The sequence below is a fragment of the Rhinolophus sinicus genome, linkage group LG02, assembly GCF_036562045.2.
Source record: "Rhinolophus sinicus isolate RSC01 linkage group LG02, ASM3656204v1, whole genome shotgun sequence".
In the NCBI taxonomy this organism is placed as follows: Eukaryota; Metazoa; Chordata; class Mammalia; order Chiroptera; family Rhinolophidae; genus Rhinolophus; species Rhinolophus sinicus.
The window spans coordinates 150,042,409-150,106,975 of NC_133752.1; the positions used below are offsets into that span (position 1 = coordinate 150,042,409).

At 48.6% G+C, this 64,567-nt stretch overlaps 2 protein-coding genes across 3 annotated transcripts; one reads left to right on the top strand and one right to left on the bottom strand.

Annotated features, from left to right (window-relative positions):
• Window positions 1-21,818: 21,818 nt before the first annotated feature.
• Window positions 21,819-23,988, bottom strand: LOC141570020 (small ubiquitin-related modifier 2-like). The gene is made up of 3 exons (XM_074324894.1): window positions 23,977-23,988; window positions 22,048-22,257; window positions 21,819-21,977 (listed from the first exon to the last, which is right to left on the bottom strand). The coding sequence occupies exons 1-3, from the start codon at window positions 23,986-23,988 to the stop codon at window positions 21,819-21,821; spliced, it is 381 nt and encodes a 126-aa protein (XP_074180995.1).
• Window positions 23,989-28,013: 4,025 nt separating this feature from the next.
• Window positions 28,014-60,223, top strand: FAIM2 (Fas apoptotic inhibitory molecule 2). Of its 2 annotated transcripts, none has more exons than XM_019724621.2 (12): window positions 28,014-28,548; window positions 32,270-32,429; window positions 34,657-34,760; window positions 35,185-35,249; window positions 35,701-35,754; window positions 41,526-41,576; window positions 41,910-41,949; window positions 42,478-42,515; window positions 43,015-43,102; window positions 43,282-43,377; window positions 45,051-45,104; window positions 56,590-60,223. In XM_019724621.2, exons 1-12 carry the CDS (start codon window positions 28,534-28,536, stop codon window positions 56,737-56,739), a joined length of 915 nt encoding a protein of 304 aa, XP_019580180.1. In that variant the 5' UTR covers window positions 28,014-28,533; the 3' UTR covers window positions 56,740-60,223. The 2 variants fall into 2 exon arrangements, with proteins under 2 accessions (XP_019580180.1, XP_019580179.1); XM_019724620.2 differs by having other exon boundaries at window positions 28,045-28,548; window positions 32,270-32,468.
• Window positions 60,224-64,567: the final 4,344 nt, after the last annotated feature.

Sequence of the window (64,567 nt, forward strand, 5' to 3'; positions counted from 1 at the left end):
AGGTGATGAAAATGTTCTGGAATTAGTATGGGTGATGGCAGCACAAACTGTACTAAAACCCATTGAATTGTACAGTTTAACAGGGTGAATTTTATGTTATGTGAATTATATCTCAATAAAAATGGTAATTCATACTTATCATAGTAGCTTTGGAAACAAACGAAAAAGAAGCATCGCCAAATTCTTACCTGGAGGATGTCTCGGGTGAGAGGACCCATCAGCGAAGAAGACAAAGGAAGGAGTGGGTGTAACCAGTGTCCGGTGCCTGGCTGGCTCCGGTCACGTGGTGAGGGGGTCATGTGAGAACGTGGGCAAGAAGTAGGCTCCTGTAATGATCACCATCCCACTGAGTGCTGAACATGTGTTCTATTGATTTGCTGGAAACCAGTACCTGTTCCCAATATGTATGAACAGAAAACAGCAAGTGGGGAGAGCTGCGTTATTTACAATGGAGAGAAAATGGAAACACACAAAAGAATAGGGTCCCTGCAGTTGTGTCAGAGAATGTCACGTGGAAAGATGTCCAAGATACAAGTGACAAAAAGCCTTCTCAATAAGAACTTGATTTTGCAAAACAAAACAAAAACCCCATCTTTACATATGAGTGGAAACAGATATGCTACAATGTTACTGATGGCTCTCTGCTTGTGGACTTAGCTTGATTTTCTTTGTCTTGGGTTTTCCGTTTAAAAATTATTTTTCTATAACGAACGTGTATTATTTATGTAATTAAAAGAATAAAGATAAATGTTAATTTAGATTAAATGGTAGAGAGAAAATCCTATTTTGCCAATTTTCTGGTTATTCATGGGAGAATCCAGTGAATCTAGGGATGGTGGGAGGCAATATCAACGGGTCAACTAATAATTTGAAAGCAACTTGGTTTTTACCTTCAGCGACAAGGCAGAGCCAGGAGCTCAGAGGATGAAGGCAAGAACACGATTCTCAATATTTGATACCTGATGAAGCCGGCAGAAGGTAAAACATTTTAATTGACCATAAGAAAGGCCTTTTATCCGTGTATGCATTCATTCATTCATTCACTCACTCACCTGTTTGGTGGGCACCTGCTCTGTGTCAGGCATGGAGCTTGGTTCTAGTGTTCACTTGTATGTGAGACATAGTCCTTGCCCTCGGCAAGCCAGAAGTTGATTTACAATCAAGCTATCTGCCCCATAATGAAATCACCTGCCTAGTAAATAGTTAGCATTCATCAATGTTTTCTATGTGCCATGTACTAAGTGCTTTTCATAGATCATGCTATTCATTCCTCTAGACAACCCTACGAGGTACTTACTAGCATTATTGCTCCCTTTTAAAGATGATGAAACTGAGTCCTTATCCAGGTTTCTTGATTTGGAAGGTCCACCTTCCACCCTAGGACAAAAGCCCTCTGGGCTCACATTACTGAGCTGCCTGCCTCCACAGGGCAACAACAGCCTTTGTTAACACAGCCAGGAGACGTGTGCTCACCTCCATGACATTCACAAGCTCTGACTTTGGGCCAAGTGCCTGCTGGGAGCTGGGGACATGATGACTAATGCAGGGCCCACCCTCAAGCAGCGTACAATACTGAGGTGGGAAGTATAGATGGATGCTGTCTGTCCTCATTCCACAGAAGAAAAACCTGAAGGTCTGAGGGGCATTTCTGAGTTTCACAAGAGACAAAGCTCGGGAAGGGTATAGACAATGCCTGACACATAGTGAAGCTCAAGAAACATTAGCTGTTATTATTTCTAAGGTCACACAGCTAGTCTGCAGCAAGGCTAGGGCTCAAATCTGGGTCCTCTAGCTCAAAATCCAATGTTTCTTCGAGAGACCTACCTGGGCAGAGAAGTGTGTCACTGTGCAGAGGTGGGTGCAGGTTGTGTGGGATGAACTTTATACAATTTGGGAGGAGCTCTTTAAGAAAAAGAATAAAACTTACAAAATATATGGCCATGTGAACACATTGCTAAGATCTCTTTCAGGGTCCTAGAAGGGCCCATGCAGGTAAGGGGTCGGCCCTGAAGCTTCATGGTAAATCCACCTCTGCTCCTACATGTGGAAGATTTGCGACCTGAGTGGTTGGCTGGGCTGATTGGTCACCAAGTCCCTTCTAAAACTAAGATTTTGTGATTCTGTGTTCTACGGACTATGCAGCAGCACTGCTCTTAGACCCAGGAGGGTCCTGCTCTGGCCCCATGCCTTAGAGGGCCCAGCATTTCACTTACACTCACAAAATAGATTTATTAAGACTCACACAGGCATCTCCTATACTCAGGATACAGCGTGGCCGGGAACCTCAGCATCCACTCCCATGACTAACGCCCATCAGGCCCTAGCGAAATGCTTCTCCACATCACTTACTTTGTGCCCTTGAAGCGAAAAGCTACCGAATCCTAATGCTGGGAAGAGGTGTGGGAGGCAGACTGTCTTTGGAAAGGAGAGAAGGAAGAATTTGAGAGCAAAAGTGCTTACAAAAAGGTGAATAAACTCACCCAATCCTCCCTCTCAGGTAACAGGAATGTAACAGACTCCTCCTTAACAGTCTCGCTTCCCAGAAATGCCAAGTGTCTCTTTTCTTGCTTCTCTTCATGTTCCAATTCGCAGTCCCAGATGTACGAATGAATTAGTGCAGTAGTCACAAGGTGCATGTGGCAGTTGAGGGATGTTTTGTATAATTCTTGTATTTGTGTATTTACAGGTCTAGACATAACATGTAGAAAGCATGATACCAATTCTTTACACTCCCCTACAGCCCTGGTTCTCAAAGTGTAGTCTGAGGATTCCTGTCCAGAACCCCAGAACCTGTCCAGAGGGTCCGTGAGGTCAAAACCATTTTCATAATACTACTACGACGTTATTTGCCCTTTCACACGAATTCTCTCACGAGTGTACAGTGTTTTCCAGAGGCTGCTTGGTGTTTGATGTCATCATTGCTCTGACATCTAATGAAATGTGTGCTTGTGTTTTAAAAGTTACCAGTTTTAATTTCTAATATGGTAAATATTAATAGTTATAATTTACATAAACAAAAATTCTTCGGGGTTCTCAACAATTTTTAAGGAGTTCTGACATAATAATATTTGAACACTATCGATCCAGATGCTGCTTTAAGAAATTTTCACAGTATAAAGGATACCAGTTTATATGATGAAATAAAAACATTTTGTAATTTTTTGTGACAGCAATCATGTATCATATGCCATCCCATTATTTTGTTTGTACATGATACATAAAATTTGTGGTTTAATTCTGAATCCAAGTGTTGCTTTGTGAATTATATTGTTAATTTCCAGCCTCAGCAGAGTGAATTTTCTCCAAATTAAAGTTTATAAAAAAGTAAGAACTATAATGACTGAAGGAAATGTATCCAGTTTAGCATGGCGGTTAACAGAACACAAATTATGTGAAAATTTTAATTATAACCATAAAACTGGTGACTCTTCTATGACAAAGGCAAGAAAAATAAATTTTATTGAACAAACATAATCATTTATGAATTATGTATATATTTACTGCTCAACCAAACATTACCAGCCCATTAACAGTACACCCAGACAAGTGGAAAAAGATGAATAAATAAATTAAATTTAGTCTTTCGATGTTTTGTCACTTTCAGCTATATAATAACCATAGCTTTACACATTTAAAAATTTTGTTGTTATGACAGTATATTTATTGTCAAGGTCGGCTGATAGTACATATTTTATTTAACACATTGACCCTTTGGTAGCTTGATTGATAACTTCAAATTTAGATACATGGACTGAGAACATTGTCTGGGTCCTCCAAAAGTTAAGGGTGATGGTGGTACAGTGGTACCTCGGTTTTCTAACATAATCCATTCCGGAACACCGTTCAGGTTCTGAAATGTTCCAAAACAGCTAGGTTTCAGGATCTTGCACTCAGCAGAAGCCGCGTGACATGTTCGACTTCCAAGGCGTGTTCGAAAACCGAAGCATTTACTTCCAGTTTTACGGCGTTCGTAAACTGAAATGTTCGTCAACAGGACGTTCGAAAACCGAGGTACTACTGTACTATGGACTGGGTCATCATTTCTCACAGAAGTGGGCAAGAGTTCCCAGAATGTTCAGATCTCACATCAGCCACTTTTTGCTCAAGCTGGTGGTTTTGCTACCAAGGGAGAGAGGAAGGTGTGGAATCCACACTTCAGCTTGAATCATGGTGCTCACTGTCTTTTTCATGGCCCTGGAATTGCCTGAGCAGTGTGAAGAGTCACCATCCACACACAAGGAAGCCCTTGGAGAATGCTGTGTAAGGCAAACACTTCACATATGCAGAGACCAGGACAGCGAGACCAAAGGGGACCAATCCTCTTGTCCCCCAGCACTCCCATGAGGGCTGCAACCATGAACTTGAGTCCTGGGTGAGAATGAAGGGCAAAGCATCTCCCTTAGGCCAGGTCATCCTCACAGGAAGCTGGGTCTCAGGCTGTGACTGGCTCAGGGCAGCTCCAGGCCCAAGGTTCCCTGTGGCTTGGCAGTTACCACTAATAAGCAGCCCCATTTGGGTGCTGCATAGTGTTCAAAAGGTGATGCCATGGGGCAGCTGGTTAGCTCAGTTGGTTAGAGCATGGTGCTCTTAACAACAAGGTTGCTGGTTCGATCCCCACATGGGCCACTATGAGGTACGCCCTCCACAACTAGATTGAAAACAACTACTTGACTTGGAGCTGATGGATCTTGGAAAAACACACTTAAGTAAATAAAAGTTTAAAACTAACAAACAAAAAAACATAACCTCTCTAAAAAAAAAAAAAGGTGATGCCATTTCCTTACCCTCAGACATCTCAGGGTCAGGAGACTTGGAGGACAGATATGTCCGTCTCCACCCAGGGTGACACTCAAAAGGACATGGGAGCTGACTGGCCCAGGCGAGAGGGCTGAGGCGGAAGGGTGGAGTTAAAAGCAGCATGGAGGTGGGACGCCGACTGACTCCCTGGGTCTGAGAGTCCTGAGTGATGAAGGGCTTTCAGTATGGCAGATTGAGGCCAAAGGCTGAGGCCATCCTCTGTCACTAATTCAGTTCTTATGGGCACATGCTACCTGCCAGACCTTATTCCATGCAAAGCGGTCCATTTCCCCACAGTGCTTACAATGCTGAGCACTTACCACATTGTGGGGACAGAGCCCCAGAGAGCAGTTTCCAGGCTCTTGGCCTCACGTGGAAAGGTGCTGGCTCCGTTATTAGATGGCCATCCGCTGCGGCTGAATGGCCATCAGCTGTAACGAGTTAGCCATTAGCCACTAATATAACTGCCGTGCCTACGCAGGGGGTTGGTGGATTGGGGTTGGTGGATTGGTTGGCGGCCGGCAGATTGCAGATTGTGTTGATCCTACATCCGGTGTACCATGTACCGCCGGGCTGCCAGCCAGATGGGGGTGCAGGAAGACCCCTCGTTGGGGTACTGGTGGATGTTTGCTTTTGTGTCTCAACCAGCCACCATTGAGAATATAATGGTATGACTCCCCTATCTATGACTCCGTTGTTGTTCATTTTTGACCTCACTATATCCTGCGTTCTTGTGCGGGGAGCGGGGAGCGGGAGCCTAGTCCCTGCATGACAAACATACTGGCTCAGAGGTGGCCACCAGGTTCTCAAAGATAAATACAATTCTAAGGAGCTTACAGTAGAGTGTGAGAGGGATAGGTGTTAATTAACAGATGATTGGAGTAAGTCACTTAACCGCTAGAGGACTTGAGTTTTTTCATTTATAAAATAAGGGCGTTGACTGTCTATTACATCCCACCTGCTTCCAAAAGATTTTGAGATAGCTTCCAATTAAACACACATTTTACAATAATTTTGTTAAGCTAGAATTATAAAATTAAAAAGCAAGTGAAAGGAGAGAAACCAATTGAAGGGGAGAGGGAAAAACAGAGCTAAAATGAGGCCAGATTAAGTTAAGAAGTCAGATGTCAACCGTCTTCATTATGTTGTTGCTGTAATGGACCATTAAATATGGCTCTGAGTTTGCTGGTAGTCAAACCAAAAAGAGAAGCAGAATGGGTCATATAATGACCATCACCTGATAAAAGAAAACTTATCAGGTCTTCAGAAGAGATAAAGTTTTTCCTGGTAGTAAATACTAAAGATAATTTGTTGTGTGAGTCCTTTCTTATATAAGTAATGTTGATTACCATAGTAGATAATGCCTTCAGTGGTATTTTTTTCCAGGACAAAAACAATGCAGTGTTTTGCATGTGGTCATTTCTTCTGCCAAACATCAACAGATGCCAAGAGTGTAACATTGAATGGAACTGGCCTGAAGCCAGTTTTGCACGGGGCAGCTAAGCTAATGTGGCTCAGATGTGTTGTTTCCTGGTGATATGAACTGATACGCAGATAGAAGTAAGAATATGTACAGGAACCGTTTTAGAGTAAGTTGTTTCCCCACACTATCACCAGCTCGGGTATTGGTGAATGTTTTCATTTTTGCCAAATAGGTAAAAAAATGATGCTACATTCTAATTTTATTTTGTACTTCTTCAATTATGAGTGACATTGAGCATATTTATTGGTGTTATATTCAATAAATATATCTATATGTTTATTGATATTTCTTTTTCTGTACACTACCAGTTTATATTATTTGCTTATTTTTAAAAACTGCTTCCTCATCCTTCTTCATCTATAAAACAGAGATAATAATAACTTATAGAGTTACTCACTGTGAGATTTAAAAGAAATAATCCATGTACTTAAAACAGTGTCTAGCACGTAGTAAGTGAACATTAAGTTTAGCTATTATGATGATTAGACTTTTAAAAATTCACTTGTATGAGTTTCCTTGTAAATTAAAGAAATATCCTTTTGTCATATGTTTTCTCCATTATTGGAGTAACATTTGTTTATGGTAATTTTCTATATGGAAGTTTTTTTTTGTTTTTTTAATTGTTATGTGGTCAAATGCATCAGTTTTTCCCTTTATGACTCCTGGGTTTTCTGTCTTGATTAGAAAAGCCTTCCCATTCCAAAATTATAAATCAATTCACCCATAGTTTCTTACAGAACTACTATGGTTTTATTTATTACACTTAAATCTTTGATCTAGATGGAAGTAGTTTTGACCCCATCTTTGTTATCCTCTCTTCCTGCCCAACAATAATCCAGGCACCCCAGGCATCATTTATTGAACACTCTCTTTTCCCCTGTCAATTTGAGTGGAAATGCATGAGCTTTACACTGGAGTTACCAGCCCTTTTTTTAACCTAAGTTTCTTTTTGGTCCCAATATGTCAGGACGGATTACACTACACTGGAAGAGACAGGCATGGATAGAGTATGGAAAGCACTGGATCTGGAGGTAGGAGAACTGGGTTCTAAACCTTTGTACCATTAGCTTGATGAGTGATCTTAACAATTCATTTCTGTTTTCTGGGCTGCCGCTCCTCTTCATAAAATGAAGAGATAAGACTAGATGGTTTCTTTTTTTTTTTTTTTGCAATATACTTATTTCTTTAAAAAAATTTTTTATTAGTTTCAGATGTACAAAAAAATGTAATAGTTAAATATTTATCATTTATATCCCTCACACAGTGACAACCCCCCTCCCCCATCTACTACCGCTTTGATATTGCATACAGCCATTACATTTCCACTGCCTCTATTCCTAATGCTGTACTCTGCTTCTTGTAAATATACATACATATATATATATATATATATATATATACACACATATATATATACACATATACAGATACACACACACACATATATATATTTAAAATTGTAGTTGACATTCATTATTGTTCAGCTTCAGCTTCAGGTGTACAGTGCAGGGATCAGGTGTCTACATCATCCCTGAGGTGGTCTCCCTAATGAGACAAGTGTTCATCGGATACCCTACAAAATCTTTACATTATTGATTACATTCCTCAAATTGACTTTCGTATCCCCGTGGCAATCTTGTGGTTACCAACTGTGCTTTCTAATCCCCTCACCTTCCCCTTTCCCCCCGCCCCCCATCTAGCAACCCTCAGTTTTTCCTCTATGCCTCTGAGACTGTTTCTGATTGGTTCATTCATTTATTCTTTAGATTCCACATATAAGTGAGATCATATGGTATTTGTCTTTCTCCGACTGACTTATTTCACGTAACATAATGTTCTCTAGGTCCATCCATATTGTTGCAAATGGTAAGATTTCATTCTCCTTTATGGCTGAGTAATACTCCGTTGTATAAATGTACCACAGTTTCTTAATCCAGTTGTCTACCGATGGGCATTTCAGTTGTTTCCATGTCTTGGCTATTGTGTATAGTGCTGCAATAAACATAGGGGTGCATAAATTTTTTCGAATTAGAGTTTTGGATTTCTCCGGATAGATACCTAGGAGTGGAATTGCTGGGTCATATGGTAGTTCCATTTTCAGATTTTTGAGACACCTCCATACTAATTTCCATAGTGGCTGCACCAATCTGCACTATGGCTGCACCAATCTGCAATCCCACCAACAGTGCACGAGGGTTCCCTTTTCTCCACATCCTCACCAGCACTTGTTGTTTGTTGATTTATTGATGATAGCCATCTTGACTGGGGTGAGGTGGTATCTCATTGCTAGATGTTTTCCAAGGCTCCTTCCAGCTTTAATACAGTTTGATTCTAGAGATGACAGAGAGTGCATGCACATGAGCAAGTGAGCCAGAACAGGAGAATGAGGTGTCCAAGATGTCGGTCTGTCCCTTCAGTGCCAGCTTTGCCCCCTCACCATCTATGCCCACATTTCTCCTGCCCAAGGCCCAAGGGCCTGGGAACCAACTGCCTGCCCTACCTAGAAACCCTGGCTCTGGCAGGGGAAGGCAAGGCCCAAGAGAAGCTGCCGGCTAAGGGTTAGTGGGCAGATGGCACAGGCAGCTGAGAAAGCCAGCCCCAGGCCAGCACCACTGGACTGTGACCATCTCCAAGGCCCTAGACCCACCCTGAGAGAAGGCCTGTAGAGGACTGGAAAGTGCTCCAATGCCAGGAAGTGACTGTGAACGTTCACGAGTACTGCATGTGTGCACGTGCACATGTGTCATCCCACAGCGCGTACACACAAAGGAGGCAAAAGTACTTAGGCTTAAGGTAAGACAGACCCATTCACATCCTTGCTCCACCACTTAATCTGTGTGACCTTGGGCAAGACATTTGCCTTCCAGAGTCTCCTAAGGAATGAACTTCACAAGATGTTTGTGACAACTCGATGGGTTCTAACACAGTGCCTGGGACACAGAGGGAGGCAACATCAGGATACCCCATGTCCACTCCTGCTCCCTCTTTCACCATCCTGGATGCTGAGTCTTTGAACAGGTCCTCACATGGAGCAATGGAAAGAGAGCTGAGATTTGGGGTCTGACCAATCATGTGGCCTTGTTAGCTCACATCCCTAAAGCACCCAGCACGGTATATGGTCCCCAGTGGGTGCACAGTAAGTGTTAATAACATCACCACTCAATACATTCTCAATGGTCCTGGGAGCTTACTGAGGGCAGCACCCAGGCAGGTCCTGGGAGAACAGGGTGGCCAGACCTGGAGGGAAGAAAGACCGACTGGAAGCCCCAAGAAGGCCTGAGTCTGAGAGATTCACTAAAAAATAAAGGCCTAAGACAATGGCACTGCAACAATCTCACAGCCCCAGCAGGAGTCCCTGACCCATCCTCACGTTCAATTCCGTTCTAGACAGCCTTTGCAGAGCCATTTCCTGGCTCCACATCCTGTCATCCCAGATAGTCAATAAATTGTCATCAGTAAGGTTTCCACATAAACCCACGATGCACAGTTAAATGTGAATTTCAGAAAAACAACAAATGACTTTTTTGTATAAATATGTCCTGAAGGGTGGCAGAATATGTCACCCCAAAATATACCATTTTGACATAAGGATTATTTTGAGCTAAAGGCACTTAAAAACCAGTGGGTATAAGAAGGGCGTTCTAATATTCCCGTGTCTTCCTGAAAAAAGGAAGAAAATCTTTCACATCTCTTGTGAAAGATGCCCTCCCTGTGCCAGGAAAAAAAGAAACATTTTTCCAAGGTTAGTTAAAGCCAAATACAAACAGACCTTGTCACCTGCCTTTATCCTCCCCACATCGTTTGGGCCTCTGCGTTTTGTTCCACAATTGCTTCTCTTTGTTCAGCTCCATATAAAAGTATGTAGGGTTTGCCACTTCTTTGGGTCTTCACTTCCTTATGAGAGCTCCTGTTTCTCATAAAACTTGTATTAATTTCTCTGCCTTTCTCCTGTTAATCTGCCTTGTGTTAGTTTAATTGTCAGGCCCAGCCAAAATGCCCTAAGAGGGTGAAGGTACAAATTTGCCTCCTCTATAGTCCGAAATATTGTGTGGGATATACTTACAACACACAAAACTTTTTTTGCTCTTTGTCTGAAATTCAAATTTAACTGGGTGTCTTGGATTTTTATCTGCTAAAGTTGGCAACGCTAGCCATTGATCAACAATCACAATAGTAGTAATAACTCGTGTTTGTAGAACACTTTAACGACCATTACATCAGCTGTGCTGTGAAGGGCACATCCACTAGCGCTTATGATCCTACTTTCAAGATATGACTGGGTGATTCCTCCGTGGGGAGATGGGCGAGGGCTGCTAAGGGGAGGGTCGGGGAGAGAGAGCTTGGGAGTGGGTGGAGGCTGGCTCTGGGGAGCCCTCAGTCAAGAATTTTATTATTATTATTATTATTACTCCCATTTAACATGCAAGGAAACGGATGTGCGTTCATTTAAAAATATGTATTGAACCCAGTGCTTTTCAAGGCCTGAAAGGAGAGGTTAACTGATTTGCATAGTTCCCAGCTAGTACACTGGGGCCAGCTGAACTCTGCAGCCCTGGGGGCACATACTCTTCTTCCTCTCACAATGCCAGCTACTGAAAATCCCAAACAGTACGCTGTACATGTGTTAGAATTTTCTGTGTACGTGTCTGTCTCCTTCCCTATCCAACTCCACACCACCCATCCCACCCCCAGCTTGGGCCCCCAGAGGGCAGGGACAGTCTCATTCACCTTGGGGGTCCCAGCCAGAAGCTCAGAGGGGGTGCTCAATAATTTAGATTCCAGGGACAGTCATCCATGGAGGGCTTCTCTTTCCTGGATGCTGCATCCTAACCATTGCTCTTATGGGACAATGAGGACCGCCCTCGTCACCTGCTCTCTAGTGGCTCTGCTGTCCTTCCTCCAAAGCTACGAAGACCTAGGGCCCTTGGAAGGAGTCAGGAAGGGGATGGTGGATACCTGAGTGGAACAGAGGACTAGCAGAGGTTGAAGATGCTTAGGATTAGGCAGGTAAAATACAAAATGCACACCTATATAAATAACATGGTTTTGGCACTAGCAGCTCTGGCATTTACTGTGATGGTGTGTGGGGGGGTGTCCTTAAAATTAATGTTTAGTGGGGGAGGGGTCAGGGCAGGGATGGGTTCAGGGTCAAGATTCTTAGGCAGTGCTGAATGCATCTTAGCATGCGGGAGCCAATCCACGGCTAAGCCCCCCTCCCCCTCCCGCCTCAGCTCCTTGTGTGCCCGTACCCACGTCAGGGCCTTTGCTGCACCTGGTGGCTGTTCTGAACACCTTCCCCAGATGTCCCCTCAGCCGCTCCCTCGCCTCCTTCCTGTGAGGCCGGCCCCTGCCCACACTATGGAATGCTCTAACTTCTCCCCAAACCGGCACTCCTCGTCGCCTTGCGGGTGCTGCTTTCCCCTTTCCTAGAACTTATTCATCTCATTGTTTTGTTCACGGATCTATCCCAAACCTCCGGAATAGCGCCTGGCCTAGTGGGTACTCAATAAACAAACGTGTGTTGTATTGAACTCGTTGGACTGGATTTGGGAGGCACTTTCATATGTAGTTGTTTCTAATCAGGTGTACTTTCAGAGTTTCCTGTGGAGCGTGTTAAAATACCCTAGCCAGAGCCTGTTCCCTTGACCTCCTGAGTCAGTCTGAGAAGCTCCCCAAGGCACCTGATATATAACACCCCTTCTCTGACGCAGTCCCCTCACTTAGCAGCATTTACGAGGCTCCCAGAAGGGCCTACCTTGCTCAAGGTCCCTGTGTGGCTAGGGCCTGAGCCACAGTTCTCTCCCTAGGGGGCCCTTTTTGCTCTTCAGGCAGATCTGGGGCACTTCCCAAGACAGCGTAGAGGACCCTCAGTTCAGAATGATGGTTACCAGAGTGCCTGGTGCTATTGTTCTCTGTCTAGTTTTCTCCTAAACCAGTTAACCTAGCACATAGTCGGAGCTCAGTGAACTATAGTCTTATTACTTACTGTTATATTCTTGGTAAGCCGAGATGCCTGGGACCTAAGCCCAGTTTATCTTCTTCTTCTTTTTTTTTTAATTTAAATTTTTGATTCTAGTTGACATACAATATTAGTTTCAGGTGTACAACATAGTGATCAGACATTTACACATAGTAGGCCCAATTTATCTTCATCTCACACTCCCCAACAAGGCTGAACAGGGAGCAGGGCTGCAGAAATCAGGAGCTGAAGGAGGCCTCTGCCTGCCCCTTTTTTCATTATGCCCCGAGTGATGGAGCAATGTCCCATGGTGGTGAGAGCCCTGGCCTTGAGGCCTGAGCACGTCTCACAACCATTCAGAGTCTGTTCGTTAATCTGTAAAATGAGCTGGCTCCCAGGATTGACTTGAGGCTTCTACCTGATCATGTACCTCTGGAAGCTCTTTGTAAAACACAAATCATCGTGCAACCCCAAGCTTATCACTGTCATCAACCCTCTTGCTTAACGCTTCCCATGGCCACCCTGCACCCCCATCAAGAACATAGTTCCAGCTCCTTGGCCTGGAACCCAAGGTTCTTCTCCCTTGGCCTCAGCACTCCCTCCCCTCCTCCCCATCTGCTGCCACTCCTCCCTACACACCCTTCACTCTGGCCACAGAGTTAGTCACCACCCTGAATAGAACATACCCTTTTACGCCTCTGCACCTTCGCACAAACTCTTCCTTCTGCCGGAAGTGCCCCCCTCCCTTTGCTCCTGTGAAATTTCAGCATCACCTGCCTCCGAAGTACCCTGATTCTTGTCTCTCTGTACCCAATATGGAGTCAGGCAGCCTGGGTTAGACTCCTGGCCCTGCCATCTACTGGCTGAGTCACCTTAGGCTAAGTTGCTTCATGACCCTTAGCCTCAGCTTGCTCATCTGCAAAATGGAGCTTTGGGGCTTGTGAGGATGAACTGAGATAACACAGAGCGTGGCCCCTTCCTGGAACATAGCAGGTGCTCAGGAAATGATCGCTCTCATTGCTGCTTTTAGTGTTAGCCATACCTCCCCTGTCCCAGCTGCACCCAGGATCTCTGACTTGCGTACCAGCCAGCTAGGTCGTGGCCTGTCCTCTAAGACTACCCAAGGGCTATCTTGGCCCATTGACTTTGGGGAAGCAGAGGGAACTTTCTTGCCCTTACTGATTGACGAAGCAAGTAGGAGGTCTGAGTCTCAGCAGGTGAGGGGGAGCCTGGGGAAGGAGAGACCCCAGCTGCAATAGGAGTTTCTCTCCCTCACTCACCATGAGCCAGCCCTGACTATGCTCCATGTCTGTGGGGAAGTGCCAAGACCAAGGACAGCTTGGCTCACCCTGTGGGCCCTGCCCTGATCTTCCCACCTGCCAGGGCCTGCCCTTTCCCTGGTTAGCTTTTATCCCCATTCCTTGCTCCCACGGTGGTTACTTCTACAACTACTGATACTTCTCACTAAGTATGCACCAACTATAGGCCATCACTGTGAAAACAGGGTATTGGCTGAGAGTGTGGGCTTTGGAGTCAGGCCAAGTACCTGGTGTGGTGCCTGGCATGCAGTAGGCCTACGGTGAATGGTCATCACCATTTCAAATCTTCACAATAACCACTAGACAATAGCGAGCTTTGGAGCCAGACGGCCCTGGGTTAAAGTCTGCTCCACCGCTTTCTGTGTACCCCAGACAAGTTGCTCCAGCACTCTGTGCTTCAGTTGCTTCCTCATCTCTAACATGGGGAGGATAATAATAGCTTCCGTCTCATTGAGCTGATATGAGGATTACATATCATCATGTCATTAAAGTACTCAGCACAATACTTGGAAGGTGGTAAGCACTCAATATATGTTACTTATTACTAACCATTTCCCTATTTGACAGATGAGGAAATAGAAGGAGAGAGAAGTTAGGTAATTTGACGAAGGTTACTGGGCTTATAAGTGGTAGAGCCAGGATTCCACCCTTGGGCTGTTTGACTCCATAGTCAGAGTTATTTCGGCTTTCCCATGTTGCCCCTTATTCCCTAAATTAAGGCCAGAAATATAATTTTTAAAAATATCCTAACTATAGGGGCGGCCAGTTAGCTCAGTTGGTTAGAGCGTGGTGCTGATACCACCAAGGTTGCCAGGTGGCAACCCCTGCATGGGCCACTGTGAGCTGCGCCCTCCTTAAAAAAAAAAAAAAATAAATATATATATATATATATATATATATATATATATATCTCCTAAGTATAATGGCAGTGGGTTGTGAAATATATTTAAATCCATGAGTTCATAATTTTTTAAAAAAATCATTGATTACTTCTGGAGATGCTAAGGAAGTAGTAGGTTGGTGCAAAAGTAATTGTGGTTTAAGAGGTTAAAATTAGGGTGGCTGGTTGGCTCCGTGGTTAGAGCATGTTGCTCATAACACCAAGGTTGCCAGTTCGATTCCTACACGGGCCAGTGAGCTGTGCCCTCCACAACTAGATTGAAAAAAAACAATGACTTGACTTGGAACTGATGGGTCCTGGAAAAACACACTGTTCCCCAATATTCCCCAATTAAAAAAAAATTTTTTTAAAGGTTAAAAATAATTACAAAAATTGCAATTACTTTTGCACCAACCTAATAACTCATTATTTTCAAAACTGTAAATAAAGGGGAAAGAATTGAGCACTGATCTGCTTTTCCTGAATAGTTTATAAAAGGTAACTCAGGTTAACCAAATAGATGAGAGGGAAGTTTCTCTTAGTAAATGCATGTCAAATTTTAAATGCAGAAGGAATGAAAGAATGTCGCTATTTTCCAAACACGGATGAAATAATGGACCCAGGGCGTTGACAATTCATAGCTGTTTACATTGTGTATCTCCTGATGGAAGAACACACCAGCCCCTGGGAGTAATCTTCCCAAATGTGGCATCTGAATCACATCAAGCTTCTAGACATAAGGACACAACCAAACTCCAGACCGTGAAACACTCTACAGGGCAAGTGACCTGTTTTTTCAACAGATAAATTACAAGGAGGGGGGAGAGAAAAAGGGGTGCCTATTGTTTAAAAACATTTGAGAGACAGACGTCAATCATTTGCAATACATAGGGTTTACTTGAATCCTGATTGAAACAAGTATTTTAGAAATGAGACAATTGGAGAATTTGAACAACGATTGGATACTTGACGGTATTAACACACACTATTGTTAACTTTTTAGGTACACTAATGGTAGTGTGGCTATTTTTTAAGTCCTTTTCTCTTAGAGATACACAGTAAAATAGTTACAGATGAAATGATATAATATCTGAGATTTGTTACAAGAACCCAGGGGTATAGCAGGGCTATAGATGATACTCTTGAGTTCGCCCCAAGTTGATAGTCATTGAAGTGAGGTAATGAGTACATGGGAGTTCATTGTATTATTCTCTCCACTTGTGCATGTGTGCAATTTTCCATAATGAAAACTAAAAGGAGAAACTGAATGGTATAAAACCATTTTATCTTTAAAACCCATTTCCCCAGCTGTAAATGAGGGAACTAGACTATTTCTAACATTGAGTGTTTACCACGTGCTGGGCACAATTCGAAGTCCCTGATTTGTTTTGTCATTGAATCTCTGAACCACCCTCTGGGCAGGGAAACTGTATTATGCCCATTTTAGAGGTGAAGAAGCTAAGGTCTAAAGAGGTTGGTAACTTGCCCAAGGTCCAGCCTCAGAGCCCTCCTGGTGCTTAAGTTCTACAATAGGCTGCTTCCCATCTGAGTTCCTCTGGGATCCTTTCTGTAGTCACAGGTCCTCGATGCCTGCTACGGGCAAAGAGGCTCCCTGAGGGTGGGGACTGTGGGAACTTGCCAGTGGACCCCACCTCGAGAGTTGAGGTGTGTGAGAAGGGTGCTCTTGAGAGTTGCTGACCCATGAATTGGGCAAGGGTGGGGCCTGGCTTGAAGTAGGGTCAGAGCTGTGCCAGGCAGGAGTAGCTGAACGTTTCCTCCCTCCCAGGGCTGCATTGGCAGCCTTTACCATCCTGGCCTGAGTGTGGGGCGAGCTGCTGAACTCTTGCCCAGGTATATTTGTGGGATTCTGGGTTAAAAAAAACATAGTAAAGTTACTTGTATTTGTTCCCTTCCTTTTTTTCATGTGGGCATTAAAACAATTTAAATGATATACTACGTGATGTGTGTGTGTGTGTGTGTGTGTGTGTGTGTGTGTGTGTGCATACGAGGAAGGACCAGGCTAGAGCCAGCAGGTTGACTGCAGGAGCAGGAAGAATCTGTTTCATTGAAGGGGGCAAAGAAGCAGGAAGTTGGATACAACGACCTCAGGCTGTTTTCACCGCTGTTCCCTGTTTCCTACCTACTACCTCCAGCTTATATGAGTTTGGTCTAGCTGCTCTCTGGAGATTATAACCTAAAGGATTTAAGGGGTAAAATCTCTAAGTTTACGCAAAATATTATCACTTCAACATGTAACCAATATAAAAATTATGGATAAGATATCTTACCTTCACTTTTCGTACTGTCCTGGAAATCCAGTATGTATTTAACATTTACAGTACATCTTAAGTTGGACTACCCAGATATTAAGTACTCAGCAGCCACTTGTGGCTGCCATACTGATCTAAATGATCAATCTTGGGATTTGGTCTGCTTTACTTAGTTTTGGAGCTGGAAACTCAACTCCATTACCCAGGAAACAGGCTCAATCTCCTTAAGAGACTTTACCAGGAAGAAGAGTGGCTGCAACTTATGTCCCTGCCCAGAACCCTACCCAGAACCCAGCCCAGGGTGCCAGGCAGGAAAATGGGCTGAGGCTGGGCCGACGGTACGGTCCATTAACCAATTAGAGAGCTGAGGGGCTGGCGACTCAGGGAACTCAAGGGTCCAGGTACCCCAATGTGGGCACATAAAGAGCCCAGAGAAACCGTGCCCTCGCTCTGCCATCTCCTCCTTGCTGCATGCCTTTCCACTCCTCCTTCCAATCAAATGTGCCAAAATTTTACCTTCAAAATACTTAAGCTACAAAATTAAGTGAAAAAAGAAAGCAGTACAACATAAAAAAGAGACCGGAAGAAAGCACACCTACATTTTTAACCATGGTTTTCTCTGGGTTTCAGAACTAGGTAACTATTTTCTTCTTTCTACACTTTCTTTAAAATTTTTCTTCTTTCTACACTTTGTTTAAAAATTTTTTAAAGTTATGACCTGTGTTACTTACTTATATAATTGGAAAAAGCAATCTGTATTAATCTGTGTTTTTTAAAATCCTGCTGGTCTTCAAACACCAGCTAAAAATGCCAACTCCCCCGAGGACTTTCCAGGCCTCCCTCTGCATCACGTTCCTCTGCTATGTTTATAAATACAACGTGGCCTGTATTGAGTTTAACCGTGGGCCTCTGTTCTCTCCACTCCAGCATCGTGAAGGTGGCATCTGCATCTTGGCATCACCCTAGGGCCTGCCACAGTGCCTGCCACCTCCTAGGGGCTCTCTATACATTGAGGAATGGATGACTGAGGCAAAGTAGAACCCAAAGGCTCCAACTGAGCTGGACAACTCAGGGTTTGACAGAGTCCTGCTCTTCCTTCTTCTTGGTGACCCACTCCATGACTTCCAACTCTCAATATCTAAAAATCACAAAGTCCTCAAGCCAGAGGACACATCTGGAGAGGTCATACTGTCCAGACCCTGTAATATTCCTCCCGTCACCTCCTTCTCCTTGCCTCTAGATAGGTTATATGCTTCATCCACCTGAGTCCCACCTGGCTAAGGTTGTGCTCATGTCAGAATTCACAGCGCCCCAGTGTCAATAAATTAGATGGTCTAGAAGAAATGGATAAATTTCTAGAAACATGCAACTTACCAATTATAGAAAATCTGAATCATGAAGATAGAAAATCTGAACAGACCTACTATAACTAATAAGGAGATTGAAACAGTATTCAAAAACCTCTGGACAAAGAAAAGCCCAGAACCAGATGGCTTCACTGGTGAATGTTACCAAACTTTTAAAGAAAAATTAATGTCTGTCTTTCTCAAACTCTTCCCAAAAGTTGAAGAGGAGGGAACACTTCTAAATTCATTTTACAAGGTCAGTATTACCCTGATACCAAAGCCAGACAAAGACACTATAAGAAAAGAAAACTGAAGCATCATACTTCCTGATTTCAAAATATATTACAAAGCTATAGTAATTAAAACATTATGGTGCTGGTATAAAGACAGACATGTGGACCAATGGAACACAATAGAGAGCCTAGAAATAAAACCACACATACATGGCCAACTGATCTTCAAAAGCATTTTGATGACTACACAATGGTGAAAAGATAGTCTCTTCAACAGATGGTACTAAGAAAACTGGATATCTACGTACAAAAGAATGAAATTGGACCATTATCTTACACCATACACACAACAATCAACTCAACATGGACTAAAGACTTAAATGTAAGACCTGAAAATATATAATACTCCTAGAAGAAAAAATGGGGGGAAATCTTCATGATGTTGGTCTTAGCAATGATTTCTTGGATATGACATTAAAAGTACAGGAAACAAAATTAAAAATAGACAAGTGGGACTACAACAAACTAAGAAGCTTCTGCATAGCAAAGAAAACAACAGAGTAAAAAGGCAGCCTATGAAATGGGAGAAAATATTTGCAAACCATATATCTGATAAGGGGTTAATATCCAAAATATATAAAGTACTTCTATAACTCAGTGACAACAACAAAAAACGCTGAAATAACCTGATCTAAAAATAGGCAAAGGACTTTAATAGGAATTTCTCCAAAAAAGACAAGTGGCCAACAGGTATGTGAAAACAGGCTCAATGTCACCAATCACCAGGGAAATGTAAATCAAAACCACAATGATATATCACATCATACCTATGATGATGGCTATTACAAAAACAAAAACAAAAAACCAATATCAAATGTAGGTTTAGATGTGGAGAAAAGGGAATCCTTGTATACTATTGGTAGGAATGTAAAATGGTGTAGCCACTATGGAAAACAGTATAGCAGTTCCTCAAAAATTAAAACTAGACCTACCACATGGTTCAGCAATTCCATTTCTGGGTATTTATCCAAAAGAACTGAAATCAGTATCTCAAAGAGATATTTAGACTTCCATGTTTATTGCAGCATTATTCATAATAGCCAAGATGTGGAAACAACCTACATGTCCATTGACAGATGAATAGATAAAGAAAGTGATCATATACATAATATTTCATTACAAGTGTGTGTGTGTGTATGTATATATATATATATATACATATATGTAATATACATATATGATTCAATATTATTCAGCCTTAAAAAAGAAGGAAATCCTGCCATATATGACAACATGATTGAACGTTGAGGACATTTTGTTAGGTGAAATAAGCCAATACAAAAGGAAAAATGCTGTATGAATCTACTTTTATGAGGTATCTAAAACAGTCAAACTCAGAAAAGCAGAGTCAAATGATGGTTGCCAGGAGCTGGGGGGAAGGGGAAATGGAGAGTTGCTATTTAATAGTTATAAAGTAACTGAAGTTACGCAAGATGAATAAATTCTAGAGATCTGCTGATGAATAAATTCTAGAGATCTGCTATACGACGTTGCACCTATAGTTAATAATACTGTACTGTGCATTTAAATTTAAGAGGGTGGATCTCATGGTAAATGTTCTTACCACAATAAAACATTTTTTGTTGTTGTTGTTCAAAGTTCCCAGAGTCATCAACCCAGGTAAACTTGCCCTCAACTCTAGTTTCAGCCTCTGCTGTACAAGTACAGCCTGTTTCCCTTGTTTTGTTTTTCTGGGCTCCCTGCCGTCCTTCTGGGACCCTTGGTGTGACAGAGTGCTTGGCACCGTCTGCAGGTTGGGTGGAGGAGCCATGGATGGCTGTTGGGCCTTGGCCACGGCCGTGTTTGAGAAATGGGACCCTGGGCTGGCTCATGCTCTGGTCTCCATCCAGAAAAATTCTGCAGATCTGTCTCACGCCCGTGACTATCAACTGTTCCAGGAAAAGGTCTTTTTGTAAAAAATGAGGCTGATCAGACACTTGCAACAGGCCCCCAGACGTCACAGTCACCAAGTGCTACGGAGAACAGGCTTCATAGCCTCCGCCACACAGACACCACTGAAATATTTACGAAGCTTCTGGCTGGTGAAAGGAGCTTTCCGCTCAGGAGAGAGGAGGGACGCAGTATGTGTGAAGTACCTACAACATGTCACACCACTCAGGGAGTTTAACTTTCATCCCCGAAGCCTCGCAGCTCGGTGAAGGAGCTGCCATTAACCTCAGTTGGGAAACTGAGTGTCTGAAGCAGGACGGTGTGATGGTTGAGAGCTGGGCTCTGGGGTCTGGCTGGGCTGCCAGCTGTGGGGGACCCTGGGCAGGTCACTTAGCCTCTCTGTTTCCTCATCTGTAAAATGGAGATGGTAAGAGGGCCTGCCTCTGTCAGGACTGAGGGAAACAATCTAAGCAGCACACGTAGCTCGCTGCCTAGCATGTAAGTGCTCAGTATACGTTAGTTATTATTACTGCCCCACTCACATCACCCTGCTCTCCACTGTTCCCAGGTCTCTTTCCCCACCACTCACTCCCTCCTTGGCCAAGAACAATCCTTCCATGTTATTCCTCTGGGGATCATTTGCCCCCTGCCACAGATCTCCTGGAGGCTGAATGTTTTCCCAAGGAAATAAATTTCTAATGGTGAAATGTTGAGCCTGATGTAGTGTTGGCCAAGGGTAGAGAGCTGAGAAAGGGGTCCTTCAAACCCAACCTCTTGGGCAGTTGTTTCCTGTGCCTGTGAATACAGCTGCCTTGCACAGACCAGCCTCCAACCTCACCCTGAGCTAGGCCATCTTGGGATTAAGCACGACATTGGTGTCTCACGTTTTCTTTTCTCCATGCCATTATTTGTATATCTCATTCTGGTCCCCTGAAGGGCCTCCCTTCCTATCTGTGCCCCACTCTCTATCTGTTGAATCCTACTCTTCCTGGTGAGTTCAAAAGCCACCTCCCCCAATCCTTTCTGATCTCCCAATCAGATATGACCATTCCTTTTTCTTTTCTTTTTCTTTTTTCATTTTAAACAAGAAGCTTATTTAAACAACAAGATGCTGGACTTGAAGGGAAAACTATCTCGAATTCATTTCTTTTAGAGTAATTTATCCCTACTTAAAGACAAATTGCCCTACATGTAACAGCTATGTACAAAAAAGTTATAAAATAGTCCTCGGTTTTACAATGATAAATGAAAAGCATTAAAATTCTCCAATCGGACAAGGTACGCAAGGATTTTTATGTTGTTCTTTTTTTGTTAAACAGTGAGAGCAAAATAACTTACTGGACTGTAAGGATAAGAGCGGAGTGAGCATGCTACTAAGGGAGAAAGCGGAGATTTTCACAGAACCAGTATTTTTCCCCATTGCCCCATCCACTCTCCATGTTATGTTGATCAAAACATACCTAACTGGCCATTTAGTTTAAAAAAAGCGTAAATGCTTGTGCACAGATGTCAGTTACTTCATGTACAACAAAGGAATGGGGAAGGGGAAATGAAAGAACAGAGAAAACTGTACTGTAGTCGTCAGGCCGTGGTGGAACCAAATTGCAGTTTTCTAATTGAGAATGTCTTCTTGGTTTGGAGGAACACAATCCTGGAGTAAAACAGCGCGTTCCCTTTTTCGTAGACACCTCCTGTCTGCTGCTGGAACTTATCAATTGTATCTCCAGCCTCCATTTCCAACTGTGCAGGTGTGTGTGTTTCATTGACGGGCTGCCTGTCAAATCAGAGCCTGCTCTGCCTCATTGGCAACCGCTGTTGTCACAATAGGCTTTATTAGTTTACTAAGCGGTGTGCACCTCTTAATCTTAAACTGCATCACAGAACCTTCCTGCCCTGCCCCCTTCAAATTAATATAATCATTGTTCTCAGTCTTGACGCCTTCCTTAGGCTTTTCATAGGCCGTGGCAAGCGCCAGAGTCTCCTCAGCTGCTGCTTCCCAAAAAAGGTACCAGGTCCGCAGCTAGCGAGCATACAAGCAGCGTCAGGAGTGGCAGAAGGAGCTGGCAGCGGTGGAGGAGGGAGACACCACTCCTTTTTCTGAACCTCCCAAAAGCACAGTGTTGATAACCATCAATCATGTATGGCTTTGTCTGAAGGGTACGCGAAGAACTGTCTTTGCTACACCTGCTGTTCTAGAATGTTATGATTCTTTGTAGCATACAAAGTTAGTGCTGGTTATAAGGTTCTGAACAATGATGAAGATGGTGCCATTCAACACCCAGTAGGTGCGTTAGACTGTGAATTCCTTGAAGTTGTGGGTGGAATGTTCTGCATCTGTCTCCCGAGCGCCCAGCATAGTGCTGGCACATAGTAGGTTCTCAATAAGCGGTTCTGAATGGGTGTTCACAACAACAGCTCTCATTTGTCAGGCCCACCATGTCAGGCACTGTGCTAAGCCTTGTCCACATATGAGCTCGAGGCCTCACAATCACCCTCTGAGATTGGCACTAATATTCCCCACTAAAAAGTAAGCTCCGCAGGGCAGGGATTTGCATCTTTTGTGTTCGCTGCTATATATACATCACTGCTTGAGATGTAGTAGTCCCTCACTAACTATTGGTTGAATGAGTGAATTCATGAATATTCATTTTAGGGATGAGGAAACTGTGCTCTGAAAGGTTGAATGGCTTGTCTAAGGTCACTCATCTAGTAAGTAACCAGGTCATCTCTTCACACCTCAATGGACCTGATTTCCAAACCTTTATTCTTCACCATTGAACTCTACCACGTGGGAGAGAGGGGGTAGGGACTAAAAGGATCAAGATACATAGTCCCCCTTTAAGGAACTTTCCATCTGGTGGAGAAGGGGAAATGCACATTCACATAGCACAACATGTGATCGTAACAGAACCCCTGGCCATCCCAGGCCTAGGGAGGGCAGGGACCAACACCAAGACCTAGGGGAAGGGAATAACGTCTCAAGGGCCTGGACACCGCACAGGGCTGCAGAGCAGGTGGGGCTGGGTGTGAGGAGCCTGGAAATCGACACTCCTGCCCCAGCTCCCAGCAGTGGTGGGGGCGAGGGGAGGGTGAGAAGGAGAGGGGCAGGAATGTGGTTCCACACCTTAAGCAATCCTGCAGCTGGGAAGAAGGACGATAGTCAGGGTGTGGATGCTTGCCAGAGGCTTTGTGTCCCTGTGCTTTGGAGACTATATCTGGGCAGGTAGTGCGGCACGGAGTGAAGGGGGAGGGGAGGCTGGAATGGAAACCTCAGCATCGAGGGGTTGCACAACCAGGCTATGGCTGGGTGGCACAGGATGTTGGCTTCTTTGCTATAGGGCTGCTGGAGGGAAGGGGGAGGTTGGAAGGGCGTATATGGATAGCAGTGAGAGGGGCAGGGGCCAGGGGCATGCAGGGCAATGACAGGCTTTGACAGTTGTGTGGGACAGCCATGGCTGAGGCCTACGTACACCCAGAATGGTGCGTTAGGATGCCTGAGTTCCCCTGGGCCACCACCTCTCGCAGAAACCTGCCTACTGAGAGCAACCTGGGCGCTAGCACTCCTCCCCCAACACTGGCCTCAAGTGCACAGGTTCTCTCTTCACCCTTGTGGGGCAGGGGCTGGTGCAGGTTGGGTGTGCAGGTCTGTGTGTAGGGGGCTGGGTATGGGTGAGGATCAGGGGAGAGGTGTCTGGATCCCTCTGATTCTGCCCCCCTAGGGAGAATGAGAACCTCCCACCTCCTCCTCCATGCCCAGTCTAAGTGTTGTCACTAACACACTCTTGGGTTGATGACCCTTGAGCTGGGGTCACATCCATTCTTCTCACCTTGGCTTGGCCCCCAACATATCACACAACTTTGGGTAAGTCACTCACCATCTTTGTTTGGCTTTTTGCTTTTATGACTAAAATAAGCATCGCCCCTGTCCACACCTTCAGCCCCCTCCCCTACCCAGCACTCACCCCAAACAGAGCTGGCTGGCAACCAGAGCAGAACGTGGAGAGGGAAGGGCTGCTACAGTGCAGGCCTGAAAGGAAGAGAGAGGAAACAGCTGGGGCCAACAACTTCCCTCCACCCTGGGGTGCAGCCCTGAAAACACTGATGACTGGTCTTTGAATCTCTCCACTCTCACCACAGCCCAGTCAAGATGTAGAAGGAAAACTCTGGAGGGAGGAAAGAACTTCCTTCTTTCTCCCCCATCCCCAGGTGCTGCCCAGGCTCGCGGTCCTTGCTCTTCTCTTCTTAGCCTCCCTCTCCAGGGGACGTCCTCACTCACTCAAGTTTCAGCCACTGACCAAATCCAGCCCAGTGTCCGGCAGCCACACTGCTCAACTCCATGAGGCCAGCAGGGTGGGAAGGGAAGAGGTGTCCCCTTGAAACACAGTGCACGGTGCCCCAGAGCTGTGTAAGGCCCTGCCATGACCTCTCTCCTGGACACCAGGAGCCCCTAGTGGATTGCCCACAGGACATCTTGGCCTGGATTTCCCACAGACACTGCAAGCTCAACCTGACCTCACCCAAACACGGCAGCTCCTTCCTTCCTTTTAATAATAGCACCATTCTCCCAGGGACTCAGGCTCAAACCTCCATCCCTTCTGACTGCCCTTCTCCCTTTGTCTCACTTCCAGCCTCTTCCCATGTCCTGTCAATTATGCCCCAAGCTGTCGGCCTCTCTCCGTCTTTTCTTCTCCTGGATCATTTGTCTTATTTTTAAACTATCAAACACATAGAGAACACTTGTTTTATGGCTGGCTCTGTTCTAAGTGCTTTACCAATATGAACTCACAACCTTCATTTTACAGATGAGGAAACTGAGGCACAGGGAAGTGAAGCATCTCACCCTGAGCCAGGATGTGAACCTGTCACAAGAACTATCACAAAATCTCCACACTCATCCCTGCACCTTCAATCAAGCCCTTGTTCAATCCCTCCCACACGTTGCTCCCAGGCTGGTCTTTCTTCCCTTCATGTTTAAGAAAACACTTTATTAATGACAGAAAGTACTACAGCGGTTTGGTCTTTTTGAAGCATGACTTTGAACATGTTATTCCCTGCGCACAAAACTTTGAAATTCCCCCCACTGCCCCATCTCATGCAAACAGAATAAAGCCCATCCTCCCAGGCTAGGAATTCAAGGGTGTGACACCAACAAACTCTTCTGGGAAACCCCTCATGTTTCCCTCAGACACCCCTTCCTCGCCTCACCCGCTCTGCACAGGGTAAACTCTGAATGGACCGCTCCTCCTTGAAGAAAGGCTGCACATCTGATTCCTCTGTGAACCACCAAAGCCATCGATCACAGTGTGTCACACAGAGCTAGGCACAGCACATGGGATGAATACATAACAGGGGAACTAAGCTGCTTATGAGGGTGGAAATTAGTTATTTCACTAAACATTTGTGGAACCCTCACGGCTAATATTAATAGTTAACACGGGGCACTATGTGAAACAGTTTACGCATATTATCATTTAATCCACTCCACAATCTTATGAAGCCAGTACTCTCACTATCCCTCATTTTCCACATGAGGAAAGTGAGGCTCTGCAAAGAGAACTAACTTGTCCCAAGTCCTGGAGCTTTCAAGTAGAAAGGCTGGGGTCAGAACCAAGGCTGCCCGGCTCTGAAGTCCGTGCTCTGGACCACCACACCTTACTGCCAGAGGAGTGCTAGACAAACGTTCCAATGTCTGAGTAACGTCCAACGATCACGTAATGGGGACACGTAAGTGATGTTGAGGTAATTGAGTCCGACATCTGAGCTACATCATAGCACTGACATCTCAACATGTCTGAGGCATATAAGGACTTTGTATAATGTTGCACTTTAGTCATCCAAGCGTTTATCAAGCACCTACTACATCCGTGCCAGGCACTATTTTAGCTCCTGGGTGTGGAGCAATGACAATCCCCACGCCAAACACCTCCTCTCATGTAGCTGATATTCTAGTGGGGGGGAGAGGAATAGAGGAGGGGGGAACAAAACAAAAAATATATGTCAGAGGTGACCATTGCCATGGAAAAATATTAAGCTGGGTAGGAAAAAGGTACTGTCCAGTGAGCCGATGGGGGCCTGGTGGTGACATGTCTACTTGTACAGGATCAGGAAGCCCCTCCCCAGCAATGTCTGAGCGCAAGCAGGAAGTAAGTGAGGGAGTGAGCCATGCAGCGATCTGTAGAGAACAATCTAGGCAAAGAACATAGCAAGTGCAAAGGCCCTGAGCTAAGAACATGCTTGGCTCAGTCAAGGAAGAGCCAAGAGGCCTGAGCGGCTGGAGCAGAACACAAACACATGAAAAAGCCGAGGCTTACATAAAGTCAGGCTCTGGGTAACATCACATGTCTGGGTAATAGGAATAGCTAGATTTATTGAGTGCATTCCACATGCCTAGTACTCAGTACTGCCGACACTAAACCTGCTACAGACAGGCTCCCTTAGAGTCTAATGGGGAGACAAAGAAACCCCACAGTGCTGTGACAGGTTCTATGTCAGGGTGCCAGGAAACTACAGAAGAGAAGCGTCTAATCCGGACTAGGGGCCAAGGAGGCTTCCTGGAGGAGATGGCACTTGAGCTGTCAAACAGGAGAAGGAAAACACTCCAGAACACAGATGCAAAGAGGGAAAGGCAGGCCAGAACCTTGACTGGCCAGGCAGAGCTCAAGGAGCAGTACCTAGGGGTAGCGGTGGGCGTGAGGGGTTTGGGGAAAAGCTTGTGGAAAGAAGTCTAGGAGCAGGGTTGGGAGAAGGAGAGAAGGGACAGGGAGTGGCTCAAGTTTGTAAGGGCTGAGAAAGCCTGTGGACAGGGCGGCCCCGGCTTAAGTGTGTGTGTGGGAAGTTGGTGGTCATGTACTAAGGGACAAAGGGTGAGTAGAGGTGGAATAAAGCTTTTGATAATTTACCTGCCCACCCAGAACCCTTTCTCACTGGCCATTAGGTGGGTCTAGCTGGTTGTTGACAGGGAAGCAGAAGGTAAGAGGCCCCAGCACCAGGTCTTGGTTTCTCATCCCATCCTATGAGATTCAGATCTTTATTTTAGGCAGCTCTCTGAGTCCTGACCCTGGGGCAGCACAGGACACTCTGGTAGGAGGCTTCTCAATTAATAACAACTCACAGCACCTCATGGTCTTCGATGGGCGTCCGCTGCTATAACCTGTGTGTCTTACAGTCAGTCTAGTATGGACAGAGCTCCACTGTCATCCTCCTGTCCATAGGAGATGCTGCAGCTCAGAGGTTAAAGCCTTGTGAAAGTCACATGGCCAGTGGGTGACTACATTGGGACTTGAGCCCAGCTCTTGAGATTGCAAGCCCCACAGTAACACTGCAGCAGCTGTGGAAAACAGGGCCTGGTGATGGCTGAGTCCCAAGGACAAGCCTGGGGAAAGGGACGCAGCAGTCTCCGCAATGGGGGAAAGATGTAGATGAGGTAATGGAGGCTGGGAGTGGATGCAGAAAGGGAGCAGTACAGGGGGTTAGAGGGGCTTTGAGACAGAACTAGAGGTGTCCCCAGAAAGACCTGATAAAATGTCCTGGCAGGGTTATGAAAGCTGCGTATTCCCACACCACATCTCTATGAAGGCAATGAGGGACCTCTTGCTCCCATTTCACAGGTGAGAAGACCAAAGCAAGGAGCGGTGCCCACCTGGCTTGCCCAGAGGCCCATAGGAATTTAGGGCCCAGGGGCCCTGTTAGAAGGCAGGTAGGGTAAACAAGAAAAGTCAGAGGTTTTTCCCAATCTACCGTGGATGACGACATAGAGGTGATGAGAGGGGAGGTGGAGATGGAGGCGAAAATCAGGACTGCCTCCAAAGACGGAGGGGAAAAGAGGCAGAGAGAGGCACGGCTGGAGCCTGTCAGCAGCAGAGATAGTGGGGAGATGAGGTCCTGACACCCAGCTTCAGTTCTGGGCAGGCAGCATCAGCTGACTGGGGTGTCACGGAGTCCCTGAGCCTCCTCCTGCCTGCGCGCGGACCCATCCACTTGCGTTGTGCTGCTCCGCAGCGCGCGCTCCCTAGTCCCCGGGGTAAGGGTACCAAGGAAGAGGGGACAGGAGAAGGGGGGGCGGGGGCGTGCAACGCCTCCTCCCCGCGGCTCGCGAATCCGCAGAGGCTCCCCTGTAGCCTCCTGGCCCGCCCCCGTTCTCTCCTCCCTCTGTGACTGGATGGTACGTTCCTGTCCGCCTGGCCCGGCTGCAGTGGATGTTGCTAGAATCCACGCCGAGGAAGGAGACGCGAGCAGGCTGCCGTAACCCAAGCGGCCGCCCCTGCCTCAGGGACCCCTTCCCCGAGAGACGGGCACCATGACCCAGGGAAAGGTACCGGCATGTCCCCCGCCTGCACCATCTTCCATCCTCCATCCTCCGGCTTCCCTGCTCCCTGTCATCCTAAGCAAGCTCTCTGGACCTCCAAGCATCCTCCCCTGGATCTTTTGCGAAGGTCCTCTGTAGTCCTTGCTGAAGTTAAAGGACCAAAAGGCCCATTTCAAGGAATGGGTGGGGTCCTCTTCCTGCCCACCAAGCTCACCTCTCCTCCCCTGTCTCCGTCCTACCCCTTGTTGTCATGTCATAGTGCCCAGCACAGACGCCCAGCACCCCTTAAGCAATCAGCCTGGGTATCCGTGTTGCGTGTGTGTGTGTGTGTGTGTGTGTGTGTGTGTGTGTGTGTGTTTTCACCAGAGTGAACCCTGGGGGGCAGTTCCTATCCTTCTGGTCCAGTCCCAACCCCAACCACATTAGTTTATCTTTCACACCCTGCACGGAAACACCCTTCACTCAATTCCCTTCATTATTCTACATCTACATACATCCTCTGCGGCTGGAGGTTACTATGGCAACCCTGCATCAGGCTGCTCTAATTTTTGTTTTGGTTTTGGCAGGGCATGGAACTGGATGGGACCAGAGAAAACGTCTCTTTTTTTCCAGTTCTAGGCCTGAAATGTAGAGGAGGGTCTGGGGCAGAGACTTGGCTGGCCTAGGAGGATTATATAACATCAACAGCCTGTGGAATTATACAACCAGCAGGGCCTGGGGCAGAGGGGGAGGGTCCTCTGGCCTTCTGTTTAGATGTGCGAAGGATTGGGCCAAGAAAACAGGACCTCCCCTACGCTCTCCCTCTTTCCTCTAAGACGTGGCTCAGAGCCAATGGCAACCTCCCCTGGGCTCTCAGGCCCTCCTCTCCCTGTTTTTAAGCTCATCAGTTCTCAAAATGATGTCATTAGGTGATACCTCCTCCTGCTGTTGGGCAGACCTCACCTGGGAATGCCACGTGTGTGTACCGGGAGCAAGACCCAGGAGGCTCTGGAGGATTGAGTGGCAGGGTGGGGTGTGCTGAGGACCATCTTGGGGCTGAATTCAGAGGTGATCATCCTTTTCCCAGGCACCAGCCCTGGGTCTGGGCTCAGAGGACCTGGTTCTAGGGGGCGGAAATGGATTTTCCTGGGCACGGCCCTCCTGGTTGGGGTGATGATGGAGGTTGAGGAGTGGGAGGGAAGCAGATGAGCCAGGGCCCCCTTTCCTACAGGCCTGGGCTCCTGGGCCCTTCCCAGGAAGCCGGAGTGTGTGAGCTCCCCCATTTCTTGATCCACTCCCCACCCCCACCTCCACCAGTCACTTTGCTGATGCTGCTTCCTGTCCTGGGGTGAATATATTATCCCTGCTTCCTCTGCCCCTTTGCCCCCAGTTTACTCACAGGCTTTCTGGTGATTGGAAAGACCACCAGTTCAGTGGTCCTCGGGGCTGGATGAGAGCAGAGATCTGGTGCTTGCTCAATTCAGGGTTGCCTCAGCTAGACGCACCCTGCAAAGAAGGGACGTGGAGGCCTTTCTCAGCAGCCCTGCAGGTTTAACAGTCTTTTTGGAACCAGACCTAAATCCCATTTTCTGAGGTTTGGACCTTTTGTTTTTGTTTCAGTTTTCATACCCGTCCCCGCCCCCCCCCCCCAACCTTCCCTTCTCTGGCAGCATAGTTCAGGCCCTGCCAGCTCATATCCTCTCACCAAAGCTAAATGTGTATATTGTGGGGCAGGGGGCACATCTGAATGTAAATGAACTTGAGTTTTCAAACTGCCCCAGGTACATTTCCCTCTGGGCCTCAGTTTCCTCGTCTGTGAAGTGAGGAAAGGGGCTGAATTAGATGCCTCCTGCGATCCCTTCCACCAGTGATGCTCTGGGATTCTGTTCTGATTTGGGAGAGAAGCTGAGATTCCAATAGGACAAGGCCAGAATAGGACCCTCAGCCGGGACCTTGCCCTTGCTGTGCCCTTCAGGCCCCATTCCTCTTCCAGTTTTCCCCCCTTCTCCCTACTTCCTGTTTCCCTGTTCCCTCACCCCCACTCTCCTTGTGTTACCTCCAGACGAGCAGGAGACCAGTCCCAGTGGATGGTGCCTGGGCTTTGCAGCCCAGTGGGCCATGTGTGGCTTTGTGACCTTGGATAAGTCACTCTTCCTCTCTGATCCTCAGTTTCTTCATTTTCAAACAGAGATTAAAATAAAACTGGCAAGGTAGCAGAGAGATTAAATGAGAGAACTTTTCATTCAATAATACTCTTGAGGCCCTACTATGTGCCAGGCCCCTCCTTGGATCCCAGGGAAACAGTGGAACCATACTGACCCAGTCCCTCCCTTGGGGCAGTCACCACCAATGGACAGCTCTCCTAAAATTTTTCTCCTTCCTCAGTTCTTATCCCGTTTCAGTGTGTGCCCCCGGCCAGCCCTGACCCTCCTGGAACTCAGTGCTCTCATCTATAAAACAGGGAGATTTTTTCCCCCAGCTTTACTGGGATATGAGTGACAAATAGAAATTGTATACACGGTCTGACAATTAAGTTCACGAACTCATTCGAGAAAAAGTGGTACATACCTACCTCATTACTGAATATCACTATGGTCACCTTTGAAGTACTCCCCTTGGGAAGCTATGCACTGACACCAGCGTCTAGTTCACCCGTCAAAGCAATTTTGGAACTCTTTTTCTGGAATGGCCATCAGAGCTGTCGTCATATTACCCTTGATGTCCTGAATTTCATCCACATATCTTCTTTTCAATATTTCCTTTATCTTCGGGTAAAGAAAGAAGTCATTGGGGGCCAGATCAGGTGAGTAGGGAGCGTGTTCCAATACAGTTATTTGTTTACTGGCTAAAAACTCCCTCACAGACAGTGCTGTGTGAGCTGGTGCATTGTCGTGATGCAAGAGCCATGAATTATTGGCAAAAAGTTCAGGTTGTCTAACTTTTTCACGCAGCCTTTTCAGCACTTCCCAATAGTAAACTTGGTTAAGTGTTTGTCCAGTTGATACAAGTTCATAATGAATAATCCCTCTGATATCAAAAAAGTTAGCAACATCATTGCAACAAGTTCACGAACTTATCTGTCAGACCTCGTGTGTGTGTGTGTGTGTGTGTGTGTGTGTGTGTGTGTGTAAGGTATACAACTTGATGTTTTGATATACGTATACTTGATGAAATTATTATCACAATCTAGTTAACATATCCATCACTTCACATAGTTCCCTCTTTTTTTGTGGCAAGAGTACTTAAAAATCTAGCCTCTCAGCAAATTTTGTGTACACAATATAGTATTATTAACCAGTTACATTAAATCTCCAGAACTATTCATCTTGCATAACTGAAACTTTGTACCCTTTGACCAACATCTTCCCATTTCCCCCACCTCCCAACCCCTGGCACCCCCCATTCAACTCTGTGCTTTTATGAGTTTGACTATTTTAGATTCCACATGTAAGTGAGATCATGTAATTTTCTGTGTGTTTCTGTGTCTGGCTTATTTCACTTAGAATATACCCCAGGTTCATCCATGTTGCCATAAATGGAAAGATTTCCTTTGTTTAAGGCTGGATAATAATTCATTGTATACATACGCATATACCACAAAAATAGGGAGATTCTGGTCTGTACCCCCGCCCTTCCTAGTGCAGGTGAGACAGTACCCACAGAACTTCCAAAATTGAAGGGCTGGTTGAGGAGGGCTTGGAAGGTGCCCTCTCCTTGGTGACCGTCTCTCTCTGCCTCTACTCCACAGCTCTCCGTGGCTAACAAGGCCCCCGGGTCTGGGACTGAGGGGCAGCAGCAAGTGAATGGTGAGAAGGAGTCTCCAGCAGTGCCCTCAGCCCCACCCTCCTACGAAGAGGCCACGTCTGGCGAGGGGCTGAAGGCAGGGGCCTTCCCTGCAGCCCCCTCAGGTGTGCCTCTCCACCCTGTCTGGGCCTATGTGGACCCTAGTAAGTCTCTCAGCTCCTGGAGACTGGAGTATCGGGGGCGTGAAGGGCTCCCATGGGAAATGAGGGCAGGAAGAAGTTGCCTGGAAATACTAGCTGCACTGTGTGGTTGTTGTATGAGGCTGTTGTCAAAGGCTTGGGGTTTGAGGGCAGGGCAAGGACCCCGTGAAAAGGGAGATAGACAACGCCTACAGTCAGAGTGTTCTTGGATGGGGATAAGTCACCAAACAGATGCAGGGAGAAAAACCAAGGGCTAGTCTAGAAAGGCTCTCCTAGAAGAAAGGGATGCAGAGAAGGGGTAGGGAGAGGACAGAATGGAGGCAGGAAGGGACAGGTGCATCTAGCCATGGCCTTAGCTGGGGCTGGCTCCCTGTGAGTGGGAGTATAGCATGTGTTTATGTTAGCTGATATGAAACCTTAGTGAGGACATGTCCCCATGGAAGCCCCAGGATGTTGGGGGCCAGAGACCTGAGGATCCACTTCACCCATCACTCTCTTGTCTCTGCCCTTCCCCAGGCCATTGTTTGGGGACATGATGTGGGAAGGTGAGTGAATGTCCCTCATGACCGGGAATATTTCATAGGCAGACTCACCCAGGCTGATGGCAGTTCCTTGAAAACTAAGAATTGTAGCTGGTGGGAGCCCCTCAGTTAGGTTGAGCAGCCTGTGGGAGCTTTGCCTCAGGGCTGAGAACCTACAGCTTCCCACAAGCGGTCAGGAAGGGGCCCCTCTCAAATCTTCCTCAGCCCTGATAGCCCCTCAACCCTCTCTCCCACCTTATCACCCCCACCCCACCCCCACTCCCAACAGAATTCTAGAAGAGACCCTGGGGACAATGCCCCAGACAGAGCCTCTACTCAGAGTGGCCATCATGGTCCACACCACTCACCGCAAGACCCCCCCTCCCAGACCCAAGCACACCTACCCTGCCGTGACCTACTGGAAGGCCAATGAAGGTCTGATGTTCGTGGGAGCCCTTCTCACTGCCCCAGAAACCCACAAGACCACGTCTTCTCTTGTTTTCTCCCCTTTCATAGTCTGGCCGTGAGTTACCCTGGTAAACAGGCAGGGAAATGAGTGTTCAAACTGAAAGAATGGGATGTGCAGAGACCCAATGGCAAGAGGACACATGGCTGAGAAAATACAGTCAGGCTGGAGAAAAGTAGGAGAGAATAAAGTGCAGTGAGGCTGCAGGGCTCATGGACGCTGTGGAGGTTTTGTTAAGGAGCTTGAGCTTGAGTGAAAGGCAGGGGGGATCCATTGAAGAGCTTGAAGCAGGGCAGTGTGGTGGTCTGCTTTGAAAGACCAAGACTGAGTCTGTTACTATGGAGGGGGAAATCATATAGAACTGGCAGTGACAGTGGAGAAAAACAGAGTAGACATATGTGAGGAATGGCCCAGACAGGTGCAAGGGAGAGGGCAGCGAAGTCTCCATCAGGCACAGAGCCAGAGGCTTTCATTTTTATCTTATTTTGTCCCATGAAGTGGGTATCATTTACCCATATCATAGAAGAGACTCAGAGAAGGCTGGTGATTTCCTGAAGGTCACACAGCTCCTCAGTCTTAAAGCAGGAGCCAAATATGGGTCTGTTGGACTGTGGAGCCCTTGCTCTTCTGAAAACCTGAGTTCTGGAACCAGCCCCCCAAATTTCATCCCCACCCACACCCCACTTCTTGCCTTGTTGTGCCTTTATTTCCCCTCCAGTCTTCCCTCAGCTCTGGTTCCTAGCTGGAGCACCAGCACGTCCACCCATCAAACTAAGTTCCCAGATCCCACCCCAAGGGCCTCAGAGCAAGCTGGGGTCAGGACCTTTGACCCTGAGATGCGCTAGGGAGCCCTGGGAGTGTGTTTGTCCCTCTCTGATGCTTAGCCACAAGGGAGCCAGAGTGTCCAGGGTGGGGTTGGGAGACACGAGAGGGAAGGGTCACATTTGTATGCCAGACTTTGGCCCTCAGGGAGTCCCAGCCAGGGTGAAGGGAAAGAAAAGGGAAATGACCGTTATACTCAGGGTTCAGAACAGGAAAGGGGAAAAGCAACTGGGGAGAGAGATGTGAGGATGGAGTGGGAGGTTTGAGAATGGGGCTGGAGAGAATGGGGCTGGGATGGTCCAGAGAGCCAGTCTGACAAAAGGCAGCTCTATGCAGGTGACCGTTAGGGTCAGTATTATATGTACTCCTTCTGCCCACGCAGGCAGCAGCTCCAGCTATGACAGTGGTTTCCCCACTGGAGACCATGAGCTCTTCACCACTTTCAGTTGGGATGACCAGAAAGTTCGCCGAGTTTTCATCAGAAAGGTAATTGCCTCTCCTCAGCTCTCCAGGACTGGGGAGCTGGTTAGGGGAAGCCCCTCAAAAAGTCCCTGGTCCACCTTTCGACCTGCAGAGACCACCATCTCCCCTTCTCTTGTGATGCCAGCTGACAGTAGCTGTTGGGAAATGCTTCCTTCGGTTTCACCCCACTGCCATCTGCTATTCCTAAACACACGAGTATTGTCTCTTCTCTCCAGAGACTGTGGGGCCCCTTTGCCCGTGCGTATGGGCTCTGAAATGTCTTTATCCCCTTTTACCTTGGGCTGGATCTGTTCCCCTGACCCTCAAGAAGGAGGGTGGAGGGCACAGGAGGCGGCTCTGGAAAATCGATTGAGTTACAGGGAAGCTGAGGCCTCCCTGGCCTCCAACAGGGCTCCCCAAGCTGAGTGGTACCCCCTCCCACCTCCAGGTCTATACCATCCTGCTGATCCAGCTGCTGGCGACCTTGGCTGTCGTGGCTATCTTTACCTTCTGGTGAGTTGGCAGTGTAGACTGGCAAAACCTTCCAGGGCTGTCTGTGGCCAGGCCTGGGCGGCGGGGGGGTGGGGGTGGTGGACCAGAACCAGATTTCTCTAGGGAGGTTTGTATGAAGAGATCTGTGGGGGGCAGTAGACCTCTTCGTGCCAGGGGAGAACCTTAGAGAGAGCACACGGAGGAGTCCTCCATCCAGGGTGGGGCAGACCCGGTGCCTTCTGGGCCTGCAGGTGTCTGTGAGACAGCCGTTTCTCTCGGATCCTCCAGCCTCACACCTAGGCTCCTCCAAGTCCCAGCCTGGGACTATGGCTGGGGCTCCCTAAGCCACCAGGGGTACCTGCCTCCTTTCTTCCTCTCAAGTCCTGTGAACTGTGGGGGGCAGGTGCAAATGTTGAACCAGAAATGGAGACAGAGGGTAAATCGTTATTCTTTCTTCCTCCCTTCTCTGCAGTGACCCCGTTAAGGACTATATCCAGGCCAACCCAGGCTGGTACTGGGCATCCTAGTGAGTATACCCCAAGCCGCTTCCCAGAACCCTTAGCAGCACATGGTGGGAAACAACAGAATGCAAGCTCATGGCCTCTCCCCACTCCATAGGAACTGTTCTCACAAGGGCATGGCCAGAAGGACCTTTTTGGGGTATTTAGATCCTAGGGGGAGGGGAGGAAATAGGTGTAGGTTGTGGTGCCTGCACAAGGAGGGCAGGGTGGGGCTGGAGCTGCGGCTAGAGAGACCGGGACCTTGGCCCTGGAGGGAAGGGGGAGTGGGACACCTTGTCCTACGCTAATTATAATGTTGCTACTCTTATTAACATTGTTGTTAATCGTGCTTACAAATTGAATTATTAATTATAATAGCTACCGCTTACAGAGTACCTAATAAGGGCTGGGCATTGTTCTGTGTGCTTGATGTATGGTACTGCATTTGTTCCTCAAATCTACTGGGTGTGATTGCCTCAGCAAATTAAGGCTCAGAAAAGTTGACTAATTTGCCCAAGGTCACACAGCTGGTTAGTGATGGAGCTGGGATTCAAACCCAGGATTCAGGTTGAAACTTATACTCTCAATCCCTCTGCTTGACAGACTCCCTCTCTAGCCACTCCGCTCCTGGTCATTCTATACTCTTTAAGGAACATGGCAGGTAACTCGAGAGACGAGGTTTGGTGGCGTAGGTGATTCTGACCTTCCTATCTGGGCTATTAAGTAGTCATTCTGGGTAATTCCGGGCCAGAACCCCCCTGGGCTCAGAGCAGAACTGCTCTCACCAGAGTAGCCTTCATCACCCCTGTTAGCCCAGTTCTGTACTGGGGCTGCTGGAGAGGAGGGGACGGTAGTGGGCAGCACGAGGCAGCATATGGAAGAGGGGTTCAGAGGAGGGGAGGAGGGAGCCCCGCACACAGAGCCTTCAGTCTATATTGGCGGTGCACCTAAAGGGATGGAGACTGGAGTAGCTTAATCAAAAGCCTGGCAGTGGGCCTGCACATGGTACATATCGTAAGTTAGGGACGGGACTGGGCTGTCAGGGGACTGGAAGGCTCTGTGTAGGGGAACCTGGGACATCGCAGAGAGCAGTGGGGCCCTATGGGGCAGAGGCTCTGAATGCCTGGCCAAGAAGCTTACACACGAGGGCTATCCCAGGCCTGTTCCTGGAAAGGGATCTGGTGGGGACGTGGGCTCAGCCCAAAGCCCGCTGGACCACCCCGTGCCCAGAAGAGTCCAGAGTGGGCCTAGAGTTTATACATGCCAGCCAAAGGCTGATGGGAAGGAGATGTCTCAGGGTCTCTGGGGCTCCTTGGAGGAACAGAGGAGTGGAGGGGCAGCTCGAGCAAGTTGTGGGTCCCAGGGGAGGCGCCCTTCACACCCAGAGCCTTCTTTAGGGCACAGGACAGCGGGCTTGTCTACAGACCAAGCAGGAGGCATGTGTTCTGAGGGAACTGAGAGGCGCTGTGTGGTAAAGCGAATGAGGCCCCAGGGACTGGCCCCCGGGCCAGCTCATGTAGCAGGTTGGCATGGCGCCCAGCTCATCGACACCACCTGGTAGCCTCGGGCACACTGAGAACTCAAAAAAGAAGTCCCCAGGCCCCTCTCCAGGCCTTCTGTGGGAAGGTCTGCAGGACACCATGCCCTAAGCAGATGGGGGACAGCCCAGAAATGAGCAGGCTTGGAAGTGGGGGCAGAGTCCACCCCACTGAGGGTGGGCGTCAGTCTGGCCTCTGAATGGTGAGCTTTATCAGCACCCCTCCTCAGCTTCTCCAGGCAGAAAACTGGGGTGCTCTCCCTGGCTCGGGTGCGAGGGGTGGAGAGGAATCAGAAATGAGCGTGGACCACGTGCTTTTTATGAGGTGTCCCAAGCTTTCCACATGCTTGGGGGCTCTGCCACCAAGATGCTGCCCTTTGCTCCAGAAAAGCAGCCTGTGACTCTGCACTGCCCCTGTCCACCCCTCAACTCTGTCCATTCTGCCCCCTGAATCTGCCTCCGGGTCTGAGACCTAGTGGTCTCACCTCCTCCAACACACTAAGCCCTTAATAACAGTAAGAATAAAACAGCTCTTTTTTTTTTCTTATGTGTGAGGTGCTATGCTGAATGCTTTACAGATATTTTTCATTTGATCCTTGCAACAACCCTACTAGGCAGACACTATTATTATCCGCATTTTACACATGAGGAAATTGACGCTCTGAGAGAAGTTATTCCTTCCAAAGCAGCATAGCCAGGATCTAAGCCCCCAATCTTTCTGATTGCAAAGCTCGTGCACTTCTCCTCGGTCCACTGCTGCCTCCCCCATGACCCAGGACTGGTCCTAGAGCAGGACACTTCGGGGAGGGCACTGGGTTTTGACCTCCCTCCTCTGTCCTGGCACTTTGAACAGACCATGGTTCCCCTCCAGGGCCCCAGGCTCTGACGTGCAAGTCAGTCTTTCACTTCTGCTATGACTCATTCTCTGCCCCCTGGGATAGCAGCCTTCCACACCTCCCTGCCCCCCTCCCCACGGCTTTCTTGAGGCCCCAGTCATCTCCTTCAGTGGGCTCTTGCCTTATTGTCTGATTGTTCCCTCTGAGCCCCGGCAGTGGGAAATGCTGGCCTCCCGAAAGTGGGATGGAGTAAAGACTATGCGGTGGGGGTGGGTGAACCTGGCAGAGCAGGAAAAGGGCCAGACCAGAGCTGGGAAGAGGAGGGTCAGAGCCTCTCCAGGAAGCTGTCAGACTTATGATAATAACAACTGCCCTCCTCAAGTCCTTACCCCATACCAGGCCCTGTGTTAAATGCTTGATGTGCATTCCTTCATTCAATCCTCACCACAGCCCAGTGAGTTGGTACCAATATTCCTGTTTTCCAGAGGTGGAAACTGGGGCTTTGCAATGAAGTAACTTGTTCAAGGTCACAGGATAGTAATGGCAGAGCAGGGATATAAATGCGTGTGTCAGGTTCCAGAGCGGCAGCATGACCCCTAGGTCGTGACTCCCTCTGCCCTTCCTCCAGACTGCTTGTCGTGTGGGTTGAGGATCAGAGAGAGAAGGAGCCAGGGCCCTTGCCCCCAGGAGGCTTCCAGTCTAGCCAAGGGGGAGTAGGACCCACACCCAGGACACACATAGACGAGGTGTTATTATTATTGTTGTTGTTGTTGAAGCAACTGACTAATGACTCAAACGAGACCAAAAGAGACGGACGCTGGAGTGTGTCTCAGCCGGGACAGGAGCCCCTATTGCCCCTCACTGCAGGGTGTGCAGCAGCCCGGGCCCTGCGCTAAGAACCCCTCAGGCCCTGTGACAACGTTCCACGTCATTCGAGAACCACTGAAGGACAGGAAAGGGTGACGATGGAAGGCTCCTGTTCACCAAATCCAATAGGCTTGTCTCAACCCTTCATTTCCTGTCCTTTTGCATTTCATCCAGAAATATTTAAAGATCACCTCACCCATGCCAGGCCCTGGGTTAGGAGGTAGGAATACAAAAGAAGTAGGTCGCAGACTGGTCCCCCAGATGTTACTCCTGGGGGTCAGAGAAGCAGGCCGTGGGGGTGTGAGGATGCAGGCTTCAGCAGGCCCATGGTACACGGAGGAAGTCCCTGTAACCCTGGCCTCAGGCGTCCTCGCTCATTGGTCCTTCCCGTAGGAGCCGCGTGAGGGTGCCGCGGGTGATGAGAGAGGACAGTGGAGGGGTGGAGTGTGGTGAGGGATGGGCTGGAGAGGTAGGCAGGGGTGGATTGTGCAGGGCATTGCCAGGTCTTTGGGTATTTTTAAACAGGGGATTCCCATGATTGGATCTACCAGAGAGAGAGATGTGGCCTCACCTAAATGGGTGGTGGTGGGAATGGAGAGAAGCGGGCAGATTTGAGAGCTGCCTGGGTAGGAGGACCAGCAGGGCCAGGTGATTAATTGGGCGTGGCAGTGTGAGGTCCAGGATGAGGCGGAGGCCTCTAGTTGGGTGACGTGGAGGGTACGTGATGTCCTCTGCAATAGGGATGCAGGAGAAGAGCAGGGAAGAGGGCGGGATTGGGTCTAACCTGTTGAGTTTAGCGCGCTTCTGAACAGCCATAACTGCCCAGGAAGCAGTTTGAAATCCAGATGTCTGGTTAAGAAGGAAAATTTAGATCAGACATATGAGTGTGAGTCATGAGCCTTTTCCTGATAAAGGGAGTCCCAGAGAGACCATGAAGGGAGACTTGCTGCACAGGACCCTATGCATGGAAGGAAGGAGGCATATTTAGAGATACTCTGAAGGAGATTGAGGAGGAGTGGCCAGGGAGGTAGGACGGGACCCAAGAGTATATCATTGTGGAATCAGGGGAACAGCGAAGAGATCAGATGATGTTGAGAAGTCAGGTAAGATATGAACTGACAAGTGTCAGTTGGATTCAACAGGGTCACAGGGAGGTGGCAAAGCCAGCTCTCATTAAATGAATCCGAGGTTGGCTGTGTTGGGTTGGGGAGTAATTGAGAGAGAGAGAAGAAGACAGTGAGTGAGATACCTTTCTCAAGAAGCTTGGCTGTGAGTTGGATAATGTGGCAATAGCTAGAACCAGGGTAGACGTTGGTTAAAGATGGAAAATAGCTGAGGAGGTTTGTGTGGAAGGAGAGGTAGCAGTAGAAAGATTTAGGTAGTAGAGATGGCGGGGCAGTTGAGGTGGGACCCAGAGCCCAGGCTGGGGGGACTGGGGTGGGAGGAAAAGAGGGACAGGAGGAAGGGCACAGAGATGCATGCCGTGATGGTTGCAGGTGGCAGGCAGGGAACGAAGGGAGCCCCACCTTATCTCAAATCTTTCTGGGACACATCAGGCCAGACCATGCAGGAGAGGGAGGCAGCCTGGGAGGTTTTGGGATGGGGAGGACGGTTGGAATTGCTGCTGTGGAGGATGTGTGAGAGAACCAAGGAGGGAGATGGGGAAGGATGGCAGGTGCCATGTAGAGAGCCTGCTGTTGGCTGGAGACCATGGCACCAATCTAGGTAGGCATGATCATGCCCTACTCTGGGGTCCTCAGCCCTCGTCTCCCACCTTCTCGACTGTCCTCCACCTCCACTGCTCTCCAGAAAACTCCCAGTCTTCAATCCCTATCTTGGGGTTACACCTGAGTTCCCTGCCAGTCTCCCACTGGACACAGCCACCTGATCCAGAAATTTATGCCGCAGGTACTTCCTGCTTATGCCAGGTGCTGGCAGGATAGCAAGGGCCCTGCCTACTGAGCTTTCAGTCTAATCGGGTAGACCAACAATAGAGTAACTAACAGGATTGTTACAGTTGGTGCCAGGGCTGGGGATAGCCTGAAGAACGCAGCGTGGGGCTAGGACTCTGGAGCCAGAGGGCCTGGATTCTAATCCTGCCTCTGCTACGTGGTAGCCATATGACCTTGGACAAGTAACCTAACCTCACTGTACCTCTGCTGTAAAGTGAAGAGCATGCTTCATAGAAAAGATATGAGGATTACATTAGTTAATATTCATAAAGCACTTAGCACTCTGCCTGGTACATACAAAACACTGTATATGAGCTTTTTCTTTGAAGTAATAAGGTAGTGTCCAGGGAGGCCATTTTAGATTGGGTGGTCAGCTGTCCCATGGCACTCAAGCATTTCTAGAAGCAGGCTCATCTTATTCATCTCCCTCTCTTTTAGAATTGGACCACCCACCTGCCCATTGCTAAGTTCTAGGATGACTATAGCCTTACCCCAGCCCCCATCACCCTGCCTGGCTCCCTGTGGGGGTGGAGAGTGGGATGAACAGGGGACTGGATGGAGAGGCCTCAGGGTGGACTGGCTGACTCACCACCCGTCTTTCACAGCGCTGTATTCTTTGCGACCTACCTGACCCTGGCCTGCTGTCCTGGATCTAGGTATGATGATGCTTGAGGAGTCACTGTGGGAGCATGAGCAGGATCTTGGACATTCCGACCCCAGCCCTGCCTCCCACCAGTGTGCACCCTTGAGAGGGCCCCATCAGTCTCTGGACTCCATCAAGCAAACCTACCCCTGACTCTTTTACTTGACACCTCTGAGGTGGGCGGAGGGTGGACAGACTAATTGGGGCACATGGAAATGTGGCTGAAGAAACAGCCTCCAAGAAGTGGGGGTGGGGGTGGGCAAAGACCTCCTCCCTGCTGCGGTGACCCAGCCTACGGCTGCTGGCACCCCCCACATTCCTCTGAACTTGGTGGCTTGCCTTGCAGGAGGTATTTCCCCTGGAACCTGATTCTCCTGACCATCTTTGTAAGTGATCTGAGGGTGGCTGTGGAGAGATGCCAAATGAGGATGGAGGGAGGAGGGCGGGAGGATAGGCTTTGAGTGCCAGGAAGTCCAGGCTGGGGATGTCTAATGTGAGGTCACTGGGGGAGATGGGTATTTTCACCCCACTTCTTCCAAAAAGGTGTTCCACCCTCTCTTTCCAAATGGGCTTAGGCTCCCCACTACGCCATCCATTGTCTCTTTTCATTGTGATATATTTTTAAGAGGTTTGTATGGGGCATCCTAAGCTAGGGATAATTAAAAGTGTGTGTGTGGGAGGGGGGTCCTAGAAAAGGGAGCAGAGCAGGGCTGCAAAAGGAAGAAAGGCACAGCTGGCACAAGACCTGTTAAGAGGCTCCTTCGCCAGGCACGAGTCCTGGAAGTAAATGTGGGTGTGAGTGAAGCAGACATAGAGTTAAGGGGTATATGCAAGAGGTAGAGGCCTGGGCTGATCCTTGAAGGTGTCTGGGCCCCAAAGTCTGAGTTCTGGAGCATTCCTGCTTTTCTTTTCAGACCCTGTCCATGGCCTACCTTACTGGGATGTTGTCCAGGTAAGGGGACACGTGGTAGGGGAGGGGGCCTTAGACCAGGCTCGGAGCCAAGGACTGGATACACGGTGTGTGTGGGGGAACTGCCCCCAAACAGCATCCTTCCTGGAAGCATTTGAATGGGAGAGGGGACTCAGGCAGGCAGGAAACCTTGGCCTAGAGCCATCTCGCCATACATGCTACTGGACCGTGCCTCTAGGTCTGTGGGGTGGGGTGGGGGATGGAGGAGACCGAGGTGACTTCTGTCAGGCTGCAGCTTAAAAGACCCCAGATCTATGAGCATGAAGTTCCCACCTCCAGACACCAGCACAAACCCCTCCCACCCCCACTCCCACCTCCCCGAGAGTCTAACATGTTGAGAAGGGAGGACCTTGGGAAAAGGGAGAGAGTGGGGGCCAGAGGTCATGGGATCAGGTCCCTGCAGACGAGCGTAGGCCTGGAAGGAGGGCCGTAGGAGAGTGAAAGCCCTGCTGAGGCTGAGCCCCGGTCTGTGGTCCTGCAGTTACTACAACACCACATCCGTGCTGCTGTGCCTGGGTATCACAGCGCTGGTCTGCCTCTCGGTCACCGTCTTCAGCTTCCAGACCAAGGTCAGTTCTGGGCCCTGTGGGCAGGGCTGGGTGAGCTGGTGAGAGGTAAAGGGCGTGAGTTGGGTCTGGGGCGGCCATGTGGGAGAGGGGAGGGGGAGGGGACACTCGGGGCTGGGGGTCAGCACTAGGGGGTGGCCTGTTGTACAGCCCAGCAGCTGACACCTGTCCTGTCCTTGCAGTTTGACTTCACCTCCTGCCAGGGCGTGCTCTTTGTGCTGCTCATGACTCTGCTCTTCAGTGGACTCATCCTGGCCATCCTCCTGCCCTTCCAATATGTGAGTCTCAGGGGCTCCCAGCGGGCCACACAGGGAGGAGGGGGGCCACGGGCCCAAGGGGACTGTTTCCTCCACACCCTCCAGGGAAGGCCCAGAGCCAAAGGCTCACAGCCTCCCATCCTGTCCGGCCCCTCCTGGCACCTGCCCTGGGCTGGTTGGCAGCGTAAGCAAACCAACAAGGAGGCCTTTCTTGGCAGGCCTGGGCACCTGCCTGCTTCGTGAGCCACATCCGGCTTCACCTTTCCTATCCTCCCCTCTCAGTAGAAGGTGAGGCTGGGGGAAGGGGTGCCACGGAGCGTTTAAACCCCTGGCCGGGGAGGGAGCTCTGGAGCTCCAAGGGACCACCAGGCCCAGACGGGCCCTGACGAAGGGCCTCCTGGGAGTCTTGGGGGATTGGCCACATTCAGAGGGGCAGACTCTGGCCAGCCCGGCAGGTGGGGGTTGGAGAAGTGGGCCCTGAGCCTACTCCCACCCGACTGGAGCATCCATGAGGCCAGCCAAAGCTCAGCCCTTTTACAAGTGTCCGACATGCCCTGGGCAAGCCAGCTAGAACTGCTCAGGCTCAGTGACCCATTCCAGGTGCCCACGCTGCTGCAGATGGAGAAGGGGGCTGACGGAGGACATCACAGGAGGGCCTTGAGGCTCAGATCCTGGGAACCCAATAAATAAAGCTATTGGACCCCTGCTAAGGGCTCAGTGCTTATACCCGCCCCCTGCTCCTCTTGGTACATTGTCCCTAATGGCCCCTTTTCTTCCAGGTCCTCGCCCCATCTTCCCCCACCCAGTTCTTCGAACCCCAGCACCCAGGGCATTGGCTCCCAGTCCAGGACAGTGGGATTGGTTCTGGCATTTCCTTGGCTTTTCCCAGAATCCTGTTGACGAAGGGAGGGGCCGGAGCTGGCCTGGGGCCCTCTGTGTATCTAGGATAGGGGGTACAGGAAGTGGCCCCAGAGCTTCAAAGAAACCTTTATTGACCCAGGTCAGGCTGCTGGGATGCCTGTGCTTCCAGAAATATTCTGGGGAAAGTCCCTACAGAGGGCACAGCTGGTGTGGTACCTCTTATAGGGTTTCCACACCGAGCCGGGTGCCCTGAGACCTGGGGGAACCTGAGATTGGGAAGAGGTGCTGCTCCAGCCCCTGCAGGCAGTCCCATCATACACAGCTGGCAGGGATTCCAGACCGCCACCCACCACAGCCCTGAGTTCAAGTCTTTGTCCCCTTCCACCTGAGCCCCTTACCTGCACAGGCAGAGCCCAGGAACTGGCCACAGAGAGACAGACAGACCCTGCACAGGACAGGCAGGAGGGAGCAGCCTCAGGCCAGACCCAGGCTGGGAGAATGACAGAGCCCAACAGGATGAGTCACTCTTGTGCTCCTTGAGCCTGGGGCTGTATGTGGAGGAAACAAGTGCCAGGCAGGTTGGGCACTCCCCTGCCAAGCCCTCCATGGTCACTGTTATCCTGGGATTCCCCCATCCACTCTGAGCACACAGAGAATCAAGGCACCCTCTTGGTCCTGGGGCTTCTTAGGGACTGCTGGGGAGGGTTGGGGGCGGTAAGAGGGCCCCACTGGGGAGGTCTGTCCCACATCCTCCATTCTCTGGCCTGAGCCCTCCTCCCTGCCCCACCACCCCCTCTAACTGTCCCTAAGCTTATTTTGCCTCTGCCCCACAGGTGCCCTGGCTCCACGCAGTGTATGCCGTGCTGGGAGCAGGCGTGTTTACATTGGTGAGTGTAGCTCCCTGGGGCCCTGCCTTCTCAGTCTCTGAGCATCTCCCCAGGCCCCTCCATCATCCCTGCCTTCCTCATAGCCCTCCTCCCTGAACCCTTGTGAAGCACCTATGGGCAGGGTGGGCTCAGGGCTGAGGTGAGGGAATTCTCTCTGGTCTCCAAGACAGACCAGTTGGTCTGGGCAGAGGAGGGAAAGAAGGTTGCAACAGGATTGAAGCTTCAGAAAGCTAGGAAGAAGTACCCCTCACTCCTGGGGAGAGCTAATGCTGTTTGTGGGGGTGGGAGCATGAGGGTGTCCTGATCACGGGGACTAAGGTAGTCCTCGCTCTCCTAGGGATAAGCTGGGAAGGCTTCTTGGAGCAAGGATTCCAAGTACTAGGAGAGAGAGACACTTAGATTGACTTTGTTCTTGGCCATTCCCACCAAACTGGAAGCGTTGATGACAATGGTTGTGATTCTGATAACAATAATAGCGAATATTTATTGAGCACTTGCTCCCACCTCCCCTGCAAACTCTCCACACGCCCTTCATCCTCACCATAACTCTACAAAGTAGGTTCTATTGTTATCAAATTGAGATGAGGGACGTGAAGCTCAGAGACATTAAATAACTTGTCCAAGGTCATCCAGCATCCTAGGAAGTGGTAGGGCCAGATTGGCCACTGGATGGTCTGGCTCTAGAGACCCACTCGGGGAGGGGAGTCGGGTGACTAGAAGCAGATGCCCAGGGGACAGAAGGTGACCAGACGCAGATGACATCTGCCTGAAGCAGCCCAACACAGACCCCTTGCTCAGGTGGGCTCCAAATATGAATGCGACAGTGCTCCAGGATCCAGCCAGGGGGATAAACTCAGATTGGTGACATCTCCTCGGGAGGGCATCCAAGGAAAATGTCCACTGCCAACAGAAGCAGCGACCAGACTGTCCTCTCCCTCATTAGAATATTCAGCTGAGTTCAGTCTGGTCAGAGTTCAGCTTCCAAAGGCTTGCGGGTGACAGATTGGGGAAGCAGAGAAGGGGAAATGGGACATCAGATCTATGAGCAGAAGTTATGGAGGTTTTGGATTGAGATCAAGCCAGGAATGGGGTGTGGTAAATTCATTCATTCATTCCCACAGGTCTTTATTGAGCACCTATTATGTGTGATATGTTGTGCTGTGTTCCCAGGGTACCATGGTCAACAGGAAGAACACAGAGCATGGCACATAGCAGCACTCAGTAAATATTTGCAGAATGAGTAAATGACTTCCCGGCTCAGAACTTGAGGGTTAGAAGGGACTAAGAAGCGATTTAGTGAAACTCCAAGCCCCGCCTTTCACAGATGAGAAAACTGAACCCTAAAGAAGTTAAGTGATGGGGCAGCCGGTTAGCTCAGTTGGTTAGAGTGCGGTGCTCTTAACAAAAAAGTTGCCAGTTCAATCCCCGCATGGGCCACTGTGAGCTGCATCCCCCACAACTAGATTGAAAACAACTACTTGACTTGGAGCTGATGGGTCTTGGAAAAACACACTTAAATAAATAGAAGTTAAAAAAAGAAAGAAAGAAGTTAAGTGATTTGTCCCAGGTTTCCTGGCAAGATGATGGCATATCAACTAAGTGTGGCCTTGATCAAGACTAGGGTGACCAACTTATCCCAGTTTACCTAGAACTTTCCCAATTTTAGCATTAAAAGTCCCACTTCTTGAGGGACCCCCTAAATCTTGGAAAAACCAGGATGGTTGGTCACCCTATGACACTAACTTTGCTCTTTTTTCCAGTATGTGCCAAAGACAAGTTTAGACTAGAAGGATGGGGTGGGAAGTTTGCTAGGAGGAAAGAAAGACGGAGGGTCACACGGGAGCGAGGGAGCCTGTGGGGACCTCAGAGGGTGGCCTGAGGGCCAGGGTCAAATGGAAGCAGAGGGGTCAATGCAGGGCAGAGTGGGAGGAGGGTGAGCTTGATGAATGGAGGGTCACTTGGCTTCATGCAGATCAGGTGACAATAAGTATGTCAGCTATGTGGGGAGGCTGTCTGTACAAGTAGCGTTGGATGAACAGTAATCCATTAAATTTGTTTAATAATCCTTTGTGTTCTCAGAATAATAAAAGTAATCTCAACCATCTGTTCCACCGTTTACATTTTACAAAGCACTTTCACACCTATTACCTCACTGGATTTCCACCATCACTCAGAGAGGGAGGCAGCGCTGATGTTCTAAGACCTACTTTCCACATATGAAGCCCTGGGTGTGAAGGGGCTGACAGAGTCCCACTGCCAGGAAGGGGCAGATTTAGGAGAGGGTCCAGGTGTCCTGTGCACAGCCTGGTGCCATTTCCAGTGCCACATGGTCGTCCTCAAAGAGGGCATCACCTATTGACTTGGAGTTGGGGGAGCTGGGGAGGTCTCTCCAGTAATTTCGCTCTCTCTCTTGCATTATCAGTATTACCCTCTACTGCATTATTCCCATCAGCATAGAAACAGGCTATAACACACACACACGCACACACACACACTCACACTCACACACACACACACAGACTCACACACATCCCTCCCTACTCCTCACCCTGCTTTATTTCTCTTCATAGCATTTCTCATCCTCTGAAATACCAGATATTTGTATGATTTCTTTGTTTCTTGTTTGTCTCCCTCCAGCAGAATTTAAGTTCCTCAAGGGCAGGGATTTTGCTCTGACTTGTGTATTGCTGCATCCCCTGTGCCTAGAACAGGGCCTGGCACCCAGTGGGCATGCCTTGATGTCATGGAATGAATGGATGCCTGAGCGGCATGGCCATGGTGCTGTCAGAGCCAGCAAGGAAAGTGGCTGTGCAGTGAACTTAAGGGCTGCTGTTAGGTCTTCTGTGAGTCACGGGGGAGGAGGAACCACAGGGCCTAATTGCCCATTGATGTCTCATTAAGAGATCACACCCCGAAAGGCCCTGGTTGGGCTCATCCTTCAGGTTATGTAAACAACAGTCAGGAGCACAGGTATGAATCCTCCAGTTCTGCGCCCTGCCCACCCTCGTCTTCTTGCGTCAAAGCAGGGAGGACGTGCAGCAGGTGCCCTGGGTCCCGTGAGGTAGGGGAGAGTGGAGGAGGGGACACTGGACTCATTCCCCTTCCTCCCGTCAGTTTCAGGTGGACAGAGGCCCTCAGAGGCCCTGCCCCACAAGAGCTAAGGTCCCTGGGCCTTTCTGTTAACTCCAATTCAGAAGGTCGTTGACCTCAACCTGACCCTGCTTCCAGCATCAGTTCTGTCCTGCACCTGTCGTTGTCTAGCTCCGACCCATCTCCAGAACCAGTGCCCAGCACCCTTGGTCTCTCCAGCTGCCTATCCTGACCTTTGGGGAATTCTCGGCATCATGAGGGGCCCTCCCTGTACTGCAGCTAGAAGAATTACAAGATAGCATGCAGTGCATCCCTGCCCTGCTCACTGCCCCAAGGAGGACGTGTGAGAAAGAGGTGAAGAGAAGGGTCAGAAGAGGTCCAGACCCCCAATGAGAACCACCCCTGAACTCGCACCAGCCTGGGCCTTAGAAGGGCTGTGAGAATCAAATGATTTTCTCTGCCATCTTTGAGGGGAGAGACACCTAGCTGGACAAGGCGAAGCTTGGAGGGTGGGGAGCCCAGGCTTCTTAGGGCTGTGGTCCAGCCTTGAGGAACATATCCCTCCTGGGCCTCACCCCATCTAGCCCTAGTACATTCTCAAGGGGTTTTCTGCCTCTCCCTACCCCATACCCACTAGGTGCCAGACCCAAATGCCAGGAGAAGTGGGTGAGTCAGCCGGAAGGTACTGGCCCCATCCTCCTCTCCCCTCTGATGCCCTCTCTCTGGGTGCTTTTTGTAGACGCTCACAGAAAGGCAGGCAGGGGAGCCTGAGGGCTGGGCTGGGGTGGGAAGAGAGAGAACAGGTGGGGCCACGGGCTTGGTCAGCAGGTTTCCCGCTGCAGCTGAGCCTCCATGCCCACCCATTTTAGGCAGGTTGCTCTTCCTCGGAGTTAGTTCTCCTTTGGGGACTCCCAAAATCTATTTAGGGTCTCCCAGCCACCTAAATAAGGAAGCCAAGCCTGGAGGCCCAGGGAAGAAATGAGGCACAGGACTTTAGAAAGTAGGTGAGAGGCCCAATGGGAACAAAACTCTGCTCCCTGCCCAGCCTGGCCAGTTTGAGGACCTGGGGAAACATCACAGGCTCTGTGCTTTAAGGAAGATTATTGAGAAGCTGTATGGATAGGACAGAGGCTGGGAGACCAGTTAGAAGGCCACTGCAGTGACCCAAACTCAGGGACAGGGTGGCAGAGAGAACACGTGTGGTCAGTACTAGATGCTTCAGGGCCAGTGGTATTGGGATGAATGAAGCTTGGATAGGAAGATGATTTGTTTGTAGAAATGCTGGGCCTCCAATACTGGGTGTTGACCCCAACCACTGGGGGACATGCCACCTGTGCCAGTCTGTGGAAGTAAAGGAAAGCCAGGACTGAGCCGAGCCCTCAGAGCTGGGAAGGACCTCCCTGCACTGAGGCCTGGAGAGAGCACGGCCACACACACACACACACACACACACCACATGCCAGGCATAACACACCATACACACACCACAACACATACTAGACACACGCACACCACACACAAATACCATAAACGTGTGCGCACACACACACATATACGCAGTGTTAGCTCTATGCAAGCCCCATTTCCCTGATTCAGCCCAGCATTCTTTCCACTCTTGGCTGTCCATTTCACACAGAGCCCCAGAGAAGCCATCCAGGTCAACTCCCCCACAACAGGGGGACCCAGAGACCTTTTCATCTGCCAGCCTGAGGCAGGGCTTTTAGCAGCTATTTCCAGCCCAACAGGGACTCTGTCCTCCAGACATGACAGCATCTGAGGGATTCAGGAAGGAAACTTCAGTCTGCCCCATACCACCTGCTTTTCTGGCGGGGGCCATGATATATGCCCTACCTTCTTCATACTTAGAGCAACACTCTGAAAAGTAAAAATGGCTGCACAAACCCAAGGCAGAGATATGGTTTTATTTTAGACTTATCTATTTCATTCAGCGTTTAGAGGCCCTTTTGCTTCAGTGGTTTACACGAGCCTGAAAGATCCAGTGAGAACCTTCTCTGTTCTGTCACCCACCCTTTGCCACTAAAACAGTCCTGGCACTTCCCCTGAGGCCTCACCTGACCCTCTGGAAGTCGAGTGGATTCCTTCAGAGCGGGAGGGAGGGTGGATTGACCGGTAACTGCTCCTTTGGTGCAGAGTGCGCTAAAAGGTGTCCCTCGCCCAGGCCTCACCTCAGTCTCAGTTCCTGAGGTGCTAATCCTCAGGTACCAACGCCCTGCTCAAACCAAGCCCTAACAACACCCAGACCCAGAGAGGGTGAAGAAAGCCCCCACCCCAACCCTGGAGGTAGGGGACTGAGGGAGAGGGTGATTCAGAGGCCCTGGAGGGAGCAAGGCAGAGGAGAATGTACACTGGCGGGGCAGGGCAGGGAGGGAAGGAGTCACTGCTCTCATACTCTGCGTGAGGGTTCTCCAGAGCAGAGCCAGGAAGAAGGACTGTCAGAGGGCCAGGGGAGCATGCAGAGTGGGAGGAAGCTCGGCAGACGGCCGCATACACCCCACCCAAACCGCATTCAAGGCCTAGCTCATCCTTTTACCACTGTGACCTTAGGCAAGTTATTGACTTCTCTGTGCCTCAGTTGCCTCATCTTTAAAATGGGGCTGATATTAACTCTCACAAGGCTGTGGTAATGATTACATAAGATAATATACAAAAAGAAAAAGAAGACAGCCTAGCACCCGAACATGGTAGTTTTTCAACTATCATGGTAGCTCATACCCTTACTGTAAATGTTAACCTGGTAATTCAGAGCGCTGGATTTTGGAGCCAGCGTACCTGGGTTCAGATCCGTTCTCAACCACATTGTAGCTGTGAGGACTGGTCCAATCATGTCACCTCTCTGTGCTTCCAATTTTTTTTAATCTGTCAAATGCAGATAATAATTGTACCCACCTCACAGGTTAATATATACAAAGCACATCATCAGTGATCAGTAAATATTCCGTTAGTCGTAGTCAGTTGCCTAAGGTCAGAGGCAAGATTTGAACCCAGGTCTGCGTGACTCCCCCGTCCGTGTTCCTGAGCACTGTATTATATGCCCTGCGTCATGGTACCACCCACGGGCTCTCTCACATACTTCCGTACACTGCTCCCCTTTTATCCTGGGCTGAGCTGTCTGGCTCCCATGCCTGCCAGACCCTGTTCCTTCAGTGGCCCATCTGGAGGTGGACACTGGGATCCAGGGTTACCTGCGGTCATTGTTTGTGACACTCAGGTCAGTGGTGACAAGAGAAGTGTGTTACATTGGCCCCGGGCAACTAATGGACTCTGGGTCTCCGCTCAGCACCTCTCTTCCCTTACCCTATCCTGCATCCCCAGTGTGGGGGCAGAGCCCCAGAGAGTAGTTTCCAGGCTCTCGGCCTCACATAGACAGGTGCTGGCTCAGGTAGTAAATGGCCATCAACTGTGATGGGATGGCCATCAGCTGTGGCTAGTTGGCCGTCAGCTGTAACCAGTGAGCCATTGGCCACTAATATAACTGCTGTGGCTATGCTAGAAGAGAGAAGAATGGGGGCTAGCAAGAAGATGGTGGCTGAGCCTGCAAGCGGAGCAATGAGGGTTGAGAATTGTATGGCTTCTGTTTCCTGTTTCTCCAACCCAGCCACCAGCGAGAATATAGTGGTATGACTCCCCTACCTATGGCTCCGTGGGTGTTCCTTTTTGGCCTCACCATATCCTGCGTTCTTGTATGGGGAGTGGGAGCAGAGACCCCGCAGGTCGCCCGGCACGACAAATGGCGCAGCGAGCAGGGTCTCCCGCACAACACCACCTAGGGCACAGAGCTTAAGGCTGGTTGTCTTTTTCTAGAGACTCCTCAAAGGCCCTGCTCACCCTCTAGTCCAGTAAGTGATGGCAGGACCAGGGGGGCCCAGGGCGTCCTGCATCCCCCAGGAAGCCTGCAGTGCTCTTGGCCGTGAACTCTGTGCTTCTCTTTCTTCCTCTTCCATCCTGCTACACACACACACACACACACACACACACACACCTTCACACCATGCCCCAAAGCAGTGTCACATCATGGAAAGAAAGTGGGATTCAGGGGTTAGAAGATGTGAGCTGTCCCCTTGGCCATGTGAAATGGCAAATCACTTACACTCTCTGTGCTCCAGTCTCCTCAGCTACATGATGGAGACGATAATGCAACACCTGTCACAGAGGCTTATGGTGAGAGTTCAGAAACTCTTCCTTTGTGTAACTTTAACCCTTCTTTTCAAAATTTCTAATTGCATGGTATTGGAATGTATTTATTCATACATTTCAGTTTTTTAAATCTTAAATAATACAGGAAAAGCAGACGCTGTTTGGACCATGTCCGTCATTGCCTTCCCCAGTGGTAACCACTGTTGTTCATCTTCTTCCAGACCTTTCTATATGCATTTTATAGATGTTTGCTATATAGTCTCCTATGACATATAGTTTCCTAAGGTTTGTCTGTTAACAAAAAGGGGATCATCTGATATGGATTTTCCTGCGACTTGCTTTTTTCTCATAGTAGCATGTGTCAGAGATGTTTCTGCCCACAGTTTATTTAAACCTCCCCTAGTAGATAGAGTTTGAGGTTGTTTTAAATGTTTCGCTGTTAGAACCAATGCTGCAGTGGATGGCCTTGGGTGTGCTGCTTTGCATACTCGTGCTGGCATTTCTGTAGGATGGACACGGTCCATGTGCTATTTTTCATGCTGATTCAACACATTGCAACCCCAGCTTTTTGTATTCAGTGCCTGTTTGTTGGTGGCTCTGAGCTGACCTTTCCATGACATGGCTCCCTAGAGCTTCACAACCTCCCCTTTGGGAGGACAACAGACATGAGCCTAGGTCCTAGACACGGCAGGGTCAAGCCAAGTATGTAAGCAGGGGGCGGGCCCTGGCCAATAAAATGAACCAGGAAAGTTTACTTTGGCTCCTCTGCCGTCTGTGCGTGCCCCCTCCCTCCCTGCAAGCCCACTCTGTCCCTGTCTCTATCAGAATGAGACAGGCGATCTGGTTCCAGCACTAGAAAAATAACCATCAGCAAGTCTGAGACTCCTTTCCTCATATGTAACGTAGTGATGATAATGCCTACCTCCTAGGGCAAACTGGGCTCGTGAGATGAGGTAAAGGATTAGTGTGTGAGAGGACTATTCAGACGTCAGTTAATAGCATCCTAGTCCCACTCTTGCCTCTTGTCCCAATCCTACATTCTCCTTCTGCAGGGTCTTGTGTTCAGCTGGCTACTAACTCAAGTGCCTGCTATCCTTTCAGGTATTAGTGGTTAACCCATTTTCAGCTGTCTACTGAGATCTTAGCTGCCAATAAGATGTTAGCTGTAACCAAGGTATTTACTCTCAACCAAGACGTTAGTGAACAAAGCCCAGGGGGTTATCAGTAGGTAACTTTCCCCTATAATGAATGCTTGCTCATGATGTAATCTCTGATAATGTCTTTTGCTCACATTAGACTGTCAGTTCTCTGCAGGCAAGTTCCCTAGAACATAGTAGATGCTCAACAAATATTGTTGGGTATAAGTGAATGAAAAGCCTTCAGTTGACTCACAGACATGAAGTTCCAGTGACGGGTGGCACAAGGCAGTGGGTTTGAATGTGGGGCAGCCTATCCCAGAGAGCACCACGTAGATAGACATCCATGGCCATAGGCCAAGGGCAGGAGCAGAAATAATTTCATTCCTCTTTTTTCCACGAGAAGAGCCAGCTGGCTGCTATAGGAAGCCTCCTGGGTGAATGGTCTTTCGAGGGGCCACCCCCAAACCTGATCAGGTCCAAGCCTTCTAGGTTGAGAGATTCATTTTCATTAGCTCACCCAGGGGTGACCAGGCTCTGGGAAATCAACCAAGCAAGCTACTGATTGATAAGCCAGATCAGCAATTTATTAACTTCTGCTGGCAGCTGTGACTGCCAAGCAGCCTGTAGCACTGGAGTTGGCCCCTCTCCTTGCTTGTTCTCTCTATGGAAGGAAATTTATTTGGGAATCCAAATCAAATTCAGAAGGAGCATAGAAGGGAGTGAAATAATACTAACGCATAATCATAGTTGATGCCATCTGCACTGTCCTATATTTACCCTCAAAACCACACTATGGTGTGGTCATTTGGGGACTACTGTCCCATTTTGTAGATGAGGACACTGAGGGCAAGTGACGGCTGCTGAGGGATGGAACCTGCACTCCAAGCCAGGTGTTCGAGCTCCCGTCCTGTGTTCTCAGATGCCCTTCCTTCAGTGCTACTGAGCTCAGAGAGGCTGACATTCCCTGCATGGAGCTCTCCATTCCTGGCAATGGCTCCTCATTTTCCTTCTGTTAAGGCCACACAGCTTCGCCTAGTAACATCTCTGCCTCCTCCATGAGGCACAGGAGACACTAGAGGCTCCGCATCAGTGTACACAGGTTCTCACGAGGGCACCTCTCCTTCTGCAGATAACAACAATAAAACCACATGAATAGCTACCATTCATTAAGTGCTCACCGTATGTCAGGCGCTGTGCCAGGTGTTTTGCCCATATTGTCTCCCTGTCACAACAACTCAGGAGGAAGGTACTCATCTCCCTGTTATGGATGTGGACTCAGGCTCAGAGAGACTAAATATCTTGCTCCGGGCCCCACCACTACTGAGTAGCGAGGGTGAGACTGGAATCCAGTTGGTCTGACTTTCAAGCCCACACTTACCATCACCCCCGACCTCCCCATCTTTGAGGGTGATGTGCCTTGATGTCCCACTTGCTGGTGTTGCTCCCTGTTGGAGCATCTGCCCCCTTTGCGCCAGGGGCATTGGCGCCAAGGCAAGGATCCTCGCAGGCTTCCATGGCACTGCACCTAAAATAACTCCAAAGAGCCTAGGTCCTGAGTCTAGGTCCCCAGGAAGCGGTGTCTGGGGTGAAGGAAAGAAAGCTGGGCTTCAGTCTCCAGAGTGAAGTACAAGCTTCATGGGCAGGCTCCAGCCCCCTCTCTCTGTCCCCCCTGCTCCTGCCACACTGAATTCCTCACTCATCACACCATGACCCTCACCTCCAGGGCTCCTCTGGGCCTTCTCAGTCTAGCAAACTCTTACTCATCCTTCAAAGCCCAAGTAAAATGTCCTCTCTCCTGGGACACCTTCCTCCTGCCCAATCAGTCCCAATTCTGGCATTTACTGGGTTTCATTGTAATCATCTCAGTGTTCCCCACTAAGTGGTAATCCCCCAAAGTCAGGCATTTGTGTTCCCAGTTGTCTGCAGCTCTCAGCAAGTCGCTGGCACCAGCTCTTGCCCCGTGCATATTTATGGTATAATGAATGTTTCAGAGGACCCAAGGAACACAGGTCCATGAATAAGTGATGGAATTGCCGGGCACAGCCCAGTTAACAAGAATGTGAATCAATTTAAAGAATTCCAATCCCATGTGGATCAGTGGTTCATAACCTTTGAGACACTGGTGGAACTTTTTGGCTTCTTTCTCCCAGAAAAGTACACCATGCCTGTCAAATGTAACGTGCCACTTCTAGGGGGGTTCTGCTCTGCAAGCTGGGGCCACAGAGAAAAGCTATGTGGGAGGAGCAGGCATCAGTGCGGACAGTGGAAAGGCTTGGTCGGGGGCGGCAGGGTGGCAGAGAGGAGCCCTCTCTAAGGGAATAACTGTTCATAGCCCAGGAGGCCAACAAGGAGCCCTGGGGAGAGACTCCTTCCGGACCGGAGGTACATTAACCCCAGGCGCTGCCTGTAGGCAGCAGAGCAGATGGTTACACATGGGGGCTCTGGAGCGGAGCTGCTTGGGTTCAAATCCTGGCATTGCAATTTCCCAGCTGTGTAACCTTAGGCAAGTACTTAACATCTCTGGGCTGTGGTTTCCTCTGGGAATAATAGAATCCCTACTCAGTAGAAATAAGTAGGCTAATGTCTGTAGAGCACCTAATAAGTGCCCGTTCCCTGCTCGCTGTTATGTGAAACATTCATTTATCTTCTAAGAGCAGGGCCCTGAGGGAATAGCAAGAAGACTAGGCCCTCAGCTTGAATGTCCCCTCCTCCAAGAAGCCTTCCCTAACTCCCTGCCACACTCACATAGAGTCAGGTTCTTTATGATCAGTACCCCATGTTTTGGTTATATCCATTGGACTAACAATTACTTCCCACTAGACTTCAAGGTCTACGAGGTAAGGGACCTTGTCTGTTTTGTTCTTTGCTGTATCCCTGTGCCTGGCACATAGTAGGTGCTCAGTTAATAGGTATTACATTAGGAACAGAAGGTGTTGGGAAAGTTCCAGATACCGGGCTGTCACAGGAGGGTCACTGAGCAGCCAGGCAGCAGGTGATGGTAACAAAATCAGGGGGGGCCTGGGGGGGGACAATGGGACCCTTTGGTCAGTGTCACCGTGACTGAACCTTCTGACTTCTCCTTTCTCTTCCCTTTCCCTCAGTTCCTGGCCTTTGACACCCAGTTGCTTATGGGTAACCGACGCCACACGCTGAGCCCTGAGGAGTATATTTTTGGAACCCTCAACATTTACCTAGACATCATCTACATCTTCACCTTCCTCCTGCAGCTTTTTGGCACCAGCCGAGAATGAGGAGCCCTTCCCACCCCTCCTTCTTTCAGAGAATGTTCCCTTGCTGGTCCCCTCACCCTCCGTGTGCTCCTGCAAGCCCAGATATAAACTAGCTGCCCTCCCGGCCTGTGGCCAGCCTGCTCACTCCCTCAGCCCAACCCTTATCCTTACCCTCTGCAGCTTGTATGAGTGCCCTCGGGCGCCCTGCAGAACCAAGGTCACACCATCCCTTGTGCCACCCGTCCCCGCAATTACATCTCCCAAAGTGGGACCGTCGAGGCTGGAGGCTCCTCTGAGTTTGAGGACCCAAGAGACAAGTGAGAGGAGATGAGCGGGATTTCCGATGTGGGAGAGAGACCCCAGGAAGCCTGGCTGAGGCCTGCACCCCCACCAAGATTCCTCCTAAGGCTGCCACTGCTGTGTGACGTTGGGGCACACTGTCCTGTGTCCAGTCCTCCCCTCCTCTCTTTCCTTCTAGGTCAGGCGTTAACAGTTTGTAAGGAAGCGGGTGGAAGGATAGCTGGGAGACGAGGTGAGGGTGTTTTGCAGGTGGGGGTTATGGAAGGGTCGTATGGTTGTCCCAGGCTGCCCATCCTCTCTCTGCTGTAGGACCAGTAGCTTGTTCTAGGGACTTGAGCCCTGGGGCCAACAGCAACCAGGGAGGGGTAGGAAACCAGTGCCATCCATAATTGCCTTGGTTTCCCCTCCTGGGTCGTGACAGAGCACTGTTGGGGCAGAAGGCCCTGCTCCTAAGTGAAAGCCTGCCTGAGGCTCCAAGGGAAGGGGGAACAGTGCAGCCAACTGGGGGTCTGGGCTCTGCAGCACTGCCAGTTCACCCCAACCTGCATCCACCTGGGAGGCGTGTGGGGTTGGCAGGGCTGAGACCTACTCCTCTGAGCTTCTCCTCTCGGCCCCCCAGGATGCGCCCCAGGCCTGAGGCTGAGTGCTTTAGCCTCCAGGACTGGATGTTCTGAGGGCGGGAGGGTTATTCCAACTGCGCCAGCCTCATCTGGAGGGAATCCTGCCCTGCCCCCAGCCCTTCCCAAGACCTTTCTGCCCATCTTATTTCTTAAACCCTCCCCATCTGATTCCATTTGCTGGCTTGTCCCCAGCCCGGCCTCCTGAGGCCTCATTTGGCAGTACCTGTGTCCCTTCCTCTAGCTTCTCTGGCCACTCTGCACAGAGTTGCTAAGCCCCCTCCACTCCTTATCTCCTCATCTCTAATTTTGAAGCTATCCAGCCAGGGCCAGTCCCTCCAGCTGGTCCCAGGTGACGAGGCCAGGTCTCCTTATCAGCCTCTAGGCAGTTGAGATCTCAGGCAGGGAATGCGTCAGCCACCCAGCCCCCTGCAAACCCTGCTGGGGAGGGGACCAGGGGGCCACGCCTGGGGGAGGCGTGCAGCCAGCACAGCCAGCTGGTGCTAGCAGCCAACTCCCAGCCAGTGGAAAGTTACTGGGTGGGGTCAGAGAGGTTCAGAGTGGATTCTTCTCCCTCCAGGGCCACCTCTCTTACCCTTATGCTGAGGGACCTGTTTGTCCCTGGGGAAGGTGACTAGGTATGCTGTCTATGTTCCCAACCCCTCCCTCCCCACCCTTCCTATTTGCAGCTTTCAAGAAATATTGCAGAAGCATTTGAAGTTTTGTTCCATCTTGGATATTTGAGGAGAGAAGGAACCAAGAAGTGATGGTGGCATTTGTGTGTGAGATTAGAGGCAATGGGTAGGATGCCTACTGTGTGCTGTCCTAAATTAATCGATTTCAGCCATTCTACAAAGGTGGTGTTCTGCATATCCACATAGCAGAGGGAAAAGCTGAGGGGATCAAGGGCTTGGGCGTGAGGTCATACAGGTAGCAGATTGGGTGGGGCTGGAATGAGGCTGCATGGTGGTCAGGCCCTCATGTCTCTGGGGATTTGTTGTTCTCAGTGCCACTCCTGACCTTCCGTCTCCTCTCTCACTACCACCACCATTTTCCTCTCTGTGGTTTCCACCTTCTGGACATAAACTAGGAGGCAGGATGCTGGTGTCTGATTCCCAGCCTCACTGCCAACAGGCCCGTGGTATTGAGCGAGTATTTCTTGCTGTCTGTGATTCACTTTTGCTATTGGTAAGAAGAGAGAGCATGGCCAGGGTGGTGCAGGAGAGGCACCAGAACACTGTTTCTACTGACTTCCTTACCCAGGTGCCCCTTCGATTCCTTTCCTAATCTCTGGTCCCAGTTCTGAGGGGTCAGAACTCTCCCCTTTTGCCCTGCCACTCTCAGCCTGGGCCTTCGTTTTGCTTCTCAGAATCCACACTCAAGTCCTCCTCTTCCTGGGACAGTGGATGCAGAAACTGGGGATTGAGAAGCTTGTCAGAGGCTGACATGCAAAAGCTGGGGGAAAGAAGCAAGCTCTCAGCAATAAACAACGTGACAGCAGCAACTCAGGGCCATCGCAAAGCAGAGTATGCTGCAGACTCTCCTACTCTGGGTCCTGAGAGGGGTCCAGGGCACACTGAGCTGGCAGCAGAGCCAGGGCTGAGGCCCTGGCATTCCACCTGCATCCAGGCCCCCAGGAGGCCCAGGAACACCTGGATGGGCCTTGGAAGGAGGAAGGGTGGGGGAACAGGAATGTGGGATTATAAGAAACTTGAGACACCTAAAATGGGCGGGTGTCACAAGCTGCAGAGAAGGAGGGGAGCCTCCTGGCCCCTCACATTTTTGGCAGGGGTGGGGCTGGGCCCAGGAAGGGGTAGGTTGGATTTCATAAAGCTAGAGGCAGCCAGGAATCTGACCATCTATGATATAGGGTCAGAGGTCTCCTGCTGAGGGGAAGACAGACCAAGAGATCCTCTCCTGGGGATTGCAGATTGGAGACCAGGGAGCCAGGGAAGTGCATGTAAGTCCCCAGACTCCTGCACAAATTCCCAGGTGTATGCTTGCCGTCTCCTGTATGTCTGGGGAAGCCCCAAGAATCTTGGTTCTTCCATCCTCTGCTCTTCTTCCCAGGGGAGTCAGGATCAGACAGCCACCCTTACTTTAAAAGATTCCACCTCTCCTTTTCCTGGCCCACCTGGGGACAAGTCCCAGGGCCTGTCACACACCACCTACCACCCCCCCACCCCCCCACCCCCCACCCCCGCCCCGCTGAATTTCGTACCAGCACTTTGCTGCCCCTCAGTGGCTGTCTGAGGAAAAGCATGGGCTGGTTCTACGACAGAGAAGCAGAGGGCCCTGTGGCCCAGGTAGTGGGCTGGATTTGGCCTCTGGCTTCCATTCCAGGCTCTTCTCAGATCTCCTCAGACCTCTGATCAGCCTTGGACTTTCTCTTTAGTCCAGCCATTGTCACGTCTCTTGGACACTGTTTACCTGTCTGCTGGAAACCACTCATGCACCACCCCACTCTAGAGCTTCCTCCCAGTGTCTGAGGACAGAGGCACATCCTCAGACAGGGCTGTCTTTCCCGGGACTCACCTTCCCTGTCTGTGACTGACAGAAGATAAGAATAAAGTAATTATGATACCTGAGCTGTTTCCTTTGCCCGCCTTTTGTTTGCTGCCTCAGACGGCTCGGGGAGTCTGTATGTGAAGTTGAACCGGATTCAGGGTGAAAGTTTCACACCAGAGCTGCTTCACCCAGTGTAGCTAAGTGTGAGTTAATTCTCCACATTTATGTGGGAAAAGGGACACTGGTCCTCCTGTTGATACCGTGTTTCCCTGATAATAAGACCTAGCGGGGCCATCAGCTATAATGCGTCCTTTGGAGCAAAACTTAATATAAGACCCAGTCTTATTTTACTATAATATAAGACCGGGTCTATAATATGATATGATATGATGTGATGTGATGTGATGTGATGTGATGTGATGTGATGTGATGTGATGTGATGTGGTATGATATAATTCCGGGTCTCATATTAATTTTTGCTCCAAAAGACGCATTAGAGCTGATGGTCCATCTAGGTCTTATTTTCGGGGAAAGATGGTATATGCAGAGACTCTTGGGATCCCAGAGTTGGGATGTTGTAGCACATCATTCCTTTCTATGACTGAATACTAGTCCATTATATGGGAATGCCACATTTTGTTTATCCATTCATCAATTGGACATTTGGGTTGTTTTTATTTTGGGCTATATGTATGATACTGCTATAAACATTTGTGTACAAGTTTTTGTGTGGACATATGATTTCATTTCTCTTGAGTATATACCTAGAGGTAGAATAGCTGGGTCATAGGTGCCCATGTTTAACCTTTTGATAAACTGCCAAATTGTTTTCCAAAGGAGCTGCACCATTTTACACTTCCAGCAGCAAGGTATGAGGCTTCCAATTTCTCCACACCCTCACCAATATTTGTTATTGTCTATCTTTTGTATTTTAGCCATCCTTTTGGGTATGATGTAGTGTCTCACTGTGGTTGTGATTTGCATTTCCCTAATGACTATTTAGTATCTTTTCATATGCACAGATTTTTTTCATACATTACTTTTTAATTATGAAGAAAAATATGCTAACATTACAGCAGAGAAACCTGGTAGATTCCACATTAATCATGAATCAGTTTACATCATTTTTCTCTTATACCTAAGCTGTTGGGTGGATACAGACACCTTCAAGGCTCTAGGAGGGGGAGCCACAAGATGAAAGGTCCCTGGGTTCCTAAAAGCCACCTGACAGCCAAAAATACCAGCCCCTGACTTTTATGTGAGCAAGAAATAAACTTTTATTTTTCAAGCCACTGGAAAAAAAAATGAATCCATTTATATCACAAATAATTGACACTATGTGCCTTCTGATGTGATGTACTGAGAAGGACAGACTACTTATATAATTTTTACCAAAAAATGCGAAGTCTGGGTCTTATCATGAGAAAACATTAGATAAAAGCAAATTGCAGGATATTCTACAAATTAACTGGCCTATATTCCTCAAAAATGTTCTGAAATGTAGGTTTTTGGTGCTATCTCCAAAGGAGGTATTATCTACAGCTAGGTTAGAGTAATTAAAAACATTAATTTGTTTAATGTTAATGAAGTATATATAAATACACAGGTACATTTTATATATACTTATGCATAGGAAAAAATCTAGATGGATATACATTAAAATGTTAATTAAAATGTTAATGTTACGGTTATCTCCAGGTGATAAGTAAGACTTCAGGACTTTTCGTTTGATTTATCTAGATTTACTAATATTTCTATACTGAAAAAAAAAACATAACCTGCGTAGTAAAATATACTGCAAAGGGAAGTTTAAAAAGTAAACAAATAGAGGGGGGAAAGTTAGGAAGGATGATAAGAAAAAAGAAAAGAAGGAAAAAGGGAAGCATAGGAAGAAAACTGGCAGTAGTGATAGTTATCAGGTATCACCTACCGGACACATCGAATATCCTTTCCTGAGTCTTAATTTTCTTGTCCTCTGTGTAAAACTATACGTTGTTGAGAATCTATTCCTTCTTTATAAAACAAGCCTTCATTCATGTAGGAGGCATTTATTTAGCTGCCAGCTGCTGGGGATACAAAGACAGGACATGGTCTTTTCCTTCAACGAGTTCATAGTAAATAAAAAAAATTGCAATATTGTACGACAAAGGGAGTAATAGACACATCTAGGAGGAAGGAAATACTCTTTTTGAAGGACAGTGGGTGGTAGTAATGTCTTCACAAAAGAGGACACACATGAACTGGGTTTCAGGAGAGTAATTGTGGGGGAGGAGAGGGGAGGACAGATAGATTCCAGGCACAGGGAACAGCATGTGCAAAGACACAGAGCTCCCACCCAGCACATTCAGGGAACTCCGAGTGGCTCAGCATGGCTGGAACAGGGTGGGAGTGGAGCGGGGGAGGTGAAGCTGAAGACACAGACAGAAGGTCAGTTTTAGAAGACCTTGCAGGTCATCTTAGGTATTCAAGGCATGCTCCGTGGGCCAGCAGTCTTGGTGTCACCTGAGAGCTTGTCAGAAATGCAGACTCCAGGCTCACCCCAGACCTCCTGAATCAGAATCTGCATTTTAACAAGAGAGTCAGGTGATTCATTTGCATTTAAGAGGCCTTGATTTAAAGACTTTGGACTTTATTCTGTGGGCATAGGGAGCCTGACGTCAGATCTGTCCTCCGGAAGTGTCATTAACAGGAGATGGTTCTTTATCTCCTCTTCCCAGTCCACTCTTTCCTGGTGTCACCACCAACTTTGCCTCCCAAGAAGCCCAAAGCACCCCAACCCTCCCCTCATTGCTCTCCTTCACAGACCTTGCCTCAGCCACCTGTCCTGAACACACCTTATAAAATTTGTGAATTCAGGAAATCACTTGGGTTTGAAAGATGATAAATGAAAATGTAAGGTTCTATGATTCTATGAAAGAAAACTTTGCACAGTAGGGTGACCTTGTGGAACTCATTATGCCTAGTGGTACATGCTGAAAACATAAGTAGGCTCACATAACATTTAGAAAACTTCACAGATGCTACGTCTACATTGAATTAAGAAGGAAGGCTGAGGTTGCTTGTAGACAGGGTTCCAACCTTTTTTTTTTTTTTTGTAATAATCTGTATTGGTCTTTTCTCTGATGATAAAACTAATACATGTGCATTATTGAAAGCATGGAAAATACATTAGTTTGAAGGATAAAATAGAAGGGCATTAGAGAAAAAATCAGAAAGGATTAAAAACAAAATGGGAGAGATAGAAATCAAGGACACACACACACACACACACACACACACACACACACACATTCCTCCTCTTCCCACTAACCCCGGGGACCTTCTGATTTGGTTATATCCATAATTGTGGACTGAGCAATATACAACGTTTACATTATTAAGGCTATAAACCCTGTTGACTACTGAGCTATGTAACATACAATGGTTACTTCTCCTTTCTTGCACAATGTTTTGCTTTTCTGAAGGTTAATCATTGTTGTTAGTTCATTTGCTTAATTTTCTATGGCCTTACTACTAACTTTTTTCTTAACCTTCCTCCAAGTGGGTAAATACCCTTTCAATATACTCAAATACTTTAGGTATTCTATCAATTTCATCTTGTTGACACCATCTTCTCTCTGGAATCTCCTGACTTCTCTAACTTGCATTGTTCACTCTAAAGATCTGCTGGCAGCTATTGTCCGGGAATCTTCCTTCATCTCCATCCTGGGATTCCCTTCACCCCTCATCTCTGTTGAAAACCTGCATTCTAGATTCCATAAGCTTCCCTTTCTTGGTTTTCTACCTCATTTTGATGAAAACTATTTTCCAGTAGCTTCCTGAGAAACAGTTGATGGAAGATAATATTTTTGGCTTCTTGCATGTCTGGAAATATCTTCATTCTATCTTTACATTTAATCATTTGGCTGTGTATAGAATGTAGGATTAGAAATAACGTTCCTTCAAAATTTTCAAGGCATTGTTTCATTGCCTTCTAGCTGCCAGTGTGGCTGTTGAGATATACAGTGCTATTATGATTCTTGACCCTGTGTATGAAATCTTTTGTTTTCAGTCTTTCTAGAAACATGTAGGATTTCCTCTTTGTCCTCAATGTTCTGAAATTTTACCATGTTGTGTCTTGTGGAACTATTTTTATCCATTATACCTGACACCTGTTAGGCCCTTCAGTTCTGGGGATTTTTCTTGAATAATTTCTTAGATAATTCTCTGATTTCTTTGATAGTTCTTTGATAAATAGTTTGATAGTTCCCTCTGCTTTCCCTTTCTGGGAGTCCTATTATTTGGCTATCAGACCTCCTAGACTGGACTCTATCTTTTGTCTTCTATTTTCCAACTCTGCCCTGTTTGTTCCTTTTCTGTTTGTCAACCAGAGTTAGTTTCTGTTGCTTGCAACCAAGAATCCTGACTGATATAATGAAAATTAT

What these genes read in the sequence shown, in the direction of transcription:
- LOC141570020 (XM_074324894.1), bottom strand. An exon ending in AGCCTATTGTGACAACAGCG is followed by an intron (nt 21,978 to 22,047) that starts GTTGCCAATGAG and finishes ACACCTGCACAG; the next exon opens with TTGGAAATGGAGGCTGGAGA.
- FAIM2 (XM_019724620.2), top strand. An exon ending in GGCTGGTACTGGGCATCCTA is followed by an intron (nt 35,755 to 41,525) that starts GTGAGTATACCC and finishes CGTCTTTCACAG; the next exon opens with CGCTGTATTCTTTGCGACCT. An exon ending in GAGCAGGCGTGTTTACATTG is followed by an intron (nt 45,105 to 56,589) that starts GTGAGTGTAGCT and finishes CCTTTCCCTCAG; the next exon opens with TTCCTGGCCTTTGACACCCA.